This window comes from Dendrobates tinctorius, unplaced genomic scaffold (genome assembly GCF_039654945.1).
Source record: "Dendrobates tinctorius isolate UK_male_01 unplaced genomic scaffold, ASM3965494v1 ptg000439l, whole genome shotgun sequence".
Lineage (NCBI taxonomy): Eukaryota > Metazoa > Chordata > Amphibia > Anura > Dendrobatidae > Dendrobates > Dendrobates tinctorius.
This window is the reverse complement of record NW_027362102.1, coordinates 263,855-335,943: the sequence shown is the minus strand read 5'-3', so window position 1 is coordinate 335,943 and position 72,089 is coordinate 263,855. Positions and strand designations below refer to the sequence as shown.

Sequence of the window (72,089 nt, the reverse complement as noted above, 5' to 3'; positions counted from 1 at the left end):
TGGACAATGTGGTCGATGCGGTGGTCGGTTCTCAAGCACTGCAGCATGAAATCAACCATGTGCTGCAGACTGCTAAGTGGAGAAGAAACGCTGTCCCCTGCTTGAGGCGTCATCTCTGCCTGCTCTGCATCACCCCACCCTCGCTGTACATACTGACTACTAGAGCCTTGTGTACCTCCCTCCTCTGGAGAGATGTCTTCCTCCTCCATTGACTCCTCCTTCTCCTCCTAGTGTTCCCTTCCTAGGCCTTTGTGAGGAACCATGTTGCGCAGACTGTCCAGAAGCAGATGGCATTTGTGGCTCCTCATCCTCCACCTCTTCCAAAACCTCATCACTTAGTGCTTGCAATGTTTTTTGAAGCAGGCAGATAAGGGGGACAGTCATGCTGACTAGTGCATCATCTGCACTAGCCATCCGCGTGGAATCATCGAAGGGCCGCAAAACTTGGCAGATGTCCTTCATAGTGGCCCACTCTGTGGTGCTGAAGTGTGACCGGCGCACAGTGCGACTTGTTTGCGCCTGATGCAGTTGGTACTCCATGACTGCTGCCTGCTGCTCACACAACCGCTCCTACATACATAACGTTGAATTCCACCGGGTGGGTAGGTCACGTATAATGCGATGTTCCGGAAGGCGTAATCGGCGCTGCAGAGCAGCATGGCGCGATCTTGACATGCTGGAACGCTGCAAGTGAGCGTAATCTATGCGGACCTTGTGCAGCAGAGCATCAAGATCCGGATAGTCCCTCAGAAAGCTCTGCACGACCAAATTGAGCACATGTGCCAGACATGGTATGTGAGTGAGGTTGCCTAGGCCTAGAGCTGCCACCAGATATCGGCCATTGTCACACACTACCAAGCCTGGCTGGAGATTCACTGGCCCAAACCACACGTCGCTCTCCTTCGATTCCCCAAAGAAATTAATTTCAGGATGGCCTGTTGACGTTTGGCCACAGCTGTGCTCATATCGGTCGTAACAGGCTCCTGCTGCACTGATTCTGAGGAACTAGAGTAGGAGGAGGACTCAATATGTACAGACTGGATTCCTGCAATTCTTGGAGTTGGCAGAACACGTACAGCGCCACTCTCCAGATCTGTACCCGGCTCCACAACATTGACCCAATGGGCAGTGAGGGAAAGGTATCGTCCCTGTCCATGGTTACTGGTCCACGCATCGGTGGTCAGGTCGACCTTGCTACTGACGGCATTTAGTAGCGCATGTTTAATTTTTCCCTCCACATGCTTTTGCAGGGCAGGGACGGCTTGCCTGCCGAAATAAAAGTGGCTGGGCACGGTGTATTGTGGGACTGCCAATGACATGAAGTTCCGGAAGGTGTCAGTCTCCACCAGCCTGAATGACCGCATTTCAAGGGCCAGTAGTTTGGCAATGTCGGCATTCAGAGCCTGTGCTCGGGGATGGTTTGCCGAGTATGGCCGCCTTTTCTCCCATGCCTGTACTACCGATGGCTGTTGAGTGGCCTGGGAGTGTGAGGATGACTGGGAACGTGGTGCAGTTGGTGGAAGTTCACTGGGTCTCCGGACAACAGTGCCAGAGGTTCTTCCTTGATGATCCTGTGAGGAAGCCAAACCAGCTGTGTGTGAGCTGGAGGAAGAGGCCCCAACACGAGCTGAAGAGGTGGTAGGTGGTGCTGTACGTTGGCCTACATCTTCAGTGTATCTGTGTAACTCCACCCCGTGCTTGGTCCGCACATGTTTCCACATATTTGTGGTATTGAGGTTGCTGACATTTTTCCCTCTTTTGACTTTCTGATGACACAGCTTGCATTTGACAAAGCAAATGTTATCTGCAACTGTGTCAAAAAAGGACCATGCACTGCAAGTCTTGGGAGTGCCCGTTTTGTGTTAGGGAAGAGGATTGCTCCTCACGGGTGCCGAAGTGGAGGCTACAGGCAACCAAGTCTGCCCCCGCCCTCTCCCTCCTCTTTTGGCCGTTTGGGGAATCTCTTCCTCAGAGCTTCTCCCACCACCTTCCTGTTCCTCATGCCATGATGGGTCAAGGACCTCATCATCGCCACTCCCCTCTTCAAACGCCTGCTTCTCCTGGGTAGTCTCGCCAGCACCGTACGCACCAGAAAGTGGCACCTGAGTCTCATCATCATCAGATGCATACTGAGGTGTGCTGACGATAAGCACTGGCCCACCCGCCTCTTCAGATTCAGAGGGACAAAGCAGTTGCGCATCACTGCATACTCCCTCTTCTTCACATTCTAGAATGCTGCTTGGCTGGCCACCTCTTTCCAAGCCAACAGATTCAGAGAACAGAAGTAGAGACTGTGATGGCTCCTGTCCAGGGCTCTCTGACTGCCTGGGCAATTTGGCAGGTGGTGAAGAGACAGATGGTTGCTCTTCAGTGCTCTGGCCCTGAGAGGATGTGGAAGTCATTGAAGTCGATGCGTTAGCTGCCATCCATCCGACAACGGCTTCAATTTGTTCGTCCTGCAGCAGTGGGGTACGGCGAGGTACTACAAAGCTGCGCATAAAGGACTGTTTCCTGGTAAAAGTGGGGGATGCTGAGTCACTGGTGGCCGCAGCAGACACAGAATCCCCACGTCCTCTCCCTGCTGAAACTCCATGCCCACGACCACGTGCCTTACTCCCTGCCTTCTTCATGTTGGTAGACTGATAAAGATAGGCAGAAAAGTAAAAAAGGGGGGCTTAGTGTGCTTATTCCTGAACAGCTGGTAACAGGTTTAAGAAACGCTAATTTTATGAAGTGTGTGGACTACACTTTAATATAAGCTACTGTGGCCTACACAACTGTAAAGTGGAGTGTTTGGTGAACTTTTTTTCCTTTTTTTTTCAAAAAAACAAAAAGGATGTGACAGATGTGAAAGCGATAGTATCACAAACTTTTTGGAGCTATTACAATGCAGGAAGCAAACCTACAATGCAATAGATGAGGCTCCAAAAAATAGGGTAATACTAATCTGGCTGGGTCTGCAGGGCACAAGCCAGCAAAAAGGCTTATCTATCTACTCCTATATAGTGTTTGCAACCAACCAATGTAGATGGATAAGGATGGATGCACACTAATAGGAGAATAAAAAAAGAGCTGCAATAAAAGAAAAATATGTGTGAGGCAGTGACGCACGCTGAGCGGCCTACAACCAGATGTAGCTGAAGGACACACTACTCAGCGCTGCACTCACACACAGAGACCTCTCAGACAGCCGTGATCAGTGCAGCAAACTGGGCACTAGCACTGAAAGGCTGCAGAGAGGCTCCGCTGTCTACTCCTAAAGTGTTTGCAACAAACGTATATGGATACGGATGGATGCACAGTGCACACTAATAGGAGAATAAAAAATGAGCGGCTAAAAAATAAAAATATGTATGAGGCAGTGACACATGCTGAGCGGCCTACAACCAGACGTGGCTGCAGGACACACTACTCAGCGTGAGCTGCACTAACACAGACCTTGCAGACAGCTGTGAACACTGCTGCAAGGCAAAAGAAAGCTACAGTGGTGGATTATGTAGCCTGGGTAAAGCACAATATTGTTTTGATAATCGTTATCTCTAACTGTCCCTCATAGTCTTCAACAGCAGCCTGTCCCTATATGAATTCACAGCAGAGTGAACAGAAATGGCGGCTGCTGCGGCTTTTATAGTGCATCATGACATCATTTCAGCAGCCAATCACAGCCATGCCAATAGTTAACATGCCTACATGCCTAACAGGATGTGCCCACACTTCTGAGGATTCCCATTGGCTGAATCAAATCGAGCGGGCTCATAGCATTATGGGAACTTCCGATTCCGGTATTCGATATGAAAAAAGTATCGGAACTAAGTGTCGGAATTCCGATACCGCGAATATCGGCCGATACCCGATACTTGCGGTATCGGAATGCTCAACATTAGTCGGCGCTATAGAAATAAAATTTATTATTATTATTATAGGCCACCCTAAAGAGATGTGTTTTGAGGGAGTGCCGAAAAATGTGTAAGTTGTGGTTATACTCCTAATTTTATGGGGGACAAAGAGTAAGAGGTGAGTTAAGTAGGTAGAAGATTGATCTGAACCAGACAAAGACTAGATCAGCATTGTAACTGTCTTTGTGTGTCTCAGAGATTGAAAGATGTGAGAGGTCAAGAGAAGTGGGAAGTGATAGAAGCTAAGATGCAGTTGGGGAGGTGGGACTGTTGAAATATCCCAGGATACGGGTTGGCAATTCTGTGGACATGAAGTGTTGCAGCAAGGCAGAAAAGTGGCCAAGGAAGCTCACTCCTGGGTGCGTCTGGGTGATGGTATGGGACCGCTGTTAGGAGGGTGAGCAGACGGAAGTCCATTGCGTCTACTGGGTCTATAATTATAACATTTTTCAAAAACAAGATTCTTAGTGGCAGCAAGGAGTGTGGGGTTATCGTGGAGTTAGCAATGATCGTACGTTGGGATATACAAGTATTCTTTACGTTATAATATGGAGGTGGATATGCCATACTCTTATTAGTCAGCTGAGAACTAATTATTGGGAACAGCCTGGGCCCTCCTCAGATGATTATTGCCCAGTCGTGTAATTGTCTGAATGATAGGGCCCAGCTGAGGGCTCTTCGCTCCAAAGATCATAACAGGTGGTTCTGCGTGACTCACTGCCTGTGATTTCGATTATTATTGCATGTCCAATCTATTGGTCAAGGAATTGCAGCCTTTCTACCTTGTGGACACAGATGGTTTCCAAAATTGATAGTCGTCACAGTCTCCCAGTACCAAATGCCCAGTCAACCTTACTAAGACAGATGTGCCTGCGCTACACTAACATGTTACAGACAACATCACTTATACCCTAAAAAATCTATATCTAAAAGGATGCATTTCAACAATGACAACTGGATGAGCAAGCATGGACAGGAGCATTGCATCTCGCTTGACTGGGTTTTAAGTGACTCGGGTGGCTGTGGGGGCAGTCCGGGAAGGGCCTGCTCCACAAGTCTTGCAATCACCAAGCTTTGCAGGGCACTTGGGGATGGAGAACTAACTCACTATGCACAATAAGATGGAGAATTAAACTATTACACAAGAGGGAACATGAAAACCTCAAAAAGAGGAAAAAATCCTCCAAAAAATTCAGATACAAACCAGACAGGCCTAAATGCATTTGCACTAATACAGGGTGCAGTGGACCCAAAAAAAATGGCAGCTGCACAGGTGCATAAATACCAAATGAAACAGCCAGCCTACAATCAGGGATTGGCCGTGTGGTACACCAGTGCAGAAGAAATAATCCGCATGTGGCAGTGTTCACACATGGAATGCAGGGCTTCTGGTTCACAACCTCCCAGTAACACCATATAGGGGGGCTGCCCAGTGCCAACTAGAATGCCTCCCGTGTGAACAGAGGCCACAAGTTTGCAGAACCATTTGGGCCCAACTGCACCCTGAGAGAAATATAAAAAGTGCACAAAAAACATATCAATATATGTAAGGTATTGGTTGATATTAAGGCCTTAATATGGAAGCTGGCAAACTGCATCAAAGTTCCTTACACTTGCCAGTCCTACTCTAACATGAAAACCTCAAAAAGAGGAAAAAAAATCCTCCAAAAAAATTCAGGTACAAACCAGACAGGCCTAAATGCATCTGCACTAATACAGGGTGCAGCGGACCCAAGTAAAATGGCAGCTGCACAGGTGCATAAATACCAAATGAAACAGCCAGCCTACAATCAGGGATTGGCCATGTGGTACACCAGTGCAGAAGAAATAATCTGCATGTGGCAGTGTTTATTTCTCCAACCCTTCTATTAGACAAGAGGGGTTGGAGAACTAAACTCCTAAACAGCTACAATTGGAGAATGAAGCAAATACACATCAGAACATGGATATCTAATCTAATAGACAAGACAACAAGGGTTGGAGAACTAAACTACTAAACAGCTTGGGTTGGAGAACTAAGCTAGTAGACACCAAGGGATGAATAACTAATCCACTAGCCACCAAGGTGTCACTAGAAACCAAGTCTTGGAATCCCCAGGGCTTGTGGAGGAGATGTATTTAACACTCCCTCCAGTGTTTCTGCCTCCTCCCCTGCCTCTAAGGCCTCCACCTTCACCCTCCACCTCTATCTTTAGAAAACACATTTTCCACTACTGCACAGAGAATCCCCCTCAACCTGGAGCCAGGGAAGGCCGAGTGTGATAATGGTGCGAACCTGGTGATGGACCTATGCCAGGACAGCCTCACACTTGCACCTTGCATGGCTCGCATCCTTAACCTGATGGTACAGCAATTCCTCCTCCACTGTCCCAGTTTGGATGCGCTGCTACAGAAACCACTGTTTTTGTGTGCTCACTTCTGCTATTCCACTTAAGATGAGAAAATGGAACCGGTCTTAGAAGCGCAGGAAAGGGACTCAAACCAGAGATGGGTTTAAACCACAACGCGTTTCGATGGAGGATCTGTCTTCATCAGGTGGAAGTTTATTAATGACATAGGGGATGGGGTATTTAAATGGGAGGCAGCCAATCACAACAGTCAAAACAGTCACATGTTATGATAGTCACATGTTACGACAAGATGACATCATATTTTATAAAATTGTCAGGTATGTGGTCAATAATCGTTTAATTTTCATGTTAACTGTCAATCTATTTTTGTGGTATACTTGATTGAATGTGGTTGCGGCCTACAGTACGTAGGTCGAACCATACAAACGATGCATGCTAGATTGAACAAGCATCGACAGAATACCAAAAATGGCTTTCTCCTGCACAGCCTTTCCAAACATTTTTTAACTGTGCATCAAAAAAATCCAAAGACGTTGAAACTAACGATTATTGACCACTTACCTGATACCGTGGCTGATCGCTTCAACAGTTTAATCAATAGAAAAAGCTTTTGGATATTCAAGCTTGGCACACTTGCCCCTGAAGGTCTGAATTTAACTATAGATATAGTGACCAGATACCTTTAACTAGACCCTTACATTCTGCAGTCTCCTGCATTTCATCTGCAGTAGAGGAGATTGCAGAGGAGAGTGCCTTGCGGCAACTCTCTTCAGAGGCTAATTCCTCTGTTCCCTCCACTGAGCATGCTCATGGGGCAAGCTCCCATTGGAGTTCGGGAGTCATGTGCTCAGGTCCTGTGTCTAATCCTATTGGCTCTTCCTGGAGCCTTGGAGATTTCCGGCAGGTCCTGTTCGGTATAAAAAGCGCGCATGGCTGCTCCGCCATGCGCTAGTATTTCATACTTGCTGCTGTATGTATGATGATGGATGCTTGGACTGGTGACTGACTTATTAAGAAACCCCTTCCCTCTGATAACACGACTGTGTGAGTGTTTGGGTTCAGCCAGTAGCAGCGCTAGCGCCAGCGCACTTATGCTCCATCTACCTCAGCAGCTAGCATCCTGCATCGCGCTTGCGATATTGCAGTGCCATCTCTGCGGCACAGGTTACGCCGCGCTGCGCCTGCAGTCTTGCAGGGTGTTTGCAGTTGCGACGCCACGCAACTTACTTTTACAGTAGGTCTAGAAGGAGTAGTCCTGGTGTTGAAGGCTACTTCTGTGACTATTAATACCATGTCTGTATCGCTGTGAGTCTGTGACCTAGAAGAGACCCAGCATTTAATTTATGTTGCATGCCTGCAGCTCTGTGAACATAACAGAGCTTGTTTCAGTGCACTGGGTGCCGTTAACCCTTGTGCACATTACCGCCTTAGTGCTCTGCCTCTTTTAGCAGCGTTTTTTCCATCCATCGCACGGTGGACCCCGAGTGGCGAAGGCACTTTATTTATTTTTTATTTACTGTCTTCCGCCACTCCTAACATCTTGACCGAGTCTCTTTCCTGTGCTCCTAAGACCGTTTCCATTTTCTCATTGCTCCTATCCTCCATTGGAGGTTTTCGACTGGAGCTGCGTTGGAGACCTGACATCTTTGTCTGCCCCTGGGTTGCTTCCTAAGCGCTCCTCTATGACCGCTTATCACTGACTCTTTTTCCACTTAAGCTGGTATAGAGATCTTTCAGACTACTGGTTAACCGGTTGATATGCAATGTAATTGCACCTTGGAATTGAACTCAGCACATGTTGCAGTGACTGTGGCAGCAGCGCTGAGACCTGATGCAGTATGACATTTTGCATATCCTGGCACAACGAAGTTTGTTTCCTATAGAATCATGTCCCTTGCAATGGTGCCATCATGAATTGGCTTCAGTCCGGTCTCTTGTCTGTGTAGTGTTGTGCAGAATGTTCAACTGGTAGCTCTTTGTTACTTCAGTAGGAGTGATGAGATCTCAGAGTCTTTTTATACCCAAGGCATGTAAGCTATTTTTAGAATTACCCAGTGTCCTTAAGTCCACCCTCATATTCTTTTCCCTCTTTACTTTCAAAGTCAACAAACTGGTTCCAGACTACAATACACAATTTGCATATCAGCACACATCAATAAACAAAGATAAACACACACTATGTACAAGTCACTATTTCCAGACTTACACAGTATGTTAAATGGCATGCAAACCTGTCTTCTTGACCCACCAGAAATAAATACTTGCATCCAAAAGCCAATATACAGATAAAAGTCAATTATTCTTGGTTTGCAAAAACATAGTTGACTGGGTAATTAATATAATATTAGGAGTCAGGTTCCGGCGTCTGCTCTGCAGGAATCCAGACACTGACATTCTGCAGTCTCTGGCTCTTTATCTACCACAGAGGAGATTGACTTACAGCAAATCTCTCCAGGGGCTAAGTCCCTCTGTCCTCCTACTGAGCATGCTCATGAGACGGTTTCCCATTGGAGATCGGGAGTCATGTGCTCAGGTCCTGCTCCAGATCTCATTGGTCCATCTCGGAGATCTGGAAGCTTCCGCAAGGTCCCGGCTGCTATAAAAAGCGCGCATGGCCGTTCCGCCATGCGCTAGTATAGACTATACTGCTATGTGTGAATGGTGACAGATGTATGATTCTGGTGACTGACTTATTATAAAACCCCTTCCCTCTGATATTACGCATGTGGCTAGGGAATTAGTTCAGTAGTCTGCGCCAGTTTGTGGCAAGCCTTAGGCCACTGTGCACACCGCACCTCTGCGCTAGCATCCGACATAGCGCCTGCTTTGTAGCTGTGTCGTCCAGCGGCAGTGTCCTGCGCCACGCTGCAGTTGCAGACCTTCTTGGCGTTCGCAGTAGCAACGCCGTACACACGGTAGGTCTAGACGGACGCAGCCTCTCTGTCTTAGTTCCTGCTCCTGTGACCTTATACCATGTGGCATTTACCTCCGGCCTATGACTCTAACAGGCTCAGCGTTTTTGTATGTTTATGTTGCTGCGCCTCTGTTTGTGAACAGAGCCCGCTCTGTGCACTTTGGGTGAAGTTGAACCCGTGCGCATTATATCGCCATATTGCTCATCTGCTATTACTCAGCAGCAGTTGTAACACCTACTGCACGGTGGACCCCAAGCGGCGAACGCACTTTATTATTATTTTTATTTAGTGTGTTCCACCGTTCCTAACAGATATACTCTGGTTTCTTCACATTGCTCCCTCATCCTAATTAGCCAGATGTGCTAGGATTCCGATCATCCAGTTTCCTTAGAGCACATTCCATGTCCTCCTTATGAAAATAAACTGCACACGTAATTGAAGAGTAACAACTGCTATCCATTGGGTCTATGTATGGCTTCCTCCTCACTACGTAGTTCCTAGATTAAATCCCAGTCAATCTGTTGAAACTAGAATATCTCCTGTAGTTTCCATTTGTTGTTGAGGTCATATATCCATTCTTGTCTTCTTCCCAAGGCCGAGTTGGTGGGATTGGACATAGTAGTGTCCGAAACCTGCTATGCATGCCTCATCACTGGTCTGCTGAGTCTGTCTGTATACCTCCCAGGTTGTGAAGCCCTGGACGGTGTCTACAAACACAAGTCCCCTGCATAATCCCTGGTTCCGCCGGGCTGAGTAGTGTCCCACTTGTTGCCACCAATTGAGGAGAAACAGTGCGTTGGCAAGCACCCAAGTCTGCTAGTTGAAACTGCATGGACCATGGCGTCCCACCTAATACCCGCTCTCCCATTAAATGTGAACATAATTCTACTCAGACAACACAAGTTTCGGATAAACTAGTGTGACAATACTTTATTGAACCACAACACCCAATTACAAACAGAACAATCTCAGCAATTACCCCCAAGATAGTGCACATTACAGGGTCTCACCCTTCCGCTGACTCGTCGGGATAATGGTAGATGTTATGTCAGAGCTCCCAGGGCCACTATTTCACCTGTGACACACACACAGAGAATAGGTAATGACAAACGTAGAGAGACGACAGTCCATACAAGGTCCAAAGCCAGTTGACATGAGAGCCAATACCTGGCTTATCTGACCATCTCCATGGAACCAGGCAACCAGTGGGTCCAAAACCTATCTTTCTCCAAACGTTTCTATGCTTCGGCAATGGTCACTGGATCAGATCTGTATCCTTCCAACCGGAGCCGAAACCCCCTAGATTGTTTAGCATATCAGCACACATTAATAAACAAAGATAAACACACACTATGTGCAAGTCATAATTACAGACTTATACAGTATGTTAAATGGTAAATCAGTTTGTAGTCTGTCTTCTTGACCCACCAGAAATAAACACTTAAATCCACAAGCTAATTGAATTGAAAAGAATTGAATTTTTCTCTGTATTTCTTCTTGGTTTGCAAAAACATAGTCGTCTGGGTAATTAAGATATACTCTGGTTTCTTCTCACATATATTACTCAAATTATTGTGCTTTTTACCTCAACACAGTTGGTTTTATTTTTGCAAAGTTGGCAGATTACGTGAATTGGCTCATCCTTTGCAGTGTCAATAAGGCCCAGTCTATGCAACCCTTGCCACCCTTGGGAGCTTCAGACCTGCAGATGCTGCTAGTCAGAGGCACAGCTGTGGCTGAGGATACATCGCTCATCATGGCTGCATCACTTCATGTCTGTGATGGACGGCGCAACGTAATCTCCTCATCTTCCTCAGATGAACTGCTCAGCTGTGTGCCTCTATATTCGCGACAACTGGGATCTATCACATCATCATCCTCTGAGTTAACACATTCCCCACCATTGGAGTCACCTTCCTCCTTTTCTTGCCCAACAGCACAGTACAGTCCGTGGGAGTCTCAGATATCTGAGTCTTATCAGAATCACCTCCCCCCAGGGGTTAATGTCTGATGATGAGGGTCAGGATGCTGTTCAGACCATACTTTTTCCTGCTCCAGTTCCAAGCTAAAAAAAATTGGGGCATTGGTGCAGATTTCCTCCTCTTGACTCTGTGAAGCTTTTGAGTACACTTCTGATGAACATGGTATAGAATGTGTGAACAGTTCTTCAGACTCCCCCATCAGTCAGTTGAACGGTTGGATAGTTGGGATGAAGGGTGAAGCAAGGGGAATTTTTGTGCCACATCTGTGGACTGTGCTGGGTGTGATGTTGAGGTGGATGAAGAGGAGTAGAAGTCACTTGAAGCTGCACTTGCCATCTACTCGATTACATTCTCTTTCTGGGCATCATCGTTTCCCCTGTGTATCTGTCAAGGAAAGGTACCCTGGCCCGTAACATATGACAGTTGTCTTTGCATAGGACGTGACATTGCTTCACCAGTGTTTTCACAAACATGACCATCTACCCCACGTACACCTTGAACACCAAGCCTAATTCCCCTTCCACCACTTCCTTGCTTTTTCCCAGACATGTTGCTCAGATAGTGTGGTAGGAGCACAGTATTAAGCAAAAAATAGAATAAACGGACACCATCCTAAATGTAAGTTTTCAATAGTTTGAAGTGGGATCACCTGATGCATACAAATGAACATGAAGCCACACAAGAGAAAAGTGTATGCACCAAAATACAGGGATCACCACCAAGCCAAATATTCAGGTTTAACAAATTTCTCTATTACAATGAGCAACACAAACAAACACTTGTTTAAAAGCAATTAAAAAGTCTGGAAAAGAACAGACATGGATCAATAGACAAAAAATGGGTCATGATTAGGGATGGGCGAGTCTACTCGCTAGGACTCGTTACTCGGCGAATAGTAAGGGACTCGCTGGACTCGTTACTCGGCGAGTCTCCCAGTGATTACTCGCACAGTAACGAGTCCAATGCAAGTCAATGGCAATCCTAGTTTTGTCAGAGTTTTTTTTTCTCACTCGCTAGACTCGCTATATCACATCGCTGTCAACAGCGAGTCTGAGCGAGTCTGAGCGAGTCTACGATTCCGAGTCCTGTATACTGGATTCGAGACTCGCTTATACAGAATCTGTTATGTTCCTTCAAGTTTCCAAGACAGCCTATGTCAACACACAGCGATTGTGAGCGAGTCTGAGCGAGTCTACGAATCCCGAGTCCTGTATACTGGATTCGGGACTCGCAAATATAGAATCTGTTATGTTCCTACAAAGCTTCCGAGACAGCCTAGCGTGTTAGGTCAGAAAACTTTTTTAGATGGACAAGCATGTTAGCCAATCATATTCAGTAATGTTGGTTGTGGCAGGACTATGATTGGCTTCTGTCCATCGTGATGCCTATGTCATGTATGAGAGGCGAGGCTGTATATAAGCCTTTTCCACCGCCATTTCCTCTACATTCCTGAGAGATCTGAGATAGAGCAGGGTGAGGTAGATGCTTGAGCAGATCATAGGGATTGTCAGTTAGTGTAGGGAAACTTCAAGATTCCTTATATTAAACCCAAACAGCTCTTCTGAGAGCTACCAGGAGGACAGAGGAGTACTGTGTAGACTGTAGGCAGGCAGGCAGGGAGGATCAAGCCTTACAGTGCAGTGCACAGTGCAGGGACTAGTGTGCAGCTTCACTGCTAGGTGTCAGCACACACACTTACCCCGCCAGCAAGTGACGCCTACAGCACCACCTAACTCCATCTCGGTGACTGTGCATTTGTCAACAATGTCACAAAAACCACAATTTCCCAAAAAAGAGGTTGCAAAGGGACGAGGTCGTGGCCGTAGCAGTCGTGCCCAAGAAGGCACTGGTACAGGTAGACAGATGAGGATTGATAGAGCTACCTTTCTCCTGTCTAGAATTCCCAGTACTCAACAAAAACGTGTCTTGAGGCCGGAAGAGCATGACCAGATAACATCTTGGATGGCTGATAAGACCTCGACCACTGATTCTGGCAGTACACAATTGTCCTTGCCAACACAGTCTAGTGTCGCTACAGACAACGCAGGGCCATCCAATCCTCAAAGTCTTCCTATTTCCTCAACCCATCGGCAGCAAGAGGAAAATTTGGACCGCGACCTTGGTCACTCTGATGATTTATTTGGTTCTTATCAGCCCTCGATTGCATCTGGCCTTTCTTTGTCACTGCCTGACGAGATACTTGAAGAAGACGTAATGTCTATTCATGGCCAAAGTTTGGAAGCACCTCGTACTGAAGAAAGCCACTTTCACCAAAGGCATACAGCATCTCAGGAGGTGGATGATGATGAGGATGATGAGACACACATCTCATCTGGCCAGCCTGCTCAGTCACGTTATCCAGAAGACTTTGAAGAGGAAGGGGTGGATGATGAGACCACAGATCCTACCTGGACTGTTGACATGCATAGCCAACAGAGCAGCCAGGAGGAGGAAAGTGGCTATGTACCACCGCCAAAAGCACCAAGGCTTACTCCTTTCTCCAGAACACAAACTGTGACAACAGTTGCCCAAATTGTGTCAACTGTTGCACAAACTGTACCAACTGTTGCACAAACTGTAAACACAGTTGCCCAAACTGTGTCAACAGTTGGTGTTGTACAGAGTCATCCTCCTCTGCCTCCAATTCAACATAAAGGACGAAAAGCCACTGTGTGGAATTTTTTTAAGGATAGCACATCTGTACCAAATATGGTTATCTGTAACATCTGCCATGCAAGGCTAAGCAGAGGCCTGGGAAAAGCAAACTTGAGCACCAGCAGTATGCGTAAGCATATGTCTGTTAAGCACTCAATTCAGTGGTCGGCCCATCTGGCTTCAAAATCAGTGCCTTCTGATCCCAACACTTCCAGGCCACCTCAGATCCATCCTTCACCAGCTAGTGTTCAGGCATCAGCTCCTGCTCAAACGTACTCCTCCCAAGCTGCGGTACAAGAGAGACATGACAGTAGTCAAGCCTCTGGTGAGTCTGCGACAAACGTCCAGTTGTCTGTGCCACAGATGTATGAAAGGCAGCGGAAGTACCAATCGACACACCCATTTTCCCAAAAAGTGACTGCGCAAATTGCAAAGTTGTTAGCTGTGGAAATGTTGCCGTTTAGGCTTGTGGGTACAGAGTCTTTTCGGGAGTTGTTGGCTGTGGCAGCACCACGATACTCTGTACCCAGCAGATACTTTTTCTCACGCAGTGCCATCCCCGCGTTACACCAGCACGTGGTTACCAACTTAAAGCGTGCGCTAACAAATGCTGTAACCGCCAAAGTCCACCTAACAACGGACACGTGGACAAGTTGTTGTGGACAGGGCAGATACATCTCACTAACGGCTCACTGGATCAACCTGGTGGAGAGTGTCCCAACTTCTCCAAGTGGACCATCTGCGATACTACCAACTCCACGAATAGCGGGCACAACATCATTCCGGGTGTCTGCCTCATCATATATGTCCAGTACACAATCTGCTTCTGCAACTTCCTTGTCCACTGCTGAGCCGCCCGCACCATCATGTCCAAGTTGGGAGCTTTGCAGTACTGCTTCAGCAAGGCGACAACATGCTCTTTTGAAGCTTATCTGTCTAGGTGACACACCTCACACTGCAACTGAGCTGTGGAAAGGTCTTAAGCAACAGACTGATGAGTGGCTGGCCCCACTGCAACTACAACCAGGTCTTGTTGTGTGCGATAACGGTCGAAACCTTGTGGCGGCAATAAAGCAAGGTAACCTTGTACACATGCCTTGCATGGCTCACGTGCTGAACCTAGTAGTTCAGAAATTCCTGAAAATATACCCCAAGTTATCTGACCTACTGGAGAAGGTGAGGCGAAATTGCGCCCACTTCAGACATTCCTCCACAGCAGTTGGAAGTCTTTCAGCCCTTCAAAACAAATTTAATTTGCCTAAACACAGGCTAATTTGCGACATGCCCACGCGCTGGAACTCAACATTCCATATGTTGGCAAGGTTTAATGAGCAGCAGAGGGCAATAGCGGAATATCAGCTGCAACATGCCCGTCACCCCGGAAGTCACACCAGACACATTAGTACTTTAGAGTGGGTCTGGATCGCTGACCTTTGCGAGTTGCTGGAGAACTTTGAATACTGCACCAAACTTGTCAGCGGTGATCAGTCGATTATTAGTCTCACCATCCCCATGCTCTGCCTGCTAATCGAATCCCTAATGAATCTCAAAACAGAATCTTTGAGAGCCCAGCGGATGGCTATGGAGCCAGAATTTAACATCGCTGATCCTAGCCAGCCAAGCCAATATCAGCAGGCTACATTGGGTCTGGAAGAAGAAGGTGATGAGGGTGATGATGAAGAAGATTTATTTTTCTGTGGTACTGATGTGAACCCTGATGGTACTCCCAACCCTACGTTTATGTCGGTACACCATGGGTGGGCTGAAGAGGAGGAGGCGGAGACCGATTTAGAGGCCATGATGCGTAGTGATCCTCATTCTGTTGTAACCGAAGAGATGAGTCTTTGCAGCTTAGCACACATGGCTGACTTAATGTCTCAATGTCTCTCCCAAGATCCACGCGTCATTCACATCTATGACAGCGACCTCTACTGGTTGTCAACCTTTTTGGACCCACGGTACAAAGACAAATTTCCGTCGTTGCTCTTGCAGTCACCCAGGGGCTTAACGATGGTTTATTTCAAGAGGGTTGTTGTTGACAATTTGCTGACAATATCACCGTCTGACTCCGCTATACCCCGAAGTACCAGCTCTTTGCAACAGCAGCCTTTGGTTGGGACACAAACGCCATCAATGTCAAGAAGAGGTGGGGGTAAGATGTCCACCAAGTGGGCGATGTTCAACAGACCTTCCAATCAACAACGGATCATGCCTACGGTCACCTTGAGTAGGAAACAACAATTGTCCAACATGGTGAACGAGTATGTCAGTGACAGTACCAGCTTCCTAACCGAGCCTTCTGTACCCTTTAATTACTGGGTTTCCAAGCTTCACACTTGGACAGAGCTCTCTTTGTATGCCTTGGAGGTGCTGGCCTGCCCAGCTGCTAGTGTGACATCAGAGCGTGTTTTCAGTGCCGCTGGGGGTATAGTCACTGATAGAAGGTCACGGCTTACTACTGAAAATGCCGACAGGCTGACTCTCATTAAGTTTAACAAGGACTGGATATCATCGCAGTTCGTAAGCCCCCCAGACGACAGTACCCAAATGTAGAGTAACCTAATCATAATTAATATGATTGGAAGATTGCGCTTTTAACATTATGCCCTTTTAAGACAGGAAGTATCGGCATGTCCCTCAGCTCAGACGATGTGATAAGTCATGTTCCTGCAACATTTGCTGCATGATAACAAAACTACGCAATCAGTAAAAATCATTTTACTTTACAAGTGCATCCGCTTGTGAGCATTTTTCATTTTATTTTTTTTCCATCCAATACAATACAGCCCCTTTGAGCTAATTTTTTGAGGCAACAAGCCTATGCCTGCATCGTGGGCATTGCTTGTACTATGTTCGTAGGACAAGCAAGTATATAGTATGGGCCACGTGCCCTCCTCTATTTCAAAAAAGACTTTATTAAGCCCTTTGAGCTAATTTTTTGAGGCAACAAGCCTATGCCTGCATCGTGGGCATTGCTTGTACCATGCTTGTAGGACAAGCAAGTATATAGTATGGGCCACACGCCCTCCTCTATTTCAAAAAAGACTTTATTAAGCCCTTTGAGCTAATTTTTTGAGGCAACAAGCCTATGCCTGCATCGTGGGCATTGCTTGTACTATGCTCGTAGGACAAGCAAGTATATAGTATGGGCCACGCACCCTCCTCTATTTCAAAAAAGACTTTATTAAGCCCTTTGAGCTAATTTTTTGAGGCAACAAGCCTATGCCTGCATCGTGGGCGTTGCTTGTACTATGATCCTGCTGGAGCCTGGCGAAGGGTCCCACTGTACGCTCCGGAGAAAACGCATAGACGCGCTGTGTTGCAAGTAGACGTCCCAGCCTCTCGCATCTGTGTTCCTAGTCTGGTTGCCATAGCAAGGCATTAAGTAACCCCCCCAAACACAGGCACTATTTATTTGTCAGCAACATTTGTATGTGGAGTCATGATTTTACACATACTAACCAAGGTGCCTTCATGCGCCATGCGGGCCGTAAAGTACTTGCTAATGATGATGACTTTAAGCCCACCCACAAAACAACCTACACATCCATTACCTGAAAAAAGACATACACAAAGCTGTTTTTTGTAACTCTCTATTCACACGCCTTAACGGCAAACATGGAACAGAACAAAACAGAAAAAAACAAAAACAAATTGTGCACTGCACATTTTTTATCAAAAAAGAAAAAAAAAAAACAATAAATTAACCTACAGATGGTGGTAGGTGGGCTCATTGGGTGGGGTAGGCTGTACCTGCCCACCATCACCCTGGTCCTGGAGGAGGTCCATGGCCCCACGTATGGCCTCCGCCACAGATTCTGACCCTGTAGGGTGGATCATCTGGGCCGGTGTGGGGAAATTGAGTAGGTCCCTGTTCCCTGCCGAGAAAGGAGGTATAGGCCTCTGGGGCCTCCACTCAATCAATCAATCAATCAATCTGTGGAGTTCTGTGGAAACTGTTTGGGTAAGAATACAAGGACAGAACAATGGAAAGGACACCATTGTAGGCATTTACTACAGGCCGCCTGCGCAAGCTGAAGATATGGATGAACTCTTTATGCATCAAATGGCCAAGTTCTCCAAAAAATATGACATAGTTGTCATGGGAGATTTCAACTATCCAGACATTTGTTGGGAATCTCTCTCAGGCAAAACTAACAGGTCAAGGAAATTCTTATCCTCTCTTGCTGACAACTTTATCTTCCAAAAGGTAAGGGAGAAAACAAGGGGAACTGCTACCTTGGATCTAATCCTTATAAACAGGGAGGAAATGGTTGAGGAGGTAAAAGTGGCTGGGACCCTAGGAGGTAGCGACCATGCTATTTTAGAATTTTGGATAACTAGAGGCGGAAGACCTGTGAAGACTCAGACGTCAAGGTTAGATTTCAGAAAGGCAGATTTTAAGGGATTCAGAAAGAGAATTGGAGGGATCCAATGGCTGGATATCCTTAAAGACAAAAATGTCCAGGAAGGATGGGAAATCTTGAAAAATGAAATGCTCAAAGCACAGTTGTTAACAATTCCGAAAAGAGGGAAGAATAGGAAGCAGTTAAGGAAACCAGGATGGATGAACACAGAACTTAAGCACATGCTAAAAAGGAAGAAAAAAATGTTTATAAAATGGAAAGAGGGAGGCATATCTAAAGAAGAATATAATGCTGTCTGCAGAACCTGCAGGGCACAAATCAGATTATCTAAAGCTGAAAATGAATTGAGGCTTGCAAGAGATGTCAAAAGCAATAATAAAGGATTTTGGGGATATGTCAAAAGTAAAAGAAAAGTTAAAGATGCTATAGGATTTTTACAGGATGAAAATGATGAAATGGTAAGACAGGATGTTGAGAAGGCTGAACTTTTAAATTCCTATTTTGCATCTGTTTTCTCTCAGAAAGGAAATGTAACATCAACTGTTATTCACTGTCCTATTAAGGGAATAGAAGAATCCAGGATATCTATAAACAGAAAGATAGTGAGGAAACACTTAGCTAGCCTAAATGAATTCAAGTCTCCAGGTCCAGATGAATTACACCCCAGAGTACTGAAGGAGATAGCAGAATAAATTTTTGAACCCCTCTCTATAATCTTTGAAAATTCTTGGAGAACAGGAGAAGTGCCAGAAGACTGGAGAAGAGCAAATGTTGTTCCTATCTTCAAAAAGGGGAAGAAGGTGGACCCAGGTAACTATAGGCCGGTGAGTCTGACTTCTATACCAGGAAAGATCTTTGAACAAATTATTAAACAACATGTATGTCAATACCTGGATAAGAATGAAGTGATTAAACAGAGTCAGCATGGGTTTGTAACTAATAAGTCATGTCAGACTAACTTAATTTCCTTCTATGACGGTATCACTGATTGGGTGGATCAAGGAAATGCTGTATAGTATATCTTGACTTCAGCAAAGCATTTGACAAAGTCTCTCATACAATCCTTATTGAAAAAATGATTAAGTATGGAATGGACAAGGCAACTGTTAGGTGGATTCATAACTGGCTTAGTGATCGGACCCAAAGAGTGGTCGTAAATGGCTGCACATCCAGTTGGAAGAATGTCTCAAGTGGGGTACCACAGGGCTCTGTCCTGGGCCCTGTATTGTTCAACATCTTTATCAACGATTTAGATGAAGGAATTGAGGGTAAACTGATTAAATTTGCTGATGACACAAAGCTATGAGGGATAGCTAATACTAGAGAAGAGAGAGAGAGGATTCAAAAAGATTTAAATAAACCGGAGAAGTGGGCAGCAACTAACAGAATGGTTTTTAACAGGGAGAAATGCAAAGTACTACATCTGGGCAATAAAAATGGAAAAAGCATATATAGAATGGGAGGAATAGGGCTAAGTGACAGCACATGTGAAAAAGAATTGGGTATACTAATAGATCACAGACTGAATATGAGTCAACAGTGTGATGCAGCAGCAAAAAAGGCAAATGCAATTCTAGGATGTATTAACAGAAGCATACAGTCTAGATCACGTGAAGTCATTATTTCCCTCTACTCCTCTTTGGTCAGACCTCATCTGGAATATTGTGTCCAGTTTTGGGCACCACATTTTAAAAAAGACATCAACAAACTGGAGCAAGTTCAGAAAAGAGCGACCAGAATGGTGACCGGTCTGCAAACCCTGTCTTATGAGGAAAGGTTGCAGGATTTGGGAATGTTTAGTTTGCAAAAGAGAAGACTGAGAGGAGACTTAATAGCTGTCTACAAATATCTAAAGGGCTGTCACATTGTAGAAGGATCAACTTTATTCTTATTTGCACAAGGAAAGACTAGAAGCAATGGGATGAAACTGAATGGGAGGAGACACAGATTAGATATTAGAAAAAACTTTTTGACAGTTAGAGTGATCAATGAGTGGAACAGGCTGCCACGAGAAGTGGTGAGTTCTCCTTCAATGGAAGTCTTCAAACAGAGGCTGGACAGACATCTGACTGGGATGATTTAGCGAATCCTGCTTTGAGCAGGGGGTTGGACCAGATGGCCCAGGAGGTCCCTTCCAACTCTACGATTCTATGATTCTATGATTCTATGGGGCGGCACATAGCTGTCCCGGGGTGTGGGCCTGTCTAGGAGGTTGGAGGGTGACAGTTGCCACCGCTCCAAAAAATGAAAGACCTCGCCAGGGTGGTTTGGGGGGCGACTAGCATCAAGGACAATGTGTATTGCTGACCTTGTCCGCAGTGCTTTCTCCACTGGAATGAGAGCCAGGAACGGTATGAGACTGCGGGCAAAGTCAGCAGCATCACATTGTCCAAGCAGGTCATTTTGTGCCCCCGGGATCAGACCATGGCTGCTGCTGCTTGCAGTTGGCCATCCTGCTTCCTCCACTGCAGGAGGTTGGCCTTGGTGGGGAGTGAGTTCTTGTGGCCCTTCAACCTCCTCTCCTTGCGGCCGGCCATGCCCCAAAGCTGGTGGTGTTGGTGGTGGTGGTGGTGGTGCTGGTATTCCCACATCTTGTTCATCCACTTGAAGTCGGGGTGGTTCAGGGGCCTCCCTCGCCTCTTCAGGCAGCTGTGCCGGAGGATTTCTGTGCTGATGCCGCCTGCGGTAGTGAACAGCTCTGTGGCAAAATACACAAAAAATTTTGTGAATGGGTTGCATTTGGAAACAAAAACATAGGTCAAACATAAAATTTGCACGCTTTTTTGACTCTGTGTTTCTGTGTATTCTGTGTTTTCATTGTTGGCCTTAAGATGTAATTGCAGCAAATAAATTAAGGACATTTTGGCTCATGCCTCAACCAATATTCTATGTGCGGGTAGTGTTGGTCCTCAATTTTTTGACATTACATTAGAAATTTAAAAATTTGTGTGCACAATTACACTGTGCCCTGCCTTAGGCAGGACAGGTATTTAGGCACTTGATGACATATTAGTGGGCACAACTATTGCATTGACTTTTTGTTGTAACTTTATGTGGACCAAGCTATAGCCTGACACTGTGAGGCAAACACATTCTTCAGGGTTATTTGCCATCAGATGGACACTAAAAGACGCAGTGTGGGCGGCCTTGGTCTCAATACACATAACCCAGATCTATAGGACAGGTGAGCAAGACAGGAAATGGAGTCCAGCAGCATAGGTGACACATGAGCATTCGGCGTTAGTGGCCTACACTCCTTGTTGCTGCCATGTAAGCTAATCAGGAATGTCTTGGTAAATAAAACCCACAAAACATATGGCTTGGCTTTTGAAACGACTGTAATGGACATAGAGTATGGGGTTGTTTTTGAGCAGCAGGTCACACATCGTTGGTGCCAAACAAGGTGGTGGTATGCACAGATGGACAGTTTTACAATTATTCCAACGGGGCCGAACACAAAGCCGGGAGCAGCAAGGGCAAACTTCTGGTTTCCTAAAGGACCTTGGACATAAAAGCCTGTTGCACTGAAAATATGGCCCCCTTTAGATTGCTTTTATACAGCATTAAAACACTATGTTTTTCAGAGGATTCGTAATGTGGCCATCAGTTAACGTATTTGTAGTGATACAGGGTATGTGTGTCCTCAAATGTGTGTGACTGTGTCAACAATCTGGGATGGTGTACAAACAGTTTAGTGCAAAAGGGGTATATCCTTACAACGTTATTTAGCCGAAAAAAACACCCACAACTAAACGTGTAGGGATGTATGTGGCCCTTATGCAAGTGGAGGCCATTAGGAACACATACAAATGATGCTTACGACAGGCAAACCAGACAAGGCCAAACACCTTAGAGGCCATTGCAGGGAAGAACATGGCTTTGTTCCACAAACATGCCAACAATAATAGCTAATTGTGAGGTCACGGAACATTGTGTCTGCCCACCCTGCAGAACATTGATTATTTGTCCCAACGTCACAATGTGGCTATAAATGTGTATGTCCTGGATCATTGCCAAAGGTAATAGAAATCTGTTGCACCATGGCAGAAACAAACTCCAGTGTGGGTATGTAAACCACCACACTCATTATAGAGCTTCATACGTAGACTGTGAACCCTCGTGGACAGGGTCCTCTCCTCTTGTACCTGTATGACCTGATTGTCTTCATTTACAGTTTTTTTTAGTTAACCCTTATCCTCATGTAAAGTGCCATGGAACCTAATGGCGCTATATAAATAAATAATAATAATAATAATAGTACACAACAGTGCTGCAGACACATACCTTGGCATATGGACCACCGGTTCTAGGAAGGACAACCGATCGTAGTGGCGATACATCTGCCCTTGATCTGCTTCCGGTCCCCTCTCCAAGTTATTCCGGTGCTGCTTTTTATGCTGATCCCGGCAGCTCTTCCACCGTATTGTAAGATTGTTAACTGTGAAATTATTTCAAACCGGGTTTAGACATGTGTAACATTTGAAACACAAAAAGTATGTGTACAAATCAACAATAACATTTTATTCATGTTGTGTGTGTAATGTGTATACAAGGCACAGTGACACGACAGTGTGGAACATCATCAACAGCATTACGGACATTGAGCTCACGTTGACACAATCACAAATGAGGCAGGGCACATGTCAACGCATAGAGAATGTAATAGTGCGGGCACCAGACTCCGCTCATTAGTGGTATTAATATACACCCAACCCCCTGGCCTTCAGAGCCAGGAGGACCAGCCCTTAAACTAAGTGTACTGTTGTGACCCCATCCAAATATAGGCAACCATGCGACGGCGCATGATAACACATTGAGGGTCCTGTATACCCTGCTATGGGGGGCCTGTAAACCCATGGGGGCCCTGTATACCCACTGGGGGCCCTGTATACCCACTGGGGGTCCTGTATACCCACTGCTGATGGCCCTGTATACCCACTGGGGACCCTGTATACCCACTGCTGACGGCCCTGTATACCCACTGCTGGGGGCCCTGTATACCCACTGCTGGGGGGCCTGTATACCCACGTGGGGCCAGTATACCCACTGGGGGCCCTGTATACCCACTGCTGGGGGCCTGTATACCCACGGGGGCCTGTATAGCCACTGCTGGGGGGCCTGTATACCCACTGAGGGCCCTGTATACCATAATATGGGGGCATGTATACCCACTGGGGGGCCTGTATACTCTGCAGGGGGAGCTGTATACTCTGCTGGGGGGCTGTCTACCAGTGATAGCCGCTGTATACCAGGATAGCGGTCAATATGTTTTCCCAGTTTTTGGGGGCAAAAGTAGGGGGGTCGGCTTATACACGGGTCGGCTTATACACGAGTATATATGGTAAATGCAATATAACGTGTGAACACATTTAACTTACCCATATTGCTCTGTGCATCATGGCCACTGCGATGGAATGCAGGGAACATCACTTGAGCGATCTCCCTCCAGGCTGTAGTCCGCTGGATGTTATGCCCATAGGCAGGGTCAGTGGGGAGCCAAAGCAGGGGCCGAGCCTCCACCAGATCAATCAACTGCAGCGTGTTGACAGTGACACGGGCCATGATTGCTCTGTGTGTGTGTGCGTATGTCAACCCGACTCGGATTATTTCCTGTTTGCTCAAAGCATGGTGTGTGCTAGAGAAAATTGCTTCCCTCGCCTCATCGGCGCTAAATAAGACAAACAAATGCGAGTTTGGACTCGGACACAGCAGCAACAAACTGTTGCGAGTGGGGTTTACAAATCGCCAATGCAAGCGCTTTCCGAGACACATCTGCGATTTGTAAATCGCACATTACTCGCTAAGACTCGCTTCCCCATTCATTAACATTGGACTCGCTAGACTGGCAACGAGTAGCGAGTCCTGGGCTCGGACTCGCTAGAGTCAAGCGATTCCGAGTAATTTAGGACTCGCCCATCACTAGTCATGATGTTAAACAATAAAGACTCAAATACTTAGAGCCCCACAGTAACCCCACAGTCAGAGTGCTGTAAACCAATACAAATGATTGCTGGCTAATATTGCCTCGCTCCTGCTGTAGCAGTGGTCTGTCCGTACGCTGTTTGCATATGAGCCTCAATCATGAAGTGCTGTCAGTATTAAATACACAGCCAAGGACAACATAATCAAATAAATGCAAAAATATGCTGTATACCTACAAACCATGAGCACTCAGTTCTAATATGGCAGAAATACAATGATGCCACGCAAACACAGCTTGTTACCAGCAAAGATGGCTAAAGAGGTACAGATTAAATCACTCCTTCCCCCAGCATGATGGCGGTTACCCCCTGAGCACAAGCACACAGCTCAGTTACAAGGGGCCCAGGACCCACGCGTACCGACACAATAATGTGTCTTTCTCAAGGTCAGTGCATTGTTATGTCCCAATCTCATTCAGTATATATAAGTGTTTGTGTTGCTCATTGTAATAAAGAAATTTGTTAAACCTGAATATTTGGCTTGGAGGTGATCCCTGTAGTTTGGTGCATACACTTTTCTCTTGTGTGGCTTCAGGAGCACAGTATTAGCAACCAAAAATCTATAATATAATGGGCTAAGCGTCACTATGTCTGAAGCCTCTATAGACTGCGCAAGCGCAACGCGGCTGCGCAGTCTGGCTCCAGAGTGATGCACCCACCGCACCCCAGGAGATCGCCGGCATGCGCACCCTCCCCCAGGAGATCGCCGGCACAACACCTTACCGATTCGGTGTGGCCACGGGGTCTTGCGTCTTGCTGTGCCGACAGGAGAGGGTATGTTATAGCGCCAGAAGCGGTGCATGCGCAGTCTGCACTTTCCAGCGCCATTTTGTGTAAGACACACTGTGTTCACACTGCAGTGTGTCTTCAAGAACATGGCGGCGGAAAGCGAGAACTGCGCAGGTGCCGAGTCCAGCACCACAACATGCCCACTCTAGACATGATTTGGCGTTTGCGCAGTCCGCGCTTACCGCCGCCATTTGCTTGAAGACACACTGCAGTGCACAGGGCAGTGCTGTACACAGGGAAGAAAGGCGAGTATAAATGTTTTTTTTAATGTGTGCAGTTTAATAGGGGTGAGGGGGACCATTCATGTCAGGATTGGGGGAGAGGGGACCATGTATACCACAAAAGGGGGGTGAGGGGACCATGCATACCATGAAAGGGGGGTGAGAGGACCATGCATACCAGGATAGGGGGGGTGAGGGGGACCATGCATACCAGGATAGGGGGGTGAGTGAACCATTCACATCAGGATTGGGGGGTGAGGGGGCCATGAATACCAGGATTGGGTTGTGAAGGGACCATGTATACCAGGATTGAGGGATGAGAGGACCATGCATACCAGGATACCTGGATGAGGGGACCATGCATACCAGGATTGGGGGGTGAGGGGACCATGCATACCAGGATACCGGGGTGAGGGGACCATGCATACCAGGATTGGGGGTGAGGGGACCATGCATACCAGGATTGGGGGTGAGAGGACCATGCATTCCAGGATAGGGGGGTGAGGGGACCATGCATACCAGGATTGGGGGGTGAGGGGACCATGCATACCAGGATTGGAGGGTGAGAGGACCATGCATTCCAGGATTGGGGGAGAGAGGACCATGCGCACTAGGATTGGGGGTGAGGGGACCATGCATACCAGGATAGGTGGGGGAGGGGACCATGCATACCAGGACAGGGGGGTGAGGTGACCATGCATACCAGGATTGGGGGGTGAGAGGACCATGCATACCATGATTGTGGGGTGAGAGGACCATGCATACTAGGATAGGGGGTGAAAGGACCATGCATTCCAGGATTGGGGGGTGAAAGGACCATGCATACCAGGATTGAGGGTGAGAGGACCATGCATACCAGGATAGGGGAGTGAGGGGACCATGCATACCAGGATTGGGGGGTGAGGGCACCATGCATACCAGGATTGGGGGTTGAGAGGACCATGCATATTAGGATAGGTCGGTGAGGGAATGATTCATATCTGGATTGGGGGGTGAGGGGATCATGTATACCACGAAAGGGGGGAGAGGGGACCATACATTCCAGGAGAGGTGGTGAGGAGACCATGCGTACTAGTATAGGGGGTGAGAGAACCATGCATACCAGGATTGGGGGGTGAGAGGACCATGCATACAAGGACTGGGGGGTGATAGGACCATGCATCCCAGGATATGGGGTGAGAGGTCCATGCATACCAGGATAGGGGGGGTGAGAGGACCATGCATTCCAGGATTGGGGGGTGAGAGGTCCATGCATAGCAAGATAGTGGGATGAGGGGACCATGCATACCAGGATTGAGGGGTGAGAGGACCATGCATACCATGATTGGGGAATGAGAGGACCATGCATACCAGGATAGGGGGGTGAGGGGACCATGCATACCAGGATAGGTGGGTGAGGGGACCATGCATACCTGGATTGGGGGTGAGAGGACCATGCATACCAGGATTGGGGGGTGAGGGCACCATGCATACCAGGATAGGGTGGTGATAGGACCATGCATACCTGGATAGGGGAGTGAGAGGACCATGCATACCAGGATAGGTGGGTGAGGGGACCATGCATACCAGGATTGGGGGGTGAGGGCACCACAATAGTGATGAGGGAGTACCCTGCATACCACAATAGGGATGAGGGGGTGCCATGTATGCCAGGATTGGGGAGTGAGAGAACCATGAATATCAGTATATGGATAAGGTGGTACCACCAGGATTGGGGGGGTGAGGGTACCATACATACCAGGATAGGGATGAGGGGTGCAGCACATACCAGGATGGGAGACCCTGAGGAAGGTTAACACATCGAAACGTACGTCGGGGTTTTGCTTTTCCTGCCCTCCCCTTTGGACACATGACGGGTAACTATATACTAGCGATGCATTGTCTAATGATTTAACACTTTTTTACATGTTCCTGCCACATGGCTATATATAGCCACAATCTTTCAGTCTCCTAATGTACCGCTGCACCTGGCGCTCTGCCTGTTTTTACCAATATTATTAGGCTTCATTTCCTATTTACTACTTATGGGAGAGCTACAGATGCTGAGGTTTCATATTACGTTTATTACTTTTTTGGATCATGTAGTTTATTGAGACTGTCTTGCTAGTGGTAGTATACAAATATATTTTCTGTCCCGCATGTGCCAATTGAGATGGCAGCGTATGCTACCTTTTAGGGTATTTAGGTCACTTCTAATTATATGTACCCTCTTCACACATTGTCTGCGTATTTTATTATATATGTCGCTTTGTGCTCTAATGGCATTTATGTCATTATTTTATGACGAATAAAGTTTGGTATTTTTTGTAAACTAGCCTAGACTCTATTTTCTCTAGTCTTTTCACAGAAGAAATAATTGTTGCGTGTGGATGAAGCCTGTATGACAAAGAAGTTATGCTGAAAACACTTTTAACCCCTTAAACCCTGGAACTTTTTTTGGTTTTGCATTTTTGCATTTTTTATTTTTCCATCAATATGGCAATGTGAGGGCTTAGTTTTGTTGTGGGATGAGTTGTACTTTTGAATGACACCATTGGTTTTACCATGTTGTGCACTAGGAAACGGGAAAAAATTACAAGTGCAGTGAAATTGCAAAAAAAAGTGCATCCCACACTTTTTTTTGTTTATTTTTTTTGTTAGGTGCACTAAATGCTAAAATTGACCTGCGATTATTATTCTCCAGATTATTACGAGTTCATAGACACCAAAAATGTCTAGGTTCTTTTTTATCGGGATGGAGAAAAAAAATTCTAAACTTTGCTTAAAAAAAAAGAAAAAATTGAGCCATATTCCGAGACCCATAACATCTCCATTTTTCATGATTTCAGGTCACATGAGGGCATATTTTTTGCGCAACGAGCTGATGTTTTTAGTGTTACCATTTTGGTGCAGAAACGATCTTTTGATCGCCCGTTATTGCATTTTAATGCAATGTTGCAGCGACCAAAAAAGCGTAATTCTGGCATTTTTAATTTTTTTTCTTGCTACGCCATTTAGCAATCAGGTTAATCCTTTTTTTATTGATATATCGGGCGATTCTGAATGTAGCGATACCTAATATGTGTATGTTTGATTTTATTTTTATTATTTTATTTTGAATGGGGCAAAAGGGAAGTGAGTTAAAATTTTATATTTTTTTAATTTTTTTATATTTTTAAAAACATTTTCTTTTTACATGTTACATGCTTCAATAGTCTCCATGGGAGAATAGAAGCTGCCATATCCCTATCGCCTCTGCTACATAGAGGCGATGAGCAGATCAACTCTATGTAGCAGAATTACTCACTTGATGTGAGTGCCGACTACTGACAACCATAGAGGTCTCCAGGAGACCTCTGGGTGCCATGCCAACGCACCAGTGACCCGCAATTACGTGACACGGGTCACCAGTAGTGTTGAGCATTCCGATACCGCAAGTATCGGGTATCGGCCGATATTAGCGGTATCGGAATTCCGATACTTAATTCCGATACTTTTGTCATATCGGATTCCGGAATCGGAATCGGAAGTTCCCATCATGCTATGAGCCTGCTTGCTTTGATTAAGCCAATGGGAATCCTCCGAAGTGTGGGCACATCCTGTTAGGCATGTAGGCATGTTAACTATTGGCATGGCTGTGATTGGCTGCCGAAATTATGTCATGATGCACTATAAAAGCCACCGCAGCCGCCATTTCTGGTCACTCTGCTGTGAATTCAGTTAGGGACAGGCTGCTGTAGAAGACTGTGAGGGACAGTTAGAAATAGCGATTCCACCAAACATCTAGTGCTTTACCCAGGCTACATAAACCACCACTGTAGCCTTCTTTGCCCTAGCAGCAGTGTTCACAGCTGTCTGCAAGGGCTGTGTGAGTGCAGCTCACGCTGTGGAGTGGGTCCTGCAGCCACGTCAGGCTGTAGGCCACCCAGTGTGATCACTGCTGCCTCATACATCTTTTATTTTTTGAGCTGCATTTTTTACATAATTTCAATCTAGTGTGCTTCCATCCGTATCCATATACGTTGGTTGCAAACACTAGTAGTAGACAGCTGAGCCTTTCTGCAGCCTTTCAGTGCTAGTGTCCACTTTGCTGCACTGTTCACGGCTGTCTGAGAGGTCTCTGACTGTGTGTGAGTGCAGCTCACGCTGAGTAGTGTGTCCTGCAGCTACGTCTGGCTGTAGGACGCTCAGCGTGCGTCAGTGCCTCACACATATTTTTATTTGAGTGCAGCTCATTTTTTCTTCTATTAGTGTGCATCCATCCGTCTCCATCTACGGTGGTTGCAAACACTATAAAGGAGTACACAGCGGAGCCTTTCTGCAGCCTGTCAGTGCCAGTGCCCACTTAGCTGCACTGTTGACGGCTGTCTGAGAGGCCTCTGACTGTGTGTGAGTGCAGCTCACGCTGAGTAGAGTGTCCTGCAGCTACGTCTGGTTGTAGGACGCTCAACGTGCGTCACTGCCTCACACATATTTGTCTTTGAGTGCAGCTCATTTTTTCTTCTATTAGTGTGCATCCATCCGTATCCATCAACATTGGTTGGTTGCAAACACTATATAGGAGTAGATAGAGGAGCCTTTTTTTCTGGCTTGTGCCCTGCCGGCGCAGCCAGATTAGTATTACCCAATTTTTTTGGAGCCTCATCTTTTGCATTGTAGGTTACCTGCCTGCATTGTAATAGCTCCAAAAAGTTGGTGATACTATCAGTTTCAATTCTTTGTTCACATACTTTGAGTTTGTTTCCAACAAAGAAACCACAAAAAAAGTTCACCAAACACTACATTTTGAACTTGTGTAGGCCACATCAGCTCCTATTAAAGTCTAGTCCACACACACACACACTTCATAAAATTAGTGTTTCTTGTACCTGTAACCAGCTGTTCAGGAATAAGCACACTAAGGCCCCCCTTTGTACTTTTTTGCCTATCTTAAGCAGTCTTGCAAGATGAAGAAGGCAGGGAGTAAGGCGCGTGGGCGTGGGCGTGGGCGTGGAGTTTCAGCAGGGAGAGGACGTGGGGATTCTGCAGGGAGAGGACGTGGGGATTCTACAGGTAGAGGACGTGGGGATTCTGGGCCTGCTGCGGGCACCAGTGGATCAGCATCCCCCAGTTTTAGCAGGCAACAGTCCTTTATGCGCAGCTTTGTAGGACCTCAACGTACCCCACTGCTGCGGGAGGAACAAATTGAAGCCGTTGTCGGATGGATGGCAGCTAACGCATCGACTTCAATTACTTCCGCATCCTCTCAGGGTCAGAGCACCGAAGAGCAACCATCTGTCTCTTCACCACCTGCCAAAGTGCCCAGGCAGTCAGAGAGACATGGACAGGAGCCATCACAGTCTCTACTTCTGTTCTCGGAATCTGTTGGCTTGGAAAGAGGGGGCCAGCCAAGCAGCATTCCTGAATGTGAAGAAGAGGGAGTATGCAGTGATGCGCAACTTCTTTGTCCCTCTGAATCTGAAGAGGCGAGTGGGCCAGTGCCTATGGTCAGCACACCTCAGTACGCATCAGATGATGACGAGACTCAGTTGCCACTTTCTGGTGCGTACGGTGCTGGCGAGACAACCCCGGAGAAGCAGCTGTTTGAAGAGGGGAGGGAAGATGATGAGGTCCTTGACCCATCATGGCGTGAGCAACAGGAAGGTGGTGGGAGCAGCTCGGAGGAAGAGATTCCCCTACCGGCCAAAACAGGAGGCAGAGGGAGGGGGAAGACTTGGTTGCCTGTACCCTCCACTTCGGCACCCGTTAGGAGCATTCCTCCTTCCAAAGGCAAACCGGGCGCTCACAAGAGTTGCAGTGCGTGGTCCTTTTTTGACACAGTTGCAGATGACATTTGCTTTGTCAAATGCAAGCTGTGTCATCAGAGAGTCAAAAGAGGGAGAAATGTCAGCAACCTCAATACCACAAATATGTGGAAACATGTGCGCACCAAGCACGAGTTGGAGTTGCAGAGACACCCTGAAGACGTAGGCCAACGTACAGCACCACCTACCACCTCTTCAGTTCGTGTTGGGCCCTCTTCCTCCAGCTCACACACTGCTGGTTCGGCTTCCTCACAGGATCGCCAAGGAAGAACCTCTGCCACTGTTGTCCGGAGACCCTGTCAGATTACACCCATAGCAGCACGTTCCCATCCATCACAGCCATCGGTAGCACAGGCATGGGATAAAAGGCACCCTTACTCGGCAAACCATCCCCGAGCACAGTCTCTGAATGCTGGCATTGCCAAACTTCTGGCAGTTGAAATGCTGTCATTCAGGCTGGTGGACACTGACACCTTCCGGGACTTAATGGCATTGGCAGTCCCCCAATACAACGTGCCCAGCCGCTTTTATTTCAGCAGGCGAGCCGTCCCTGCCCTGCAGAAACATGTTGAGGGCAAAATAAAACATGCGCTACTAAACGCCGTTAGTAGCAAGGTCCACCTGACCACCGATGCGTGGACCAGTAACCATGGACAGGGACGATACCTTTCCCTCACTGCCCACTGGGTCAATGTTGTGGAGCCGGGTACGGATCTGGAGAGTGGCGCTGTACGTGTTCTTCCAACGCCACGGATTGCAGGACTCCAGTCTGTACACATAGACTCCTCCTCCTACTCAAGTTCCTCAGAAACAGCAGAGCAGGAGCCTGTTACGACCGATATGAGCACAGCCGTGGCCAAACGTCAACAGGCTGTACTCAAATTAATTTCTTTGGGGTATCAAAGCCACACAGCGCAGGAGCTCTGGAATGCTATCAAGCTGGAGAGCGATGTGTGGTTTGGGCCAGCGAATCTCCAGCCGGGCTTGGTAGTGTGTGACAATGGCCGAAATCTGGTGGCAGCTCTTGGCCTAGGCAACCTCACACACATCCCATGTCTGGCACATGTTCTTAACTTGGTCGTGCAGAGCTTTCTGAGGGACTATCCGGATCTTGCTGCACTGTTGCACAAGGTCCGCATAGAGTGCGCTCACTTGCGACGTTCCAGCATGGCAAGATCGCGCCTCGCTGCTCTGCAGCGACGATTTGGCCTTCCAGAACATCGCATCATATGTGACCTACCCACCCGGTGGAATTCAACGTTACATATGTTGGAGCGGTTGTGTGAGCAGCAGGCAGCAGTCATGGAGTACCAGCTGCATCAGGCGCAAACAAGTCGCACTGTGCGCCGTTCACACTTCAGCACCATTGAGTGGGCCTCTATGAAGGACATCTGCCTCGTTTTGCGTGCCTTCGATGAATCCACGCGGATGGCGAGTGCAGATGATGCACTAGTCAGCATGACTGTCCCCCTTATCTGCCTGCTTCAACAAACACTGCAAGCACTAAGGGATGAGGTTTCAGAAGAGGTGGAGGATGAGGAGTCCCAAATGCCATCTGCTTCTGGACAGTCTGCGCTACGTGTTTCCTCACAAAGGCCTAGGCAGGGGACACTTTGTGAGGAGGATGAGGAGGAGTCGATGGAGGAGGAAGACATCTCTCCAGAGGAGGGAGGTACACAAACCTCTACTCAGTATGTACAGCGAGGGTGGGGTGATGCAGAGCAGGCCGAGGTCACGCCTCAAACAGGGGACAGTGGTTCTTTGGCAGTTGGGAGTCTGCAGCACATGGTTGATTTCATGCTGCAGTGCCTGAGAAACGACCGCCGCATCGCCCACATTCTCGTCTCGGCTGATTATTGGGTGTACACCCTCCTAGATCCTCGCTACCGGGACAGCGTACAAAGGCTCATACCAACGTTGAACCGGGAGCGTAAAATGCGGGAGTACGAAGAGTCACTGGTGCAGTCCATAATGTTTTCCATTCCACCCGACAGCATTGTTGCTAGTGCTTTACAAAGCAGCTCTGTGCGTCGAGGCAGTGGAGGAAACTCTGCACAAAGAGGGAGCAGAGGCAGCGCCGCAGCACAAGGCAAGACCACTATGGCCCAAATGTGGCAAAGTTTTGTGTGTCCACCACAATTGTCTACACCATCAGCGACGCCTCGAGTCAGCAGGAGGCAACGCTTCCGTCAGATGGTGTCAGACTACATGTCTTGCCCTGTCGCTGTACTCCCAGATGGCTCTTCCCCCTTCAAGTTTTGGGTCTCTAAGCTGGATACATGGCCAGAGCTTAGCCAGTATGCATTGGAGGTGCTGGCTTGCCCTGCTGCCAGTGTATTATCGGAACGTGTCTTTAGTGCCGCAGGTGGTGTACTAACAGACCGTCGCACGCGACTATCTTCCGATAATGTTGACCGGCTGACTTTTCTGAAAATGAACAAGGCCTGGATCTCCAAAGACTTTGCCATTCCTCTTACAGACTAAATTAGTGGTTGGCAACTGTATCCAGGTCTGCTGGTGTGTTCATTTTTCTACCACCTGAACTATAATCCCTTTGCTTCAACACAGCCAGTTGTCGCTCAGATGTGTCGTCTGCACAGAGAAACACACTAGCTCCTGTGTTAGTGGGGTTCAGTAATGCCAGCTGATCCCCTGCTGTGTGGACGGCAAAGTCACCAGCTCCATCAACATTCAAACCACTACTGATTTTTAACCGTGCCCAACTTAGGTCTCTGGCTCCACTGTCTCTACTATTTCCCCTGACCTCCAACCCCGCCATCTACATCTCTGAAGTGGCGTCAGCACAATCTACACTTGTTCCTGTGTTCCTGTGGCTCAGTCCCATCAGTTTATCCCCTGATGTGTGTCCGGCAAGGTCTCCTGCTCTGTCCACATTCCCATAACCAGTAGTGGGAATGAGGACAGAGCTGGCGAACTTGCCGGACAAACATCAGGGGATCAACTGACGGGACTGAGCACCAGTAACACAGGAACAAGTGTAGATTGTGCTGACGCCACTTCAGAGATGTAGCTGGCGGGGTTGGAGGCCAGGGTAAATAGTAGAGACAGTGGAGCCAGAGGCCTAAGTGGAGCATGGTTAGAATCAGTAGTAGTCCACAACCTCCATAAAAACCGCTGCCCATTGGCCTCTGCATGCGGCATGCGTAATCCTGGGCTCCAACAGCTTCAGTTGGTGTTCAGAAGTGTCGTCTCCACAGAGCCAAACACATTCGTTAGAGTGTTAGTGGGGTTCAGTACTGCCAGCTGTTCCCCTGCTGTGGAGATGGCAAGTCTCCTGCTGCCTTCACCTGCCAAAATCCAGTAGGCCCCAGCCTGCTCCTCGCCTAATCCTGGGCTCCAACAGCGTCAGTTGGTGTTCAGAAGTGTCGTCTCCACAGAGCCAAACACATTCGTTAGAGTGTTAGTGGGGTTCAGCACTGCCAGCTGTTCCCCTGCTGTGGAGATGGCAAGTCTCCTGCTGCCTTCACCTGCCAAAATCCAGTAGGCCTCAGCCTGCTCCTCGCCTAATCCTGGGCTCCAACAGCGTCAGTTGGTGTTCAGAAGTGTCGTCTCCACAGAGACAAACACCTTCGTTAGAGTGTTAGTGGGGTTCAGCACTGCCAGCTGTTCCCCTGCTGTGGAGATGGCAAGTCTCCTGCTGCCTTCACCTGCCAAAATCCAGTAGGCCCCAGCCTGCTCCTCACCTAATCCTGGGCTCCAACAGCGTCAGTTGGTGTTCAGAAGTGTCGTCTCCACAGAGACAAACACCTTCGTTAGAGTGTTAGTGGGGTTCAGCACTGCCAGCTGTTCCCCTGCTGTGGAGATGGCAAGTCTCCTGCTGCCTTCACCTGCCAAAATCCAGTAGGCCCCAGCCTGCTCCTCGCCTAATCCTGGGCTCCAACAGCGTCAGTTGGTGTTCAGAAGTGTCGTCTCCACAGAGCCAAACACATTCGTTAGAGTGTTAGTGGGGTTCAGCACTGCCAGCTGTTCCCCTGCTGTGGAGATGGCAAGTCTCCTGCTGCCTTCACCTGCCAAAATCCAGTAGGCCCCAGCCTGCTCCTCGCCTAATCCTGGGCTCCAACAGCGTCAGTTGGTGTTCAGAAGTGTCGTCTCCACAGAGCCAAACACCTTCGTTAGAGTGTTAGTGGGGTTCAGCACTGCCAGCTGTTCCCCTGCTGTGGAGATGGCAAGTCTCCTGCTGCCTTCACGTGCCAAAATCCAGTAGGCCCCAGCCTGCTCCTCGCCTAATCCTGGGCTCCAACAGCGTCAGTTGGTGTTCAGAAGTGTCGTCTCCACAGAGCCAAACACATTCGTTCAAGTGTTAGTGGGGTTCATCATTGCCAGCTGATCCCCTGCTGTGGAGATGGCAGTCTCTCCTGCTGTCTCCGCATTACAAAGACAGTAGGCCTCTGCCTACACCCTCCTATTTCCTGGGCTTCAACACAGCCAGTTGTAGTTTGGAAGTGCCGTCCACACGGAAAGAGATACTTGCTCCCGTGTCTCAGTGGGGTTCAGTAACGTCAGCTGATCCCCTGCTGTGTGGATGGCAGTCTCTCCTGCTGTCACCTCATTCAAAATACAGTAGGCCTCTGCCTACACCCTCCTATTTCCTGGGCTTCAACACAGCCAGTTGTAGTTCGGAAGTGCCGTCCACACGGAAAGAGATACTTGCTCCCGTGTCTCAGTGGGGTTCAGTAACGTCAGCTGATCCCCTGCTGTGTGGATGGCAGTCTCTCCTGCTGTCACCTCATTCAAAATACAGTAGGCCTCTGCCTACACCCTCCTATTTCCTGGGCTTCAACACAGCCAGTTGTAGTTCGGAAGTGCCGTCCACACGGAAAGAGATACTTGCTCCCGTGTCTCAGTGGGGTTCAGTAACGTCAGCTGATCCCCTGCTGTGTGGATGGCAGTCTCTCCTGCTGTCACCTCATTCAAAATACAGTAGGCCTCTGCCTACACCCTCCTATTTCCTGGGCTTCAACACAGCCAGTTGTAGTTCGGAAGTGCCGTCCACACGGAAAGAGATACTTGCTCCCGTGTCTCAGTGGGGTTCAGTAATGTCAGCTGATCCCCTGCTGTGTGGATGGCAGTCTCTCCTGCTGTCACCTCATTCAAAATACAGTAGGCCTCTGCCTACACCCTCCTATTTCCTGGGCTTCAACACAGCCAGTTGTAGTTCAGAAGTGCCGTCCACATGGAAAGAGATACTTGCTCCCGTGTCTCAGTGGGGTTCAGTAACGTCAGCTGATCCCCTGCTGTGTGGATGGCAGTCTCTCCTGCTGTCACCTCATTCAAAATACAGTAGGCCTCTGCCTACACCCTCCTATTTCCTGGGCTTCAACACAGCCAGTTGTAGTTCGGAAGTGCCGTCCACACGGAAAGAGATACTTGCTCCCGTGTCTCAGTGGGGTTCAGTAACGTCAGCTGATCCCCTGCTGTGTGGATGGCAGTCTCTCCTGCTGTCACCTCATTCAAAATACAGTAGGCCTCTGCCTACACCCTCCTATTTCCTGGGCTTCAACACAGCCAGTTGTAGTTCGGAAGTGCCGTCCACACGGAAAGAGATACTTGCTCCCGTGTCTCAGTGGGGTTCAGTAACGTCAGCTGATCCCCTGCTGTGTGGATGGCAGTCTCTCCTGCTGTCACCTCATTCAAAATACAGTAGGCCTCTGCCTACACCCTCCTATTTCCTGGGCTTCAACACAGCCAGTTGTAGTTCGGAAGTGCCGTCCACATGGAAAGAGATACTTGCTCCCGTGTCTCAGTGGGGTTCAGTTAAGTCAGCTGATCCCCTGCTGTGTGGATGGCAGTCTCTCCTGCTGTAAACTCATTCAAAATACAGTAGGCCTCTGCCTACACCCTCCTATTTCCTGGGCTTCAACACAGCCAGTTGTAGTTCGGAAGTGCCGTCCACACGGAAAGAGATACTTGCTCCCGTGTCTCAGTGGGGTTCAGTAATGTCAGCTGATCCCCTGCTGTGTGGATGGCAGTCTCTCCTGCTGTCACCTCATTCAAAATACAGTAGGCCTCTGCCTACACCCTCCTATTTCCTGGGCTTCAACACAGCCAGTTGTAGTTCGGAAGTGCCGTCCACACGGAAAGAGATACTTGCTCCCGTGTCTCAGTGGGGTTCAGTAACGTCAGCTGATCCCCTGCTGTGTGGATGGCAGTCTCTCCTGCTGTCACCTCATTCAAAATACAGTAGGCCTCTGCCTACACCCTCCTATTTCCTGGGCTTCAACACAGCCAGTTGTAGTTCGGAAGTGCCGTCCACACGGAAAGAGATACTTGCTCCCGTGTCTCAGTGGGGTTCAGTAATGTCAGCTGATCCCCTGCTGTGTGGATGGCAGTCTCTCCTGCTGTAAACTCATTCAAAATACAGTAGGCCTCTGCCTACACCCTCCTATTTCCTGGGCTTCAACACAGCCAGTTGTAGTTCGGAAGTGCCGTCCACACGGAAAGAGATACTTGCTCCCGTGTCTCAGTGGGGTTCAGTAATGTCAGCTGATCCCCTGCTGTGTGGATGGCAAAGTCTCCTGCTGCCTACACAGTCGTACCACTACTGATTTTTAACCGTGCTCCAATTAGGCCTGTGGCTCCACTGTCTCTCGTATTTCCCCTGTCCTCCAACCCTGCCAGTTACAGCTCCGAAGTGGCGTCTGCACAATCCACACTTGTTCCTGTGTTACAGGTGTTCAGTCCGGTCAGTTAATCCCCTGATGTGTGTCCGACATCAGGGGATTAACTGACCGGACTGAACACCTGTAACACAGGAACAAGTGTGGATTGTGCAGACGCCACTTCGGAGCTGTAACTGGCGGGGTTGGAGGACAGGGGAAATACGAAAATCAGTGAAGCCACAGGCCTAAGTGGAGCTTGGTTCAAATTAGTAGTCTACAACCGATCTTAAAATTTCTTCAATGCAGCCTAAGCCTGCTCCGTGCTTGTCCCTGGGCTTCAACACAGCCAGTTGTTGCTCGGAAGTGCCGTCTTCACAGAGTAAAACACTAGCTCCTGTGTTTGTGGGGTTCAGTAACGTCAGCTGTTCCCCTGCTGTTTTGATGGCAATCTGTCCTGCTGCCTCCCAATTGACAGCACATCAGGCCTCAGCCTGCTAAGTGCTTGTCCTGGGCTCCAACATCGCCAGTTGCTGCTCATAACTGACTTTGGCACGGGTACTCCCTCCTGCCCAGCTTGGTTCCAGCCCTGCCTGCTGTTTCCGGGAAGTGTCAATGTCAGTTTGCCACCCCAAGTTGCCATGTCGTGTTGCGGTTGGGTTAGCCGAGGCTAGGGTGCCAGCAGTTTAGGTGCTTCCTATGTGGACTGCGGGTTCTGGTAAGAAAGGTTTGTTCCATAGTGCCAGTAGGACAAGCACCCCCTGTAGGACTGTGTGATTCGGTAACTGCGGCCAGCTTGCGGCATGCCAACTTTGCTTTTCAGGGGTAACTTCTGATACCCCTCCGGGTTCCAGCACCGTCAGCTGGTTCTCATCAGAGCCTTTGGCCTAGGTGCCTCCATCTCGGTATCCGAGTTCCGGCAACGTCTGCTGGTCCTTGGTAGTGCTTTGTAGCACAGGTACCTCCTGCTTAGTAACCGGGTTCCAGCACCGTCAGCTGGTCCTCGGTTGTGCCATTGGCTCTTATTCCTTCTGCTGCCCCTCCGGGTGCCAGCACTGTCAGCTGGTCCTCGCTATTTCCATTTGCTCTTGCAGCTTATGCTACCCCTCCGGGTTCCAGCACCGTCAGCTGGTTCTCGTCAGAGCCTTTGGCCTAGGTGCCTCCATCTCGGTATCCGAGTTCCGGCAACGTCTGCTGGTCCTTGGTAGTGCTTTGTAGCACAGGTACCTCCTGCTTAGTAACCGGGTTCCAGCACCGTCAGCTGGTCCTCGGTTGTGCCATTGGCTCTTATTCCTTCTGCTGCCCCTCCGGGTGCCAGCACTGTCAGCTGGTCCTCGCTATTTCCATTTGCTCTTGCAGCTTATGCTACCCCTCCGGGTTCCAGCACCGTCAGCTGGTTCTCGTCAGAGCCTTTGGCCTAGGTGCCTCCATCTCGGTATCCGAGTTCCGGCAACGTCTGCTGGTCCTTGGTAGTGCTTTGTAGCACAGGTACCTCCTGCTTAGTAACCGGGTTCCAGCACCGTCAGCTGGTCCTCGGTTGTGCCATTGGCTCTTATTCCTTCTGCTGCCCCTCCGGGTGCCAGCACTGTCAGCTGGTCCTCGCTATTTCCATTTGCTCTTGCAGCTTATGCTACCCCTCCGGGTTCCAGCACCGTCAGCTGGTTCTCGTCAGAGCCTTTGGCCTAGGTGCCTCCATCTCGGTATCCGAGTTCCGGCAACGTCTGCTGGTCCTTGGTAGTGCTTTGTAGCACAGGTACCTCCTGCTTAGTAACCGGGTTCCAGCACCGTCAGCTGGTCCTCGGTAGTGCCATTGGCTCTTGTTCCTTCTGCTGCCCCTCCGGGTGCCAGTACCGTCAGCTGGTTCAAGAGGACAAAGAACAGGAAGACAACCACCAAGATGCAGAACAACAAGAGAGAGAAGACAAAGAAGCATAAAAAAAACAAAGCAGAAGAACATTAAGCATAAGACTAATACTCTGAGCAAATGATATTATCTTATTTATAAGCAGAAGAAGACTAAGCAGTGTATGGGGGTGAGTCCGTTCCTCCTCGTGGTGCCCCTGGAAAAGGCCTGCTGCTGCAGGCCAAACTGAACGCAGACAAATCCTGTTGTAAATCTTTTGTGACAGGCAGAACGGAAGGTGTAAACTTCTAACTTTTCTAGATAACAACTACAGGAATGCCTGACACAAACAAGAATATGATGAAGAAGAATAGGAAGAAGATGAAGAAGCTGAATATGTAGAATAATAATTGTTGAATAAGAAGAATATGAAGAATGTAAGAAAAGGAAGAAGAAGAAGAAGAAGAAGAAGAAGAAGAAGAATGTAAAAAAAGGAAGTAGAAGAAGAAGAAGAAGAATGTAAAAGAAGGAATAAGAAGAAGAATGTAAAAAAAGGAAGTAGAAGAAGAAGAAGAAGAATGTAAAAAAAGGAAGTAGAAGAAGAAGAAGAAGAATGTAAAAAAAGGAAGTAGAAGAAGAAGAAGAAGAATGTAAAAAAAGGAAGTAGAAGAAGAAGACATACATGTCTGGCAAAATATAAATGAGGCTAACATAGTCAATATCTTTGTAACTCCTAACATCTTTAAAAAAAAAGTTTAATTCCTGCTATTCCATTTGATTGGGCTAAACCTCTATGGCTTTAATGTCTCCTCCACCTCCCACAATACATTCTACATTATTCTTAGTTGTTTTTCTTCATGTAGAATTAACCTACAAGGAAAGAAAGGGTTTTTTTTAATTCCGATATTTTGGCGCCATTGACTTGCATTGGTTCCCGGTATCGGAATCGGCGATACCGATACTTTTTTTAAAGATCGGCCGATCCATTCCGATCCGATATTTTCAAGTATCGGCTGGTATCGCTCAACTCTAGTCACCAGTGAACGCATTTCCAGTGCACTTGCCGGAAGCACTTGTTAAATGCTGTTGTTACAGTTTGACAGTGGCATTTAACTCGTTAATATCCGTGGGTGGATGACCGGGCCAATTTTTACAATTCTGACCGCTGTCCAAATGGATCTTGGCAATTCTGAGATTATTTTCTCGTGACATATTGTACTTCACTTTAGTGGTAAAATTTATTCGATATACCTTTCGTTTACTTCTGGCAAAAAATTAGAAAATTTTTCAATTTTCTAACTTTCAATTTTTATTCCATTAAAACAGAGAGATACAGTATGTCACCAAAAAAAGTTAATAAGTAACATTTCCCACTTGTCTACTTTACATCAGCACAATTTTGGAAACAAATTTTTTTTGTCAGGAAGTTATAAGGGTTAAAATTGACCCGCAACTTCTCATTTTTACAGCAAAATTTACAAAACCATTTTTTAGGGACCACCTCACATTTGAAGTCACTTTGAAGGGGTCTATATGGCAGGAAATACGCAAAAGTGACACCATTCTAAAAACTGCACCCCTTAAGCTACTCAAAACTGCATTCCAGAAGATTATTAACTTTTCAGGTGCTTCACAGAAGCAGAAGCAACGTGGACGGAAAAAATGAACATTTAACTTTTTAGTCACAAAAATGATTTTTTTTAGCAACAATTTTTTATATTTTCCCTAGGGTAACAGGAGAAATTGGACCCAAAAAGTTGTTGTCCAACTTGTCCTGAGTACGCTAATACCCAATAAGTGGGATGGAACCACTGTTTGGGCACATGGCAGGGATCAGAAGGGAAGGAGCACCGTTTGACGTTTTCAACCTAAAATTGGCTGGAATTGATATTGAATGCCATGTCGTGTTTGGCGAGCCCCTGATGCGCCTAAACAGTGGAAACCCCCCACAAGTGACCCCATTTTGGAAACTAGACCCCCTAAGGAATTATCTAGATGTGTGGTGAGAACTTTGAACCCCCAAGTGTTTTGCTAAAGTGTATAATTAGTAACATAGTAACATAGTTATTAAGGTTGAAGGGAGACTTTAAGTCCATCTAGTTCAACCCATATCCTGTCCTAACTTGCCCTAACATGTTGATCCAGAGGAAGGCAAAAAAAACCCATGTGGCAACAAGCAAGCTTCACATTGGGGAAAAAAATTCCTTCCTGACTCCACATACGGCAATCAGACTAGCTCCCTGGATCAACGCAATATTAAGGAAACTAGTGTATATACCCTGTAATATTATACTTTTCAAGAAAGGCATCCAGTCCATTCTTAAATTTTAGTAGGGAATCACTCATTACAACATCATATGGCAGAGAGTTCCATAGTCTCACTGCTCTTACAGTAAAGAATCCGCGTCTGTGAGTATGCTTAAACCTTCTTTCCTCCAGACGTAGAGGATGCCCCCTTGTCCCAGTCACAGGTCTAAGAGTAAAAAGATCATTAGAAAGCTCTTGGTATTGTCCCCGCATATATTTATACATTGTAATAAGATCACCCCTAAGCCTTCGATTCTCCAAACTAAATAACCCCAAATGTAATAACCTGTCATGGTATTGCAGACCCCCTAGTTCCATAATAACCTTGGTCGCTCTTCTCTGCACCCGCTCCAGTTCAGCTATGTCTTTCTTATACACCGGAGACCAGAACTGTACACAGTATTCTAAGTGTGGTCGCACTAGTGACTTATATAGAGGTAAAATTATGTTCTCCTCATGAGCATCTATGCCTCTTTTAATGCATCCCATTATTTTATTTGCCTTTGCAGCAGCTGCCTGACACTGGCCGCTAAATGTGAGTTTGTCGTCCACCCATACACCCAGGTCTTTTTCAGTGACTGTTTTGCCCAGTGTTTTACAATTAAGCACATAATTATACATCTTGTTCGTTCTACCCAAGTGCATGACCTTACATTTATCCCCATTAAAGCTCATTTGCCATTTATCAGCCCAAGCTTCTAGTTTACATAAATCCTCCTGTAATATAAAATTGTCCTCCTCTGTATTGATTACCCTGCAGAGTTTAGGGATGAGCGAGTATACTCGTTAGGATTCAGTACTCGGTGATTAATGCGGTACTCGCACTACTCGAATCCTGGGGAGTATTTTACTACTTGCCTCGCAATAATCGGCACAGCCTGCAAAGTTCTTGCACAGCCTAGCACAGTCCTCCCACAGTCGCCGCACAGCCAAGCACAGTCCCTGTACAGCCCAGCACAGGCCAGCACAGTCCCACACAGCCCTGCACAGTCCCCACACAGTACCTGCACAGCCCGCACTGTCCCCGCACAGTCCCCACAGAGCCCGGTATAGTCCCCGCACAGTACCTGCAAAGCCCATCACAGTCCCACACAGCCCGGCACAGTCTTCGCACAGGCCAGCAGAGTCCCGCACAGGCCTGTACAGTCCCGCACAGCACGGCACAGTCTTCACACAGGCCAGCACAGTCCCGCACAGCCTCGCACACTTTTCACACAGTCCCTGCCCAGCACACACAGCCCATTAATCACATTTCCCATAGACTTACATTGGACTCGGTACTAGTTACGAATACCCGAGAATTAGGAGGTACTCGTAATGAGTACAGCAAGTCCGAATACTTCACTACTCGCTCATCCCTATGTATATTGCCCGGGCGTGAATAAAAATATTTTTTTTTCCACAAAAATGATTTTTTAGTCCCTAATTTTCAATTTTCACAAGGATAAGAGGAGACATTGTACCCCAAACGTTGTTGTCCAATTTTTCCTGAGTACGCTGATACCCCACATGTGGGAGAAAACTACCGTTTGGGCACACGTCGGGGCTCGAAAGGGAAGTAGTGACGATTTGGAATGCAGACTTTGATGGAATGGTCTGCGGGCATCATGTTTCATTTGCAGAGCCTCTGATGTGCTTAAACAGTAGAAACCCACCACAAGTGACCCCATTTTGGAAACTAGACCCCTAAGGAACATATCTAGATGTGTGGTGAGAATTTTGAAAGTCCAAGTGTTTCACTAAAGATTATAATGCCGGGCGTGAAAATATAAAATCCTATTTTTTCCCACAAAAATTATCTTTTAGTTCCCAATTTTTAATTTTCAAAAGGGTAACTCGAGAAATTGGACCCCAAAAGTCATTGTCCAATTTGTCCTGAGTATGCTGGTACCCCACATGTGGGAAAAAACTGTTTAGGTACACACCGGAGCTCGAAAGGGAAGTAGTGACATTTTGGAATGCAGACTTAGAAAGTCTGCGGGTGTCATGTTCTGTTTGCAGAGCCCCTGATGTGTCTAAACAGGAAAAAAATACCCATGTGACATCATTTTGGATACTAGACCCTTAAAGAACAAATCTAGATATGCCCCAACTAATATAATGTTTCCAGTAAAGTATATTAGTAGTGCATGGAGGTGTGGTAAGTTTTTCGGGGCAGGTGTCGCATTGATAAATGGTGTCCCTGCGTATTCCCTTTTTGTAACACACTCGGCACCTGTTTTGCGGCTTACCTTGTCTTTCGGTTGGCTGGACCACCTCCGGAAAATGCTGACCTGGTACAATACGAGCACCTTCAGTTCCAGAAGTACAGGGGCCCGCTCCTTCCTGAGTGTCGAACACCAGGGCCTTAACCACTACCTCCTGGAACTGAAGGTAATACATATCGGTGTGGTGTGCACATCGTGACAGCAGGAATGCGTTGAGCATTGCCACTTGGACAATATGCACGGCCAGCTTTTTATACCACACCTCGGCCTTCCTCAAAGCATTGTACGGTTGGAGGAGTTGATCGGAGAGATCAACGCTCCCCATGTTTTTATTGTACCCCAGTACACAGTCAGGTTTCCTGACCTGTGTAGAGGTTCCCTGTACAGTGCAGAGGGCGTTGCCATCACTGTTTATGGTGGTCAAGAGAAGAACATCCCTCTTGTCCTTGTACTTGACCACCAGCAGGTGGTCGCTACATTGGGCTCTGCGCTCTCCTTTTCTGAGCATCTGCCCAAGTATTGTCTTCGGGAGACCTCTATGATTTTTGCAGACAGTACCGCAGGCTGCGATACCTCGTGCAAAGAGGGATTTGAAGAGTGTGATGCTGATACAAAAGTTATCAGTGTAGAGGTGATAACTAGTGTTGAGCTTTCCGATACCGCAAGTATCGGGTATCGGCCGATATTTGCTGTATCGGAATTCCGATACCGAGTACCGATATTTTTTTAATATCAGATACCGGAATCGGAAGTCCCAAAATGATTGGTTGCCGAAATGACATCATCATGATGCGCGGTCTGTGCGCATCATGATGCGCTGTCAGTTCGGGCCTTCCGGTGGTCTGTACCGACCTGCCCGGGTGGTCTGTGCCGGCCTGCCCGGGTGGTCTGTACTGGCCTGCCCGGGGGGCCGTGCCGGCCTGCCCGGGGGGATGTGCCGGCCTGCCGGGGGCTGTGCCGACTGTCTGGGTGGCTGTGCAGGCTGCGGGGGTCTGTGCAGGCATCGTCTGGTGGGACTACAAGTCCCATCGGGCGATGCCTGCTCCCATGACGGTGATTGACACATTAGCCAATGATGGGACAGTAGTAGTGTTGAGCATTCCGATACCGCAAGTATCGGGTATCGGCCGATACTTGCTGTATCGGAATTCCGATACAGACTTCCGATATTTTTTCAATATCGGAAGTCTGCATCGGAATCGGAAGTTCAAAGTTGATTGACAGCCTGACGTCATCATGATGCGCGGTGTGTGCGCATCATGATGCGCCGTCATTTCGGGCCTTCCGGGGGTCTCTGCCGGCCTGCCGGGGGGCTGTGTGGACTGCCCAGGGTCTGTACCGGCCTGCCGGGGGGCTGTGCCGGCCTGCCGGGGGGCTGTGTGGACTGCCCGGGGTCTGTACCGGCCTGCCGGGGGGCTGTGCCGGCCTGCCGGTGGTCTGTGCACCCTGTGGGGGTCTGTACCGGCCTGCCGGGGGGCTGTGCCGGCCTGCCGGGGGGCTGTGCTGATGTCCGGGGGTCTGTGCAAGCATCGTCCGATGGGACTATAAGTCCCATCTGGCGATGCCTGCTACCATGACAGTGATTGACACATTAGCCAATGATGGGACAGTAGTAGTCCCATCATCCGGCTAATGTGTTAAATGTTAAAAAAAAAAAAAAATACTACATACATACTACATACATACTACATGCATGCTACATACATACTACATGCTACATACATACTACATATATACTACATGCATGCTACATACATACTGCATGCTACATACATACTACATACATACCACATATATACTACATACATACTACATGCATGCTACATACATACTACATATATACTACATACATACTACATGCATGCTACATACATAACATATATACTACATGCATGCTACATACATACTACATGCTACATACATACTACATACATGCTACATACATACTACATACATACTACATATATACTACATGCTACATACATACTACATACATACTACATGCTACATACATACTACATATATACTACATACATACTACATACATACTACATGCATGCTACATACATACTACATGCATGCTACATACATACTACATGCATGCTACATACATACTACATGCATGCTACATACATACTACATACATACTACATATATACTACATGCATGCTACATACATACTGCATGCTACATACATACTACATACATACCACATATATACTACATACATACTACATGCATACTACATACATACTACATGCATGCTACATACATAACACATATACTACATGCATGCTACATACATACTACATGCTACATACATACCACATACATACTACATGCATGCTACATACATACTACATGCTACATACATACTACATATATACTACATGCATGCTACATACATACTACATGCTACATACATACTACATACATACTACATGCATGCTACATACATACTACATACATACTACATACATACTACATGCATGCTACATACATACTACATGCTACATACATACTGCATATATACTACATGCATGCTACATACATACTACATGCTACATATATACTACATGCTACATACATACTACATGCATGCTACATACATACTACATGCATGCTACATACATACTACATGCTACATACATACCACATACATACTACATATATACTACATGCATGCTACATACATACTGCATGCTACATGCATGCTACATACATACTACATACATACTACATGCTACATACATACCACATATATACTACATACATACTACATACAATACATTCATACAATACATACATAGACATACAGTACATATAACATAGAGTAACATACTTACCAATACTTGTCACATTGTTCCCCGAAGCCATTGTCTTTTAAAGGAATAAATATTAACATAACAAACCACAAAAATACTCACCCACGATCCGAAGCAGTCCACGAGTGTGTCCCACGACGATCTTGGGTAGAGAACTGCAGCATCAGCTGATGCCGCCGTTCTCTACGGGCTGCAGGAATCCAATGACGGAAGGTAGGTATCCTTCCGCACTGTATTCCTCCGCCACTTAAAAAAAAAAAAGTCCCTAGTCTCACTTTATGCCATTGCTGTGTGGGAATTTCCCACGCAGCAATGGCATAAAGTGAGACTAGGGACTTTTTTTTTTTTAAGTGGCGGAGGAATACAGTGCGGAAGGATACCTACCTTCCGTCATTGGATTCCTGCAGCCCGTAGAGAACGGCGGCATCAGCTGATGCTGCAGTTCTCTACCCAAGATCGTCGTGGGACACACTCGTGGACTGCTTCGGATCGTGGGTGAGTATTTTTGTGGTTTGTTATGTTAATATTTATTCCTTTAAAAGACAATGGCTTCGGGGAAAAATGTGACAAGTATTGGTAAGTATGTTACTCTATGTTATATGTACTGTATGTCTATGTATGTACTGTATGAATGTATTGTATGTAGTATGTATGTAGTATATATGTGGTATGTATGTAGCATGTAGTATGTATGTAGTATGTATGTAGCATGCATGTAGCATGCAGTATGTATGTAGCATGCATGTAGTATATATGTAGTATGTATGTGGTATGTATGTAGCATGTAGTATGTATGTAGCATGCATGTAGTATATATGTAGTATGTATGTTGCATGTAGTATATATGTAGTATGAATGTAGCATGTATGTAGTATGAATGTAGCATGTATGTAGCATGTAATTTTTTTTTTTTTTTTTACATTCAACACATTAGCCGGATGATGGGACTACTACTGTCCCACCATTGGCTAATGTGTCAATCACTGTCATGGTAGCAGGCATCGCCCGATGGGACTTGTAGTCCCATCGGACGATGCCTGCACAGACCCCCGAAGCCTGCACATCCCCCCGGCAGGCCGGCACAGCCCCCCGGCAGGCCGGCACAGCCCACCGGAGCCTGCACAGCCCCCCCGGCAGGCCGACACAGACCACCGGAGCCTGCACAGACGCCCTGGCAGGCCCGCACAGCCCCCCGAAAGGCCCGTACAGACCCCAGAGAGGCTGTACAAGGGAAAAACAGGGTTTTTCTTATTCCGTTACCGGAAGTCCCATAGACTTGAATGGGACTTCCGGTATCAGAATCGGCGATACCGATACTTTTTTTTAAGATCGGCCGATCCATTCCGATCCGATACTTTGAAGTATCGGACGGTATCGCTCAACTCTAGACAGTAGTAGTCCCATCATCCGGCTAATGTGTTTAATGTAAAAAAAAAAAAATGACATACTACATACATACTACATACATGCTACATACATACATACTACATACATGCTACATGCTACATACATGCTACATACATACTACATACATGCTACATACTACATACATGCTACATACATACTACATACATGCTACATACTACATACATGCTACATACATGCTACATACATGCTACATACATACTACATACTACATACATGCTACATACATGCTACATACTACATGCATACTACATACATACTACATACTACATACATACATACTACATACATACTACATACTACATACATGCTACATACACACTACATACATGCTACATACAAGCTACATGCTACATACATACTACATACATACTACATACATATTACATACATACTACATACATGCTACACACATGCTACATACTACATGCATACTACATACATGCTGCATACTACATACAAACTACATACATACTACATACTACATACATGCTACATACATACTACATACATACTACATACATGCTACATACATGCTACATGCTGCATACATGCTACATGCTACATACATGCTACATACATACTACATGCATGCAACATACATATATACTACATACAATACATTCATACATGCTACATACTACATACATGCTACATACATGCTACATACATACTACATACATGGTACATACATACTACATACTACATCCACGATTCCACGATGCTGCTGTTCTCCACGCAATATCGGCGTGGGACACACGTGGAATTCTGCGGATCAAGGGTAAGTATATTTGTGGTTTGTTATTTTAAATTTTAATCTACAGATGACAATGACTTCGGGGAACAATGTGACAAGTGATGGAAAGTATGTACTCTATGTTATATGTACTGTATGTCTATATGTATGTATTGTATGAATGTATTGTATGTAGTATATATGTATGTTGCATGCATGTAGTATGTATGTAGCATGTATGTAGTATGTAGTATGTATGTAGTATGTATGTAGTATGTATGTAGTATGCATGTACTATGTATGTAGTATGTATGTAGCATGTATGTAGCATGTATGTAGTATGTATGTAGTATGTAGTATATATGTAGTATGTATGTAGCATGTATGTAGTATGTATGTAGCATGTATGTAGCATGTATGTAGTATGTATGTAACATGTATGTAGTATGTAGCATGTATGTAGTATGTATGTACCATGTATGTAGTATGTAGCATGTATGTAGTATGTATGTATCATGTATGTTGTATGTAGAATGCATGTAGTATGTATGTAGCATGTATGTAGTATGTATGTAGCATGTATGTAGTATGTATGTAGCATGTATGTAGTATGTATGTGATATGTATGTAATATGTATGTAGTATGTATGTAGCATGTATGCAGTATGTATGTAGCATGTATGTAGCATGTATGTAGCATGTAGCATGTATGTAGTATGTATGTAGTATGTAGCATGTATGTAGTATGTATGTAGTATGTTGTATGTATGTTGTATGTATGTAGTATGTAATTTTTTTTTTTTTCATTCAACACAGCCGGATGATGGGACTACTACTGTCCCATCATTGGCTAATGTGTCAATCACCGTCATGGTAGCAGGCATCGCCCGATGGGACTTGTAGTCCCATAGGACGATGCCTGCACAAACCCCCGGAGCCTGCACAGACCCCCGGGCAGTCGGCACAGCCCCCCGGCAGGCCGGCACAGCTCCCCGGCAGGCCGGCACAGACCCCCGCAGCCTGCACAGACCCCCGGGCAGTCAGCTCAGACCCCCGGGCAGTCGGCACAGACCCCTGGGAAGTCAGCACAGACCCCCGGGCAGTCGGCACAGACCCCCGGAGACTGCACAGACCCCACGCAGTCGGCACAGACCCCCAGCCAGTCGGCACAGACCCCCGGAAGGCCCGTACAGACCCCTGAGAGGCTGTACAAGGAAAAAAAGGGTTTTGCTTATTCCGATACCGGAAGTCCCATAGACTTGAATGGGACTTCCGGTATCGAAATCGGCGATACCCGATATTTTTTTGTATCGGCCAATCCATTCCGATCCGATACTTTTTAGTAGCTCAACCCTAGTGATAACCTTTATCAAGCAGTGGGTGCACGAAATCCCACACAATTTTCCCACTCACTCCCAGGAAAGGAGGACACTCAGGTGGTTCAAGCCTGGTGTCCTTCCCTTCGTACACTCTAAACCTGTGGGTTTCGTACACCAGCAAACTTTTTGTTGAAGTGTTCGATGACTTGCCGAACTTTGAACAGACGGTCCAAGTTGGAGTTATCTCGTGCAGGACACTGTGCATTATCAGTGTAATGCAGAAATTTGTGTATGGCCTCAAAATGCGTCCGTGCCATGACCATTCGGAACACTGGAGTGTTATAAACAATATTAACATTCCAATATTGCCGAAGTTCGGCCTTCTTCAGGATCCCCATATGGAGGACCAGGCCCCAAAACTGCATCATTTCAACTGCGTCTACAGGAGACCAGTTTGAAAATTATGAACGCTGGTTTTGTTCCAAAATGACGAGCCTACAAATTAGTTTGCTCCACCATGAGGTTAATAAAATCCTCAGAGAAAAAGACAATTTCTATGAGGCTGGTGGTGTGAAACTTGATTCCTGATTCTACTACAAAATCAGGAATCAGTGGCTCGTAATTTTCGGGGGGTGAAGTCCATATGGGGAGCGCTGGTTCAGCATGGTGGGCGCTGGCTCATTTTCTATCCTGGAGCATCTGTGTGGCGGTTCTGCAGGACCCAAGGAGGAAAGTGAGGAGGGGGAAGAGGAAGAGGATGAAGAATCAGAAAAATAAAGAAAAGTTGGATTCTCTCCCTTACTATCAGGGTCAGAGGCAAGGAAAGAATATGCCTCCTCCATTGAATAGCACTGTTGGGACAAATTTGATGACATTTTTTGTGTGAATATGGTGCTTGGGTGTACTTTATTGATAACTGTATGTGTATGTGTGGGGGATAGTGATTGGTTTAAACTATTCTGAAAAAAAAAGCTGTGGAAAAAAAAGGCTAAAACAGCAGGCCCTAGCTCTGATAAGTGAACAACATGTCACATATCAAAATTCGGCTGCTGGATGTGCACACGGGGGTGGCGAAAATAAAAGTGTCTAAAACAGCCAGCACGAGCTCTAATAAGTGAACTGTTTTACTTATCAAAGTTCGACGGCAGCTGTATGTGTGCACGGGGGTGGCGCAAGGGGGGATAAAAAAAAAAGGAAAATGGCAGGCACAAACTCTAGTAAGTGAACTGTGTCACTTATCAAAGTTTAGCAGCTGGCAGATGCGTGTCCGGAGTTGGCGCTAAGGCGGCTGAGAAAAAGTGAGCACGAGTGTTGATTGCTGAACTGCGTCACCAATCAACGCTCAGTGGCTGTGCAAACGGGGATGGAGGGGGGTAAAAAAGGGGGATGGGGGATTGGGGTGGATGAAAAGAGATCGGACAGGGATCAGTTAGGGTTGTAGCGTAGGTGGCGCAAGGGGGGTAAAAAAAATGGAAAAACGGCAGGCACAAGCTCTGATAAGTGACACGCATCACTTACCAAAGTTTTGCGGCTGCAGGAAGTGTGTGTGGAGGTGGCACAAAGGGGGCTGAGGAAAAAAAGCAAGCACGAGTTTTGATTGGTGAACTGCGTCACCAATCAACGCTCGGCGGCTGCGCACAGAGGTGACGCAAAAGGGGGGGTGGAGGGTGGTAAAAAGAGGGAGAAGGGGGGATGGAGGTGATTGGGGGGATGAAGATAGATTGAGGGGTGAAGATAGCTTGGTCTAGGATCGGGGATCAGGTAACACTTACAGTTGGTGTTTTTTTCTTTTTTCTTTCTTCTGTCTTCCGCAGAGATTGTGATGCTGCAGGCTGCTGTGGCACCACAATACCCAGCACAGGAGCTCTTGCTGTGTGTGACCTCTCTGCAGGAATCCTCAACTAGAGTGAGGACCCAGTTGCCAGGCACAGGGGCTAGGATCGAGTACATCAGTACTCCAATCCTAGCCTAGGACCTCATTGTTTCAGCCTGATAGGCTGAAACAATTAGAAACGCTGCGATTAGCTGTTCAGAATTAAACAGCCAATCACAGCACTCTGGAGGCCGGGGGGGGGGGATCGCAGCCCGGGAGCCCGACGCCATTTTCCCTAAGGTAAAATGGAGTAGGAATTTTTATGCAATCTCCGCGACTTAAGTCGTGGTATCGCATTTAAGGGCTCAAAGTACTATCCCGTACATGGTCATACGGGCCCTGGTACCGTAGACAGGATAGTACGTTGGATGTCAGAAAGGGTTTAACAGCCACACTGAACACTAGCTACCGACAGTATCTGACTGATATACAACCACCTATCTAACTAGCTAAAATATGGGATGCAGCAGGCTTTTTTCCATGCTATAATCGTGCATGGAGCACAATAAAAGCAGTGCACAACACACTTGTAGGACATGTGCCCTGATGACTTTGTCTGTGAATCTCAGTAATACCCCCCCAAAAAAATAGAAAATTCCGGAAGGTAAATTTTACAGCCATACTGGTCACTATCTAGTTATACTGGCTACACTTTCCAAAACTATATAAAGCCATCAATGCAAGAGAAGATGGACCTGGATAAGTTGGAAACTTGGGCCGAAAGGTGGCAGATGGGGTTTAACACTGATAAATGTAAGGTTACTGTGACAACTCCTTGAGTGGACCCTCTGGCTCGTGATACCAACCCACCCAAGGCAAGCTGACCTAGTGAGAACCACCCCCTATACTGGGGGCATCAGGGGCAGACCAAGGTGGGTAAAGTAGTATGACTGCTGGAACCAGGTGGCCAGCTCACAAAAAACACGAGTGAATGTGTCTAGCAAGGTGCAACAGGGAGCGTGCAGAATACAAACGTGTGCAAAGTGTAGACACAGGGGCACGCAGGATATAGGATAGTAGAGGGCATGTGCATGGGAGTATGGAGGGTTCAGGACAGTACAGGGCATGAACATGGGGGCACACTGGGCACTGGGTAGTGCAAGGCGTGTACGGGAGCATGCTAGGTATGGGAGCGCATATGATGTGCAGAGACAAGCACGCCCATTATGGAGAAAAGCAGAGTGCGTGCAGGATAGCATGCCTTAGTTCAAAGCTAGACAGAGCGCATGCTGGGAAACACGCCTGGGTGCAAGGCAAGGCAGAGGGTGTGCTAAGAAGCACGACAGGACAAAAGGCAGGAGCAGAGCGTGAGCTAAGAAGCACGGCAGAGCACAGCGCACGAGCAGAGTGTGTGCTAAGGAGCACAACAGAGCACAATGCAGGAACAGAGCATGTGCTGAGGAGCACAGCAGAGCACAGGGCAAGAGCAGAGCATGTGCTAAGGAGAACGACAGAGCACAGTGCAGGAGCAGAGCGTGTGCTAAGAAGCATGGCACAGGGCAAGGGACCTGAATACAAAGCACAGCCAAGCAGGGACCAAGCAGGCCTAGCAAAGAAGCACAATAATAATCAGGCACCTCCCGTAGCAAGAGGTAGCCTGATATAGAGCATGAGTGCTGGGACTTCTGTTACGAATGAGTCACCGGAGGAGGAGAAAACAAAAATACAAGCTAAGGCCAGAAAATCGGAGAGGTTGGTAACTAGCGGATTGCAGACCCCTGATCCTATTCACCACAACTAACAGTAGCCGTGGGGGGTTCCTACGATGATCCTAGACCCCTCGTCACAGCCGGAGAACTAAATAAGCCTAAAGAAAGAAAGGGGAAATCTAAACTGCCCCAGAGCAGACCCCAAAGCAATAGACAGCCCCCAACATGTATTGTCGGTGAAAAACAGATGAAAACACAAACACAGACAGAAAGACAGGCTGAGCAAATGATGGGACTCAACTAACTAGATAGGACAGGACAGAAAAGATGCTGGCTGCAATCCGCAAAAACCCTACCAAAAATGTCCCAACCGTCTGATAGGAAAAAAGGCCCTGAAGTCGCTAGACTTCAAAATCACTATATCAGCACTCATGTATATTCTGAAAAGAGAGCAAAGAGATCAACTGATCAGAGACAAAAATGGAATTCAGCCCGTCCCAGCAAGGGCTGGCTGAACACAAACACTAAGTAAACCAGACAAAATCTCATGGAATAATAGCAGGGCAAAAACTTAGCTTTAGTAGACAGGAACTAAACTGGAGGCCAGAGCTCAGAGCAGAAAGGATCACCAGCAACCCTGCAGGACGTCGGCTGCCTTATATCCACTCAGAGATTCCAGATGTCCAGTCACACTCCACCAGTTCAGATGACAGGTTCTTCCCATCCAAATCAATTTCACTACCTCCCTTCACCAGCAGAGGGAGTTCATCAGACATCAAAGGTGAAGGGGAAAATGAACTCACAACAGAACCTCCCCCTTGAGGAGGGGTCACCTAACCCTCATCCATGCCACCAGGGCGATCTGGGTGAGCCCGATGAAAAGCACGAACCAATCTTTGGCATGAATATCGGATGCAGGGACCCAAGAATTATCCTCCTGGCCATAACCCTTCCACTTAACCAAATACTGCAGTCTCCGTCTAGCCAGACGAGAATCCAGTATCTTCTCAACCTCATATTCCACATTACCTTCAACCTATACAGGGTCAGGAGGTGCCACCACCGGAACTACTGGCTCAACAAACCTCTTTAACAGAGACTTATGAAACACGTTATGGATCTTGAATGTGACAGGAAGAGCCAATCGAAAAGAGACTGGATTAAGAATCTCCAAAATCTTGTAAGGTCCAATAAATCTAGGTTTAAACATTGGAGAAGCCACCTTCATAGAGATATTCTTTGATGACAACCAAACCATATCACCCACCTTAAACTGGGGACCAATGGTCCTATGCCGGTTGGAAAACCGCTGGGCCTTTTCCTGGGAGAGAGACAACTTATCCACCACTTGGTCCCAGATCTCGTGCATTCTCTCCACCACAGTGTAAACACCTGGGCAGGCAGAAGACTCCACCTGCCCTAAAGAGAATCGAGGATGAAACCCAAAGTTACAAAAAAAAGGTGACATCAAAGTGGCAGAACTAGCTCTATTATTTAAAGCAAATTCGGCCAAGGGCAAAAATGAAACCCAATCATCCTGATCAGCAGAAATAAAACATCTCAAATAAGACTCCAAAGTCTGGTTTGCTCTCTCTGTCTGCCCATTGGTCTGAGGGTGAAACGCAGAGGAGAAGGACAACTGAATTCCCAGCTTGGAACAGAAAGTCCTCCAAAATCTAGAAACAAACTGAACTCCTCTGTCAGATACAATGTTCTCAGGAATCCCATGCAAGCGAACCACCTGTTGCAAAAACACGGGCACCAACTCTGAGGAAGATGGCAATTTAGGGACTGGTACAAGATGGACCATCTTAGAGAATCTATCACAAATCACCCAAATAACAGTGATTCTCTGAGAGACAGGCATATCAGAGATAAAATCCATTGAAATATGGGTCCATGGCCTCCTGGGCACCGGCAAAGGCATCAACAACCCACTAGAGCGAGAACAAGGTTTAGACCGGGAGCAAGTCCCACATGACTGCACAAAATTCCTGACATCACGAGACAAGGTGGGCCACCAAAAAGACCGACTCACCAAATCTCAAGTACCAAAAATACCTGGATGACCAGCCAATGCGGAGCAATGAACTTCAGACATTACTCTCTTCCTCCACTGGTCAGGAACATACATTTTTTTAATGGGACAACGCTCAGGTTTGTCCTCCTGAAACTCTTCCAGAGCACGTCTCAAATCGGGCGAGATGGCAGAAAGAACTACCCCCTCACCTAAGATGGTAGCAGGCTTGGTCACAATAGGAGAATCAGCAAAGAAACTCCTAGAGAGGGCGTCTGCCTTGACATTCTTAGTGCCCAGAAGAAAAGAGACCACAAAATCAAAACGTGTGAAAAACAAAGCCCACCTAGACTGTCTAGGATTCAAGCGTTTGGCCGACTCAAGGTAAATCAAATTCTTGTGGTCAGTAAGGACCACGACTTGATGTTTAGGTCCCTCCAACCAATGTCTCCACTCCTCAAATGCCCATTTCATGGTTAACAGTTCCCGATTCCCCACATCATAGTTACGTTCGCATGGGGAGAACTTTTGGGAAAAGAAAGCACAGGGATTCATTTTAGATGTTACAGGATCTTTTTGGGACAAAACAGCTCCTGCACCAATCTCAGAAGCATCCACCTCTACCTGAAATGTGAGCGAGACATCAGGTTGCCGCAAAACCGGAGCAGAAGTGAACCTCCGCTTCAGCTCCTGAAAGGAAGAAACAGCCTCCGGAGACCAATTCAGCACATCAGCACCCTTCTTAGTCAAATCAGTCAATGGCTTGGAAATACCAGAAAAATTAGCTATAAATTTACGATAAAAATTAGCAAAACCCAAAAACTTCTGGAGGGCCTTCAAAGAAGTGGGCTGAACCCAATCATAAATGGCCTGTACCTTGGCCGGGTCCATTTCAATAGTTGACGGAGACAAAATAAATCCCAAAAATGAAATCCTCTGTACACCAAAAAGGCATTTCGATCCCTTAACATACAGGGAATTCTCCCTCAAAATCCGGAACACAGTCCGAACATGTTCCACATGAGAATCCCAATCCTTGGAAAAGATCAAAATATCATCCAGATAGATGATCAAAAATGTATCCACAAAGTCCCGGAAAATATCATTCATGAAGCACTGGAAGACAGAAGGGGCATTAGTGAGCCCAAAAGGCATCACCAGGTACTCAAAATGTCCCTCCGGAGTATTAAACGCCGTCTTCCATTCATTCCCATGTTTAATGCGAATAAGATTATACGCCCTCCTGAGGTCAAGCTTGGTAAACCAGCAAGCACCTTTAACTCTGGAGAATAGATCAGAAATCAGGGGTAACGGATAATGATATTTAACAGTAATTTTGTTGAGGGAACGATAGTCAATACAAGGCCTTAATGAACCATCTTTCTTGGCCACGAAAAAAACCCAGCACCTAAGGGTGAAGAGGATGGTCTAATATGACCCTTCTCCAACGACTCCTTAATATAGGATCGCATAGCCTCGTGCTTGGGTACAGATAAATTGAAAAGACGACCCTTGGGAAATTTACACCCAGGGTTCAGCTCAATTGCACAGTCATAACTCCTATGAGGAGGCAAAGACGCAGACTCATTCTCACTAAATACATCATAAAAATCAGCCAAATAGTCAGGAACATCATGCGACTGGGGAGAGGTGGAGAAAACAGGAGCGCCACTAAGGGCACACCGACAACCCCAACTCACCACAGACACAGATTTCCAATCCAAAACTGGATTATGGATTTGCAACCAGGAAAACCCCAGAACAATGGCATCATGCAAATTATGCAACACCAAAAATCTGCAATTTTCTTGATGGTCTGGGGCGACCCGCATTACCACCTGGGTCCAAAACTGAGGTTTATTCTTCGCCAAAGGAGTAGCATCAATACCCCTCAAAGGGATTGGCGACCACAGAGGTGTCATAGGAAACCCACAACGTTTAGCAAAATCCAAGTCCATCAGGTTCAGAGCCGCTCCCGAATCCACAAAAGCCTTAGCAGAAAATGTGGACAGGGAGCAGATCAGAGTAATTGCCAGAAGAAACTTAGGTTGAACACCACCCACAGCAAATGTATTTGCAAAACGTTTCTCTCGTTTAGGGCAGACAGAAATAATATGAGAGGCATCTCCACAGAAAAAAAACAGCTTATTACGCCTTCTGAACTCCTGACGTTGCGCCCTAGACAAAACTCTATCAAATTGCATAGGTTCAGACATTTGTTCAACAGGTGGCAACACCTCTCGTGTAGTTTTGCGTTCACATAAACGCTGATCAACCTGAATGGCTAATGACATAGAATCGTCAAGAGCAGAGGGAACAGGAAATCCCACCATGGTATCTTTTACGGTTTCGGACAAACCCTTCCGAAAGAGGGCTGCCAAAGCACCATCATTTCAGGTAGTAAGGACCGCCCACTTTTGGAATTTTTGACAGTATAACTCTGCAGAATCCCGACCCTGGCTCAATGCCAACAGGGCCTTTTCAGCTTGATCAATAGCATTAGGTTCATCATACAACAACCCCAAGGCTTGAAAAAATGCATCCACATTAGTTAGAATAGGATCATCAGGTGTCAAAGAAAACGCCCAATCCTGGGGATCGCCGCGCAGCAAAGAGATGACAATTTTAACCTGCTGCGCAGAGCTCCCCGATGAGTTAGGCTTCAAGGCAAGAAATAATTTACAATTACTCTTAAAATTCAAAAATTTAGACCGATCCCCAAAAAACACATCAGGAGTAGGGATCTTTGGTTCAGCAGCATGTGAATGAGCAAGATAGGTGGAAATTCTCCGCACTCCAGCAGTGAGCTGCTCCACACGATCAGACAATTGCTTAATCTCCATTAAGAAAAAATTTCCCCTATAGCCTCATAGAAATAGAGGAAAAAATATACACAAAAAAGAAAAATTCTGACACTTTTTTTTTTTTTACAATTCTCTCCTGCTATTGAGTACCCTAGAATCTGCGGTATGGCTGGTGATTCTGTTATGAATGAGTCACCAGAGGAGGAGAAAACAAAAATACAAGCTAAGTCCAGAAAACCAGAGAGGTTGGTAACTAGCGGATTGCAGACCACTGATCCCATTCACCACAACTAACAGTAGCCGTGGGGGGTTCCTACGATGATCCTAGACCCCTCGTCACAGCCGGAGAACTAAATAAGCCTAAAGAAAGAAAGGGGAAATCTAAGCTGCCCCAGATCAGACCCCAAAGCAATAGACAGCCCCAACATGTATTGTCGGTGAAAAACAGATGAAAACACAAACACAGACAGAAAGACAGGCTGAGCAAATGATGGGGCCCAACTAACTAGATAGGACAGGACAGAAATGATGCTGACTGCAATCCGCAAAAACCCTACCAAAAATGTCCCAACCATCTGATAGGAAAAAAGGCCCTGAAGTCGCTAGACTTCAAAATCACTATATCAGCACTCATGTATATTCTGAAAACAGATCAAAGAGATCAACTTATCAGAGACAAAAATGGAATTCAGCCCGTCCCAGCAAGGGCTGGCTGAACACAAACACTAAGTAAACCAGACAAAATCTCATGGAATAATAGCAGGGCAAAAACTTAGCTTTAGAAGACAGGAACTAACCTGGAGGCCAGAGCTCAGAGCAGAAAGGATCACCAGCAACCCTGCAGGGCGTCGGCTGCCTTATATCCACTCAGAGATTCCAGATGTCCAGTTACACTCCACCAGTTTAGATGACAGGTTCTTCCCATCCAAATCAATTTCACTACCTCCCTTCACCAGCAGAGGGAGTTCATCAGACATCAAAGGTGAAGGGGAAAATGAACTCACAACAGACTTCCGGGTCAGGTCTCCCAGGACAATAGAGATGGTGTGGCTGCAGTCAGGGCAGAGAGGAGAGCGCATGCGCACTTAGCAACACAGTGCAGCCATGGGATTGAGAGCGAGTGGTGTGCGTGCGCACCCGACGGGATTCCCGGAGTGGCCGCGGCACCGGAACGGAAGTGGTGACGTCGAGCGCAGAATTACCGCCCCGGGTGAGAGCGACATGACAGTTTCACACGGGAAGAAGGAATTGATAACACCATGACACACTGAACGGGAAACCACTGGGTAAATCTGACATGGAGAAGGACTTGGTGATCCTAGTTAATGATAAGCTTACCTGGCGCAGTCAGTGCCAGGCAGTAGCTGCCAATGTAAACAGGATCTTGGGGTGCATTAAAAGAGATCTGGATACACATGATGAGAGCATTATACTGTCTCTGTACAAATCCCTGGTTAGACCGCACATGGAGTACTGTGTACAGTTTTGAACTCCGGTGCTCAGGAAGGATATAATGGAATTATATTGAGTACAAAGGAGGGTGGCAAATTTAAAAAAGGGGATGAGGGAACTACAATACCCAGAGAGATTAGCAAAATTAGGATTATTTAGCCTAGAAATAAGATGACTGGGGGGGGCGATCTAATAACCATGTATAAGTATATAAGGGGATAGTACAAATATCTCTCCGAGTATTTGTTTATATCAAGGAAGGTTATGGTCACAAGGGGGCATTCTCTGTGTCTGGAGAAGAGAAGGTTTCTCCACCAACATAGAAGAGGATTCTTTACTGTTAGGGCAGTGAGAATCTGGAATTCCCTGCCTGAGGAGGTGTTGATGGTAAACTCTCTCGAGGGGTTCAAGAGAGGCCTGGATGTCTTCCTGGAGCGTAATGATACTGTATCTTACAGTGCTTAGGGTCTTTAGTAGGACATAGATCTAGGGATTTATTCTGACGGAATAGAGGCTGAACTGGATGGACACATGGCTTATTTCTGCCTTGCTAACTTGCTTGCTTGCTAACTATCTGACTGAGATACAAACGCCGAACAAACTAACTAAAATCTTGCTGTTAACCCCTTCACGACCTTTGGCGCCACGTAGGCGTCATGAAAAGTTGTGCCAGAGCGACCCATGACGCCTATGTGGCGTCATGACTTTAAAGCCCCCTGCGGGTCGGTTGACCTAGGTCACTGAAAGGTCACCCGACCCGCAGATACAGGGGGCTTTGTTCTTCACCACAGGGGGCGTGGCTTAGCTCCCACGTGGCTACGATCGCTCTGATTGGCTGTTAAAAGTGAAACAGCCAATCAGAGCGATAGTAATATTTCATCAATGAATATTGATGAAATATTACAATCCAGCCATGGCCGATGCTGCAGTAGCATCGGACATGGCTGGAGACAGTGATCCGACCCCCCCCCACGGCTCACCAGACGATCGGCCCCCGATACTGACTGACGGCGGCAATGTGCTGCCGCCGCCGTCATCATCGGCTCCCCTCCCCCTTCTCTGTGCTCCCCCCACTTTCCGACCCACCCCTCACCCCCCCCGGTACCTCCGATGTCCTTCTCCGCCTCCCGGTGTCCCGCGATCCTGCTTCATGGGTGCCGCCATCTTGAAAATGGCAGGCACATGCGCAGTCCGCACGCCGGCTGCAATTTCCCTTCATTCTATTTTGATCACTGTGATAAACTCTCACAGTGATCAAAATAGCATGAAAAGTAAATAAACCCCCCGTTTATCACCCCCATAGGCAGGATCAACTAATAAAATAAAGAAATTATTTTTCCATTAGGGTTAGGGTTAGGGTTGGAAAGAGGGTTAGGGTTGGAAAGAGAGTTAGGGTTAGGGTTGGAAAGAGGGTTAGGGTTGGAATTAGGGCTAGGGTTGGAATTAGGGCTAGGGTTCGAATTAGGGCTAGGGTTGGAATTAGGGCTAGGGTTGGAATTAGGGCTAGGGTTGGAATTAGGGCTAGGGATGGAATTAGGGTTAGGGATGGAATTAGGGTTAGGGATGGAATTAGGGTTAGGGATGGAATTAGGGCTAGGGTTGGAATTAGGGTTAGGGTTGGAATTAGGGTTAGGGTTGGAATTAGGGTTAGAGTGGAATTAGGGTTAGAGTTAGAATTAGAGTGAGAGTTGGAATTAGGGTTAGGGTTATAACTAGGGTTAGGGTTTGAATTAGGGTTAGGGTTGGAATTAGGGTTAGGGGTGTGTTGGGGTTAGGGTTATGGTTGGGGTTGGGATTAGGGTTAGGGATTTGTTGGGGTTAGGGCTATGGTTAGGGGTGTGTTGCGGTTAGGGTTGGAGTTAGAATTGAGGGGTTTCCACTGTTTAGGCACATCAGGGGGTCTCCAAACGCGACATGGTGCCACCATTGATTCCAGCCAATTTTGCGTTCAAAAAGTCAAACGGTGCTTCCTCCTTTCCAAGCCCCGACGTGTGCCCAAACAGTGGTTTACCCCAACATATGGGGTATCAGCATACTCAGGAAAAATTGCACAACAACTTTGGTGGTCTAATTTCTCCTGTTACCCTTGGGAAAATAAAAAATTGTGGGCTAAAAAATTATTTTTTTGGAAAAAAAAATGATTTTTTTATTTTCACGTCTCTGCGTTATAAACGTCTGTGAAGCACTTGAGGGTTCCAAGTGCTCACCAGACATCTAGATAAGTTCCTTGGAAGGTCTAGTTTCCAAAATGGGGTCACTTGTGGGGGGTTTCTACTGTTTAGGCACATCAGGGGCTCTGCAAACATAACGACGACCGCAGACCTTTCCATCAAAGTCTGCATTTCAAAATGTCACTACTTCCATTCTCAGCCCTTACGTGCGCCCAAACAATGGTTCTTCCCCACATATGGGGTATCAGCGTACTCAGGACAAACTGGACAACAACTTTTGGGGTCCAATTTCTCCTGTTACCCTTGTGAAAAGAAAAATTTGCGAGCTAAAAAATCATTTTTTGAGGAAAAAAAATGATTTTTTATTTTCACAGCTTTGCGTTATAAACTTCTGTGAAGCACTTGGGGGTTCAAGTTGCTCACCACACATCTAGATAAGTTCCATGGGGGGTCTAATATCCAAAATGGGGTCACTTGTGGGGGGTTCCACAGTTTAGGCACACCAGGGGCTCTGCAAATGTAACATGACACCCGCAGACCATTCCATCAAAGTCAGCATTTCATAATGCCACTACTTCCCTTCCGAGCCATGACGTGTGCCCAAACAGTGGTCCCCACCCACATATTGGGTATCAGCGTACTCAGGACAAACTGGACAAGAACTTTTGGGGTCCAATTTATCCTGTTACCCTTGTGGGAAATAAAAATTGTGAGCTAAAAATCTTTTTTTTTTTTGAGGAAAAAAATGATTTTTTATTTTCACGGCTCTGCGTTATAAACTTCTGTGAAGCACTTGGGGGTTCAAAGTGCTCACCACACATCTAGATAAGTTCCTTGGGGGGTCTAGTTTCCAAAATGGGGTCATTTGTGGGGAGTTTCCACAGTTTAGGTACATCAGGGGCTCTGCAAATGTAACATGATGCCTGCAGAGCATTCTATCAAAGTCAGCATTTCTAAATGTCACTACTTCTCTTCCAAGCCCCAACGTGTGCCCAAATAGTGGTCCCCCCACATATGGGGTACCAGCGTACTCAGGACAAACTGGACAACAACTTTTGGGGTCCAGTTTCTCCTGGTACCCTTGTGAAAATAAAAAATTGCGCACTAAAAAATAATTTTTTGAGGAAAAAAAAATATTTTTTATTTTCACAGCACTGCATTATAAACTTTTGTGAAGCATTTGGGGGTTCAAAGTGCTCACTATGCATCTAGAAATGTTCCTTAGGGGGTCTAGTTTCCAAAATGGGGTTATTTGTGGCGGAGCTCCAATGTTTAGGTACACAGGGGCTCTCCAAACACGACATGGTGTCCGCTAACGATTAGAGGTAATCTTAATTTCAAAAAGTCAAATGGCGCTCCTTCCCTTCTGCGCCCTGCCGTGCGCCCAAACAGTGGTTCCCCCCCACATATGGGGTATCGGTGTACTCAGAACACATTGCACAACAACTTTTGTGGTCCAATTTCTCCTGTTACCCTTGTGAAAATAAAAAATAGCGTGCTAAAAAATCATTTTTGAGGAAAAAAAATGATATTTTATTTTCACTGCTCTGCGTTATAAACTTCTGTGAAGCACCTGGAGGTTCAAAGTGCTCACTACACATCTAGATAAGATCCATAAGGGGTCTAGTTTCCAAAATGGGGTCACTTGTGGGGGGTTTTCACTGTTTAGGCACACAGGGGCTCTCCAAACGCGACATGGTGTCCGATAACGATTGGAGCTAATTTTCCATTCAAAAAGTCAAATAGCACTCCTTCACTTACGGGCCCTGCCGTGCGCCCAAACAGTGGTTTATGACCACATATGAGGTATCTGTGCACGCAGGAGAAATTGGCCAACAAATTTTAGGATCCATTTTATCCTGTTGCCCATGTGAAAATGAAAAAACTGAGGCTAAAAGAAATTTTTTGTGAAAAAAAGGTACTTTATTTTTACCGATCAATTTGTGAAGCACCTGGGGGGTTCAAAGTGATCACTACGCATGTAGATAAGTTCCTTGGGGGGTCTAGTTTCCAAAATGGGGTCACTTGTGGGGGAGCTCCAAAGTTTAGGCACACAGGGCCTCTCCAAACGTGACATGGCAACCGCTAAATATTCCAGCATGTTTTCCATTCAAAAAGTCAAATGGCGCTCCTTCCCTTCTGAGCCGTGCCGTGCGCCCAAACAGTGGTTTATGACCACATATGAGGTATCGGTGTACTCAGGAGAAATTGCCCAACAAATTTTAGATTTGATGCTACAAGAAAATTTTTGTTTTAAAAATTAAAATGTCCATTTTTTCTTGGAGGGTAATCTTCTAGAATGTAGTTTTGAGTAGCTTGAGGGGTGCAGTTTTTATAGTGGTGTCACTTTTGGGTATTTTCTGCCCTATAGACCCCTCAAAGTGACTTCAAATGTGAGGTGGTCCCTAAAAAAAATGGTTTTGTAAATTTTGCTGTAAAAATAAGAAATCGCTGGTCAAATTTTAACCCTTATAACTTCCTAACAAAAAAAAAATTTGTTTCCAAAATTGTGCTGATGGAAAGTAGACATGTGGGAAATGTTATTTAGTAACCACTTTGTGTCACATAACTCTCTGGTTTAACAGAATAAAAATTCTTTTGGTGTCTGGTAGAACCCGATTTCCTGACATTGATCACACAGCTCCCCAAATCCTGTATTATATTCACCCTACAGCGGCTTCACCCACTATGACAGCAGCTCCATTGCGATCCGGGGGCAAAAATGAACTCTTAACCTTACAAAACGCAGGTTTCATAGCACATGGTGGCGCTCTGCTAATTGTCAGTGAGCGCCGCATAATGACATGGTGGTGGGCATGGTGGTGGTGGCAGCTAAAGCCCAAAATTCAAATGGGCCTGTTTTATCTGGTATTGTAAAATGATGGGGAATATGGATTCTGCTATCTGGTAACTATTTGGCACAAGGGAGGATCCTCCCAAATGCAGGAGTTTGAACTCTCCCAAATGTAAGACACAGGGCCACCTGAGGGCCGTTACAAACTCAGGTTCCAAAGTCACCAACAGGCGCTCTGCTAATTGTCAGCGAGGGCCACATAATGACATGGCGGTGGACATGGTGGTGGTGGTAAGGGCATGTTTTATCTGGCATTGTAAAGGGATGGGGAAGTTGTATTCCACTTTATTGCTGACTATTTGTCATGAGGGAGGGTCCTCCCAAATATATGAGCGAGCGCCCTCACAAATGTTAAAGTAAAAAATAAAGCCAAAACGCTCCGTGTGAACATGTGCGAAAGGATAAGTATATATATATTATTTTGATCTATAAATATATAATTGTGACTGAAATAATGTTTCTTAGCATTTTTCCCTTTATAAAAGATTTCTGGTTTGATTTGATAAGTCTTTTTTAAAATCTGTAAAACCGGCGCAATATTCTGACGTTATTCCCAGATCCCATATGTGAGTCAGAAAGGCCTGCGGCATCGTCTCCATGCTGTTCCCATTTAGTTTTAGCTCTTTTCCATCCATTCCAGCTTTTTTCTCAGCCCCATGAACTGTTTGTTGGGTCCACCTGAAAATAATTTGCTTTCCAATTGACTTGTATTGGATTCACTATTCTGTCCGGATTACCCCAATATGAGAAATTATCTGTTCCGATATTTCCAAATCCCAATATTTCACTATTCGATCATCACTACAAACTTCCTTTTTGCTCAAAAATATTGCAGCCTATGAAGGTGTTTTTCCAGCACATTAATCACTCGCCTCAAAATGTTTCTTGTGTTTTGCAGATCAGTTATGGATCCACCGATCGCTCATTATCTGACAGGCGCCTCTATCCACATGTTTTTCGAACAGTCCAAAATCACCACATCCACTATATGGTAATCACCAAACTGTTGAAGCATTTTGGCTGGACCTGGGTTGGGATTTTAGTATCAGATTATGATAATGGAGAGAATGAACTGCAGATACTAACAAATCACATGAGAGAACATGGGATCTGTGTGGCCTTCACCATAAAACTTAAAAGGGATATAGAGTTGTACAATATTTTAGCAATTTTGAAGCATCCAGAAGTCAGTATCATTATCATTTGTGGGACCTACTCTAAAGAGGTTAAATTAATAGCGGACTTACCTTTTCTGTTTATTGACAAAACTTTCATCTTTCCACCATTCTGGGTCTCCAGTTACTTCATTAGAGAAGAAGACTTTCCAATATTGAACGGAAGTCTAGCAGTGGACATTTCATCACAACCTTTTCCTGGTGTGGAAGACTTTGCGAAAAACTACAAGAAAATTCACATTATAACCCAAGATAGGATATTTTTGAAAACAATAGATTCTCTATTAGATAATGGAGATAAAGATTCCTTCATTTCAGTCAAGTGGACAGAGAGCGAGATTTTTGATCTGGTTGAGTATACTGTGCCAAGTATGAGGAATTACCTCTCATCAGGGTTTTCTCCGAGATTATATTACGCAGTAGAAGTTCTGGCTAAAGCTCTACATGAAATGTTCTTATTTGTAAAAGACAAATATCAAGAAAATTCCACAACCGGATTTGTACAATACACACGGAAGTTACAGCGCTTCATCCAAATGACGAAGAATTCACCGGATCCAACAAAGCCTATAAATTACTTCAATGAACACGGGGAAGCTGAACATTCATATATGATAACAAACTGGAGATTTACTGATAATACTGGTCGTAAGGTTGTACAAAATATCGAAGTAGGACATTTTACACCATGGGCGGTCAGTGGCCAAGAGATTTACATGAACACCCAGTCTGTAACATGGAAACACGCAGAGGTGAGAAGCGTTATATTACATATGTGATCATACACGGCCTCTGTCATTCCCCTAACCATCAATATGAATTCTGGAGGTAAACTAATATATTTTACATACAGAATTCATCTACATAATTTTTTTACTTTGTAATTCATTACCTGTATTACTGCTTTAGTCTGACATAGTAACATAGTTAGTAAGGCCGAAAAAAGACATTACTCCATCCAGTTCAGCCTATAAAATTCTGCGAGAATAAATTCCCAGATCTACGTCCTTCTTTTTCAAATATATTTATTGAATTTTCCATAAATTATAGGGAAGACAGGGGTAACAGAACATGGGGAACAATGGAAAAAATTAAGAAATAGAGAACTCCAAATTGAAATCAGAGTACATAACTTTCAAGCCAGACTCCATATATATAGCACAACAATCTAGTGACTTTACATATAAATAGAGTTCCACATTGCCCACTTTAGATGGTATTTATGTAAGACATTGTTATTAAATGCAAATCGTTCTTCTATGAGACTTTGTGAACACAGAATGTCAAGAATAATTGAGAATGTGGGTACTTCTGTCTTTTTCCACCACAAAGCAATTTGATTCTTAATTACTGTAAATATGTGTATCATAATGTATCTGATGGATGTATCCACCCCCTCCATGTCCAAGGATAGAATTACCATCTGGGGAGAGATCTCGACAAGATCAGATGATAGCATTTTAACATGTTCTTTAGTTTCTTTCCATAAATTTTGCAATTTGGGACAACTCCAAAAGAGATGAAATAAGTTCCCCGGAAAAGTACATCCTCTCCAACATAAATGAGACATCCCATCCCCTATATGAGCTAGTCTGGTTGGAGTGAAATACCATCGGACTAGTACCTTATAGTAGGATTCCTGCAAAGACATAGAAACCATGGCCCTGCAGGTATGTTCTATGGCGAATTCCCATTGCTCTGGGTTAAAATTCTTTCTTAGGTCAGTCTCCCATCTTTCCATGTATACATGTTTCATAAAGATGGAGTCCCCATTGAGGCGACTATATATATTTTTGCAGGTCCGATTCAATTTAGTATCACTGTGATTGACTAGTGAGGCCACGATCTCTAAGTTCAGAGATCTTCTACGTATCAGAAGTAGTAGATTTTCTTTCAAGATCTGATAAGAGAGAAACTCCCCAGATGGCATATGGTATTTCTCCCTGATCTCGGAAAAGGAGGATACCCTACTACCGTCCCATATATCTCCTACTTTCCTAACCTTTAAATCAAACCAGATCCTTGGTATGGATGATTGAAACATTACCTCAAGGAGTTTAAGAGGACTTTTTTTACTGAAATAGTTCTATTCTCTTTCCTTTTTAATTTAGCAAATTTCGACCAGGCGTCTAATATGGCATCTACAATTGGGTTAGAGTGGCGCTTAGCTCTAGGCTCTAGTATATGGCTGGAGAATGTATTTTGTAACGGTTTATAGTTACTACTTGCTAGTTCAAGATCCATCCAAGCAGGCTGCTCTCCAGACTTGAACCATTGTTGACTATTTTTAACCAAAATCGCCTGATAATAGGCCCTAATATTAGGTAGAGCCAAACCTCCGTGTTTCTTACTTCTAAAAAGAATAGTATGTGCTAATCTTGGTTTTTTATTGCCCCAAACAAATATTTTAATTAATTCTTGTATTTTATTTATGAGTTTTTCATTAACTTTAAGAGGGATGGAGCGGAAAATAAAAAGAATCTTAGGTAGTATGACAGATTTAACCACCAATACAAGTCCCATAAGCGTAAGATTCAAACTTTCGAGATGTTTAGAATCTTTGGAAATGGCATTTATTAGACCTTCGATATTACTAGGCACAATCTGATTGAGATTTTTTGTGATATTTACACCTAAGTATGTCAAAGATTGAGTTTCCAATTGAAAGTTAGTGGAAGCTAGAACTTCTTTAACTTCTTCTGGCGGTACATTAAATGACATTACTTTAGATTTCTCCCTATTAATTTTAAAACAAGATATTCTGGAAAATTGTTCTAATATTTCCATTAAGGTTTTGACTGATTTAGTTGGATTAGTTAGGGATAAGAATAGGTCATCCGCAAATAGGCTTACTTTATGGGTGCGATTTGTAGCATTATATCCGGTGATTGATGGATTTGCCCTAATTGCTTCTGCTAGAGGTTCCATTGCCATTGCAATTAATAAGGGAGAGAGGGGGCAACCTTGTCTAGTCCCATTTGTTATGTTAAAGGATTTAGACAAGTAATTATTTAGGTAGATTCTGGCATTTGGGTTAGAGTAAAGAGAAAATATTTTAGAAACAAAGTGGTTGTCGAAGCCAAATTTAGACATAACATTTTGAAGATAAAGCCAATTGATTCTGTCAAACGCCTTTTCGGCGTCTAAGGCTAAGGAAAGAGATGGGACACTAGTTTTCTTGATTAAGTTGAGAAGATTAATGACTCTTCTCGTGCCATCTGCTGTTTGCCTACCCACAATAAAACCCGTCTGATCTGTAGTGATTAACTTGGGAAGAATATGCTTAAGCCTTTCAGCTAGTATTTTGGAGAATATTTTAATATCCCCGTTGATTAGGGAGATGGGCCTAAAATCTTTTACATTCACTGATTCCCCCTTTTCTTTTGGTATTAAGATTATTGTGGCTTCCAACATGTTTTTTGGAAAGGAACCAGTAATTGGTACTTGATCGTAAAGGTCCTTTAAAAAGGGAGTAAGGATTTTGGCAAATATTTGGTAATACTCGTTAGCGAACCCATCTGGGCCTGGTGATTTCAATGATTTGAGATTTAGAATTGTTTTCTCAATTTCCTCTATGGAGATGGGTTTGTTCAGTGTATCTAGTTCCGATTCATGTAAATGGGGAAGTTTTAGACCAGCCAAAAATGTATTTATAGCAGTTTGGTCAGGGAAAGGATGCCCAGGTTCTTGATCCAAATTGTATAGATTTTGAAAGAACTTTGCAAAAACATCAGCAATGTCTTGCGGGTGTGTCCGCAATTGTCCTGCTGTGTTTCGGATCTTGTTGATCCTTCTTGTGATCCTATCCCTTTGCATTTTTCTCATCATATAACGTGTGGGTTTGTTTGTGGAGGTATAATAAGTGGCCTTAGAAGCTCTTATTGTTGCATCGTAATCTGAGATAAGCAATGCTTTCAATTGCTGTCTAAGGTTTAATATTTCCATGTGGGTAGTATGTGATGGACTTGCTAAACTATTTTGCTGGTCTTCTTTTAATTTAATTTGTGATTGAAGGTTTGAGATTTTTTCCCTCTTTTCCCTCCTATTTCTAGCCGATAATTGCATGATGCATCCTCTGATAACAGCTTTGTGGGCTTGCCATAGAAGGAATGGATCAATTTGTTCTGTGGTATTGTCCGTAAAGTAGTTATGAAGTGCCTTATCTATGATTTCCCTATATTTATGCGCTTTAAGTAAGGAAAGATTGGTCCTCCACAGAAAGGTGTTGGATGTTGAGGGGCCTATGACAAATTCTGCCCTTATTGGTGAATGGTCTGAGAAAGATCTATTAAGGATTTCAACTTTTTTGAATTTAGAGAGAGAGAAGACATTGGTGAGGAAGAGGTCTATTCTTGAGGAAGATTGGTGGGCTTCAGAGAAGTGGGTATATTCTCTGGAAGATGTAATAAGACAGCGAAAAACATCATATAATTCGTTGCTGGATAGCCAGTTGTCTAAAGATGGGCGTGATTTACGTGCTTGGGAAGATGCATCCAAGTCATTATTAGGCACCAAATTAAAGTCTCCCACCAACATCAGCTCTCCCCTTCTGACTTTTTCAATTTTTTTTGATTATCCTATTGAAGAAGGTCAGTTGTTTACTGTTTGGGGCATAGATATTGACTATCGTAAAGGTGCTGCCATTGAGATCGCATACCAAGATGTGGAACCTTCCTTCCGGATCCACCTCTTCTGAATGTAATTTAAAAGAAATTTTATTACTAATAATTGTGATTACTCCTGCTTTCTTGTTTATTTTCAGAGCCTTAAATATATTTGGATAGGTTTTGTTTTGGAAGAATGGGTGGTTGTCTCTGGCCAGTCTTACTTCTTGTAGGCAAATTACATCTGCCTGGTAGTTTTTAATTTCTTTCCATGTCACATGTCTTTTAAACGGGCTGTTAAGTCCTCTAACATTATAAGAGAGAATTTTAATGTCCGTTTAAAATGGTGCCTCTTGGAATCTGGTATCTTAGAACAAGAAAAGAAAAAAAAAAAAGGTATCAAAAGAAAGTGTAAACCCTAGTCTTTTAGGAATATTGAAACACAACCTAACGGATGTCTCCTGGAGGGAGCCACCTATTGTGGCTATCTCCTGAAAACGGGGGAATAAAGATGGCTAAGTTCCCGCATGACCAGCCACTATAAAGTCAGTAATAACAAGAACTTCTTTAGCATAGATATGGTAGTATTGAGAAGTAAGGACCTTAAGAATTATTAACGTAGCATTTCAACCTTTGTCCTTAAGGTCTTTCTGGAGGTATGCTAAGAAATCTCGACCTTCATCAGGATTAATCAGGGAGATGTTCTTTCCGTTATGCCAAACTGTGACCCTGGTGGGAAACCCCCATCTATACGTGAGGCCTAGATCTCTCACTTTGGTAGTAATCTCCCTAAATGCTTTTCTAGCGTCCATAGTGTTTTTTGAAAAATCTGAAAAGACTTTTATCTTATCATATGGGGCCGGGAAAATGTGTTTGTCTCTCATGAATTTTAAGATTTTTTCTTTGGTCTCAAAAAATAGTAACCGCATAATGGTATCCCTAGGTTTGTCTGGAGGTATGCCCCTTGGTCTTGGTAGCCTATGAATTCTATCACTTGTCAAGTGAATATCAGACAGTGAGGGAAGCGCCTTTTTAAACAGGGTTTTGGCGTAGTTAGAGAGTTCGTCCTGTATTATGGACTCTGGTATACCCCTAAGTTTAAGATTATTTTGACGAGATCGGTCTTCCAGATCCGTCGTTTTGGACTGGAGAAATTTGATTTCTTCTCCTAGATCCAGATTTTGTTGGACTAATGTCTCAATTTTATTTTCTAACTTGGTAATTTTGGTTTCATTAACCTGAAACCTATGCGTAAACTTGTCGCTAACCTC

The 72,089-nt window shown here is 45.8% G+C and overlaps 1 protein-coding gene across 1 annotated transcript; it reads right to left on the bottom strand.

The window, feature by feature from the left end:
- Positions 1 to 20,244: 20,244 nt before the first annotated feature.
- LOC141077355 (uncharacterized) lies at positions 20,245 to 66,411 on the bottom strand. Its single transcript, XM_073564234.1, has 3 exons — positions 66,287 to 66,411; positions 22,451 to 22,604; positions 20,245 to 20,864 (listed from the first exon to the last, which is right to left on the bottom strand). The coding sequence occupies exons 1-3, from the start codon at positions 66,312 to 66,314 to the stop codon at positions 20,315 to 20,317; spliced, it is 732 nt and encodes a 243-aa protein (XP_073420335.1). The 5' UTR covers positions 66,315 to 66,411; the 3' UTR covers positions 20,245 to 20,314.
- Positions 66,412 to 72,089: the final 5,678 nt, after the last annotated feature.

Bases quoted from the DNA above. Each gene is read 5' to 3' on its own strand.
- LOC141077355 (XM_073564234.1), bottom strand. From the start codon at position 66,314: ATGAAAGTTTTGTCAATAAACAGAAAAG. The intron at 22,605-66,286 runs GTAAGTCCGCTA...ATAATTTCACAG, and splicing joins TTTGTCAATAAACAGAAAAG to TTAACAATCTTACAATACGG. The intron at 20,865-22,450 runs GTATGTGTCTGC...ATTTTGCCACAG, and splicing joins CCGGTGGTCCATATGCCAAG to AGCTGTTCACTACCGCAGGC.